Source organism: Podarcis melisellensis (assembly GCF_964234715.1).
Source record: "Podarcis melisellensis genome assembly, chromosome: 13".
Classification (NCBI taxonomy): Eukaryota; Metazoa; Chordata; class Lepidosauria; order Squamata; family Lacertidae; genus Podarcis; species Podarcis melisellensis.
In genome coordinates this window covers 9,209,622-9,281,710 of record NC_138545.1, presented here as the reverse complement: position 1 = coordinate 9,281,710, position 72,089 = coordinate 9,209,622, and the positions used below count along the sequence as shown (strand labels likewise).

General features: G+C 43.0%; 1 protein-coding gene and 1 long non-coding RNA gene across 2 annotated transcripts in view; both read left to right on the top strand.

Annotated features, from left to right (window-relative positions):
- LOC309356002 (vomeronasal type-2 receptor 26-like) overlaps positions 1-6,643 on the top strand; it is a gene marked incomplete at both ends in the record, with an annotated part of 10,441 nt that extends 3,798 nt beyond the window's left edge. Inside the window, 4 exons of the mRNA XM_081887177.1 lie at positions 105-396; positions 3,661-3,888; positions 4,205-4,331; positions 5,742-6,643. Coding sequence (XP_081743303.1) covers positions 105-396; positions 3,661-3,888; positions 4,205-4,331; positions 5,742-6,643 — 1,549 coding nt within the window. The remainder of the gene's footprint in view (positions 1-104; positions 397-3,660; positions 3,889-4,204; positions 4,332-5,741) is intronic.
- A 41,831-nt stretch (positions 6,644-48,474) lies between these two features.
- Positions 48,475-48,732, top strand: LOC309355923. Its single transcript, XR_014162629.1, has 2 exons — positions 48,475-48,565; positions 48,651-48,732. It is a non-coding gene; the product is annotated as an uncharacterized lncRNA (long non-coding RNA).
- Positions 48,733-72,089: the final 23,357 nt, after the last annotated feature.

The following is a 72,089-nucleotide window of genomic DNA, read 5'->3' as shown; positions in this document are numbered from 1 at the left end:
ATAAAAGGATATGCTTATTATAATTGAAGCAAGAAACACACAGAAATTTCTGGTATGGTGATATAACAACTTCAGGCATTGTAATAAACGCCTTCTCTTTGCAGAATGATAACGAAATTTTACCAGCACATCCTTTCCTTGGCATTTGCTGTGGATGAGATCAACAAGAACCCCACACTCTTGCCCAATGTTACACTTGGCTTCCACATCTATGACAGCTACTATGATGCAATGGCAACTTATCGTACCACCTTAGACCTCCTCTTCAAGTCACATAAATTTGTTCCCAATTACATATGTGACACAAGGAAAAATGTCATAGCTGTCATTGGTGGTCTTGGCTCTGATATTTCTTCCTTAATGGCAGACATTTTAGGTTTCTATAAGATTCCACAGGTAGGAATTCTCTCTGTCTCTGTCTGTCTGTCTGTCTATGCATGTGTGTTCTAAAGCTCTGTTTGGGGACTGTATAGCAAGATGAATTGAAGTGATTTATGGGCCATCACCCCTTTACTTAAAGCACAACAAACCAAGATTTTTCAGGGCTGTCATTCTGCACTATATTCTATATCTCTGCACTATATTCCTTAATTAATTCTAGGTTTCTCTAGATTTAAGCCCTAAAGATAGCCAAGAACAGGGATTTCCTGTTTAAGTTGCAAAAAAAGAGCTGGAAACATAGGCCCCATTATTTCCTGTAAATTAGCTGCGAGTCTCTACAGCATACTGAACAACACATTTAGGATGAGAACACACAACAACAAGAAGAAAAAAAAACAAGAAGAAGCAGATATGCACCTATTAAAGTGGGATGGAAGAAATATGAGAAGTATAAGTGATGCAAGTTCAAGAACAGAGAGAGGGAATGTAGAGAATGACAAAGTTGCAATTAGACTTGAAAGCAAAATAATGCCATTTGAGGCAAGTTATCAGAAGTGTCTTGGGCTTTCTGAAGGACTCGTGAGGCATCTTCTCTAAAACAGAGTTGAATTTTGACTCTGAACATCCCCAAGCTTCCATGATATGCTGCCCACCACTTAAAGGAAATAATCTGTAACAGTTCAAGATGCAGAATTTTAAAAAAATCTGCTCTGCTTCAATAAAAACTTCCAGAGCACTTCAGAACTCTGCAGGCCTGTTAAAGCTAGACCACAAATATCCAACCAGTGTTACAAAATATACAAGCCAGAAAACATATCAACCAGCTTATTTCTTAACTTGTTTAAAGTAAGGAGGAGACAGCCCCCTGCTTCAACTGCTCCATAAGAGTTTATAAAGCAAATCCCATTTCCTCCAATAGCACCTAGATCTATTTTTGTTTAATGTGGCATGCTAATCCAATGTGCAGGGTCTCCTGTATATGGAATGTCCATGCCATTTGGCTAAAAATAGGGGGAGAGAATTATAACCTTTTTTCCAATTCTACATTATAGTGGAAGGGCGAACACAGACCTTCACATTAAACACAGTGGCTTGGAACAGATCAAAATGGAGAGAGCAACGGAAAACTCAGAAACATTGTTAATATTTATTTGTTTGTTTGTTTTAAGCACGGTTACAGATATTAGGAGATTTTGGAGCACACACACACACAGTTGTAGTAAATTACACTCTTCTGAGCCCGGCTTCGGCTGGGGAGAGCGGGATATAAATAAATATTATTATTATTATTATTATTATTATTATTATTATTATTATTTTGTCATGCTGTGAGAAATTGCATGGTTCAGAAAGAGGGAATAATAGGAATGACAATTAATAAATCCCAGAAATTGGATCATATCCTGATAACCAGGAAAAGAAAAATTCCAGCAGAACCACAAATTGCTTCAATAAATCTTTGTTGCATGAGCAAAAGAATGTACCAAAAAACCATTCATTCTTCCTAACTTTTCTCCAGAAACAACTACAGGTGTGCACATGTAAATTAGTTCTAGTTTTATTGCTGCTTTTATATTTGGTTTTAACTTTTTTTTTGCTGTTGCTGTTGCTCTTTTTTAGCCTTTAAATCACTTCGAAACACTTCACTGTAAAAACTGATGAATAAATGTCATTGATGATGATATTTGATAATAATTTTCTTTTAGCTTACGTATGGCTCATTTCCCCACAAGGATATGCTTATCAGTCAGTTTCCCTCCCTTTATTGCATGGTTCCAAATGAAAGACTTCAATATATGGGGATTGTCCAGTTACTTCAGTATTTTGGATGGACATGGGTAGGACTTATTCCTGTGGATAACAACAGTGGGGAACTTTTCTTACAGACCCTGGAGCCTTTGCTTTCCCAGCACGAAATCTGTTCAGCCTTCACACAAAGAATCCCACAAATTTCTCATTTTGATAACTTGGATAAACTAACTGATATAGTCGCAAATCTTCGCCTACGTTTCGCAGATAATAACGTGACTGCACTTCTTGTTTATGGAGAATCATTAACGATTTCATGGCTCAGAACTATTATTCTTTTTCATGTTTTTCGAAAAACAGAAAATGCATCGTTTAGCAAGGTGTGGATTATGACAACCCAGATTGATTTCATATTAACAGGCTTTCAAAGCGGGTGGGGACTCCAGCAGTTTCATGGTGCAATTTCCTTTGCAATTCACTCAAAAGAGCTTTTGGGATTCCAAGAATTTCTTCAGCACATAAGACCCTATGGGGTGCAGAAAGATGCTTTTCTCAATGACTTTTGGGAGCAAGCATTTAACTGTGAACTTCAAGATCCCAGTGAGGCAATGGAGGTTGATCGGGCATGTACTGGGGAGGAAAAGATGGAGAATCTTCCTGCACCCTCTTATGAAGTGCCCATGACTGGCCAAAGCTATAGTATCTACAATGGGGTTTATGCTGTGGCTCATGCATTGCATGCAATGGTCTCTTCTCAATCCTGCCAAAGAGGCTTCATTTCAAGGGTTAACCAACTGGTTCTTCAAGATCTGCAGCCTTGGCAGGTAATGTCTCCACATTAGATTTTTTTTATTATTATTATTATCAGTGAGCAGATCAGTATGGATTGAGAAAAATCCACTCCATTTCTACTCCATTAAAAATTGATGAGATGGGATTGTATATATTATGCATGGAACTGATTTACTGGCTTACATTTCCCCCCAATAACTGTAGCCTGAAAATACAATGCATTATATATCCCCCTATTACCTAACTCTTGGTCATTCAGAGTGGGGCTGGTGACAAGGGTAGGCAACAATCTGGAGGACAACAAATTTGCTATGCCTGCCTTAAACCATAATAGTGTTGGTTTCTGCTTCCTTCACTGTGCAGCGAAGTGCTTGTCACGGGACAATGTATTGCATTCCACAGGCAGAGTACTGTTGGGTTTCCCACGGGAATGGGAGACTGGATGTGACGTGCACTGGTTTCCTGTTTTTCACTGGTCTCTCAGTGTTCTTTGTTTCCGAGGAGAGTTGTTGCTTCTCTGCTCTCGCAGAGGCAAGATGCCTGTTTGTAATCTCTCAGCGTTGAAGTGTAAATAAAGTAAAGTATGTGGCACATACTGCTCATCCTTCCGCTGTGTACAGGAGCCTGCAAATACAACAAATAGTCGGTAAAAAATGATTTCTCTCATTTGTTTCAAACCCCCCCCCCATTTGTTTCCCTCCTTTCAAGTGCCTTCATTTCTTTCTCTCTTTCAATTAGCTCCATCCTTTTCTTCAAGGCAATTCCTTTAACAATTCAGCTGGAGAAACTGTGTCCTTTAATGATAAGCGGGAAACCGAGGGTGGATTTGACATCATGAATATTATAACATTTCCAAATGAGTCCTACCAGAAAGTGAAAGTTGGTAGGATGGATCCCAATGCACCTGAAGGAAGAGAATTAATCATTAATGAATATATAATTGTGTGGTACGAAGATTTAAACAAGGTATGGATTCTGCTATTGCCAGATTAAGGACAAACTATCTCAATTGGCACAGCAACATTCTAAAGTGAGGGTTGCCACATTACTTGTTTAGCAGGGATTTTTGTGTATTCTAGGTATTGTAGCTGGTGTCCATCTGCACCATTGTCACCCCTGATGCTAAGATTTCTCTAGCCCTTGTGCCACCCAGGAGACAGTGCAAAGGACTTACATTGGCAGTCCATATCGCTTCTCCACAGAAAACTGAAATGAATCTATCCATGTATCCATCAATGTACTGTACTTTTCCAATTGTAATTCCTTTCATGTCTATGGATAGACTCTCCCCCTTTCCATGTGCAATGACCACTGCCAGCCTGGTAGCCAGAAGAAAAGGAAGGAAGCAGAAAAGTTTTGCTGCTACGATTGTATTCCTTGTGCAGAAGGGAAGATTTCGAACAAGAAGGGTAATACACTTTCTTTTTTCAACAGTGCAAATATTTATTCCTTTGATTTGAATATTATCATCATAAGTTATTAAGGGTAGACTTTTGAGGCAATAGGTAAAATGAATGAATGAGACTCATTCATGCATTGCTATAAGAATCAATGAATAGGAGAGTGAATGGATATCAAATATTGTATACAATTCAATTATTTCATTTCTACTTTCCAATAAATGAAAACATATGCAGCAGACCATTGCCTTGCTATCCCACTTAAAGTAATAGAAACACTTATATGAGGCACACATTATAATATTGCCTCCAAAGTGGACATCCAATATGCCTAATATGTGTCCAGTCTAATGCCCAGTGTCAGGATTGCAGGAAGACTTCAAGTGTTACTGTAGTAGCTAATTTAATAAGACAAAAGTTAAAAACAGGATATTTGCATCTGGATCTCTATTTGAAATGAATGGGAAAGTTAGCCATATGAGGGATAAACTTCTGATGGTCAATTCCCTTCATGGTTACAGATAACCTGTACATTCTATGTGAAAGCATGAAAGTTATAAGCAAATCATTTAATACATAATCATGCTATCTTGCATCCCTGCTTGCAGTGGCATAAAAATATTCCTTCATGACTATAGAGCATGAGAAGGTGAAATCTAATGAAAAAAATACAGCAGAACTAAAACAGGTGATAAAAATATAGATCGTGATGATAGTAATCTTAACTGAATGGATTTTTTAAAGAAATAACAATTATTTCATAATTAATTGCAAAAATATGTATGTACCACCCTCTTGCATTCCCCCAGCGTGGTGTACAGCAACATTAAAACATTTAAAAACAATACAAAACAATTATTAAAGGTAAAGGTAACCCTGACCATTAGGTCCAGTCATGGACGACTCTGGGGTTGCGGCGCTCATCTCTCTCTGTAGGTGGGAGGGCCAGCAGTTGTCCACAGACAATTTCCAGGTCATGTGGCCAGCATGACTAAGGCGCTTCTGGCAAACCACAGCAGCACACGAAAATGGCATTTACCTTCCCGCCGGAGCGGTACCTATTTATCTACTTGCAGGTGATTGCCTATTCATGGACATTCTAAACAACTGCATAGGCCCATTGGACTAAAGGGAATTCTAATCTGTCCTGCTTAATGGGACCTCACTGAATGCCCAACATCTGGTTGAGGCCAGTCAAGCCTCTATAACATACTGGGGAAATGAAGAGTGGAAATATTACATATGCATATTACATTATTCCTGCATTGCAGGGCAAGATTTCACTCAGGGTCCCTTCCAACTGTACAATTTTGTGATCCAATGAAACAATATAATCTCAATATGGGAGGCGGAGAAGAGAACAGTGTGTAGTTTAACATGTGACTTGGCACTAAAAGGTGGTTTCTTTCTATTCTTCAGATGTAGCTGACTGCTTCCAGTGCCCAGAAGATGAATTTCCAAACAAGGACAGAACTGAATGCATCACTAAAGTTATAAGTTTTCTGTCTTTTGATGAACCCTTAGGGATCACTTTGACCTCAGTTGCTCTCTTTTTTTGCCTGATCACAGCCATAGTGCTAGGAATTTTTATTAGGCACAAAGACACACCTATTGTCAAGGCCAATAACAGGGACCTCACTTACGCGCTCCTGGTCTCCCTCCTGCTCTGCTTCAACTCTTCTTTACTGTTCCTTGGACAACCAGGGAAGGTCTCCTGCCTCCTCCGACAACCCACTTTTGGCACCATCTTCTCAGTGGCTGTTTCATGTGTGCTGGCAAAAACCATCACCGTAGTTCTAGCTTTCATGGCCACCAAACCTGGATCCAGCATGAGGAAATGGGTGGGGAAAGGACTATCCAATTCTATTGTCCTTTGTTTTGCTCTTATTCAAGCATGTATTTGTATTGTGTGGTTAGCAACCTCTCCCCCATTCCCTGATTTCGACCTTCACTCAGCAACTGAAGAAATCATTCTGCAATGTAATGAAGGGTCAGTTGCCATGTTTTACTGTGTCCTTGGTTACATGGGCCTCTTGGCCATTGCCAGCTTCACTGTGGCATTCCTAGCCCACAAGTTACCAGATAGTTTTAATGAAGCAAAGTTCATTACATTCAGCATGTTGGCCTTCTGCAGTGTGTGGGTGTCCTTTGTTCCAACGTATATGAGCACAAAAGGAAAAAACATGGTGGCTGTGGAGATCTTCTCTATCTTGGCCTCTAGCGCTGGGTTATTGGGTTGCATCTTCTCCCCTAAATGTTACATTATTGTGCTGAAGCCTGAATTGAACAACAGGGAGCAAATAGTAAGGAGAAAGATGTAAAGAATCTGTCTGGCTTTTCTATTGATACATTGCTGCCTCTGTTGTAAAAAGGTTTCATCAGCAAATGGGCAACTGCAACATAAATTAAATAGGAGACAAGTCCTAGGGACTGAGGTCCCTTCAGTACCCCCATTAAATATTTGAGGGGGCAGGGCCCACCAAAGGAAATGGGCATTGCCATTCTAATGTTGTGTGCATGTCAGTTCTTGTGATCAATTATGTGGGACGGTGCTAATCTCTCCCCGAATATTTTATTAAAGTTGATACCCCCTCGTTAATTAGATCTTCAGCATTGTGTCTGTTTCAGTTTAAATATTTATCTATATCACATCCTTCCAGTGCCTATGAAGCTCTCAGCTTGGCTAAGAAGAATTAAAATGAAGCATAAAGTACAATAAAATAAAATAAAACTACCTGAATTTTTTTTATTATTATTTGTGAAATTTGTATACTGCCCTTCATCCATAGATCGCAGAGTGATTCACAACATAACAATGCAAGATAATAAACACACACACAAAATATATAACAATAACAAACCAATAACCCACCATCCCACCCCCACCCCAAAACACATTAAAAGACATTTAAAGCGTATTGGATGTTAATCAGCCAAAGGCCTAGTTGAAGAGAAACATTTGTGCCCGGCACGTAAGGTGCATAATGAAAATGCCAGCAAAATGTTCCTGGGGAGAGTATTCAGCAAGTGAAGAGCCACTGCAGAAAAACGCTATTTTTGTGTTGCCACTCTCTGGTCCTCATGTGGAGGAGGCATATGAAGAAGGGCCTCAGATGATGAATACAAGGCCCAGGAAGGTTCGTATGTGGAGAGGTGATCCTTGAAGTATTGCAGTCCTGAGCCAAATTCTGCACCAGCCCTACATATAACATCTTGCACTAATCTAACCTAGTAGATACCAGAGCACAGACAACAGGTTAGGCTACCCCTGTCCAGATATGGGTACAGCTCAGCCACCAGTTGATGATGGAAGGCACTCCATGCCACCTAGAACTAAAGCAACAGGAAAGGATCCAGAACTATCCTCAAGCTGTGTTCCTGCTCCTTCAGAGGGAATGTAACTCTGTCAAGAGCAGGCAACCTCCCATCCATCCAGTCTTGGGAAGTGCCCACTAGCACTACCTCCTTCTTATAAGGATTGAGCTTCAGGTTGTTGGTTCTCATCCAGTCCATTACCAAGACACTGGTCCAGCACTTCCACTGCTACACCTACAGATGTAAATGAGAAGTTGAGTTTGACAAAGTCCATTCTGTGATTTCAGAGGTTGACATTCTTTAGAGTTATCAGTAAAGTATTTTATAAAACGATGCCATATTTCAACAAAATTGTCCATAATATTTGTATTATGGAATGCATGTAATCTCCCCATTATTTTTTTTTCTGATAGACCATACATGGCTGTTTCCAATCGGAGATACAGATATTTTCCTACGCTTTCCAATTCTGTGCCACTAATTGGTGTGCTGTACCGGGGAAAAAATGGTATGCACCTCCTCTGAAAAGCCAAGCAATCATTTATTCAGACACTTCCAAGAACAAGTTCTCCCTCCAGCTGAACTCCCTGACAGCTGCCGACACTGCTGTGTATATCTGTGCCTGAGAACCACACTGTGAGACAACGTCAATTGGGGATATGTACAAAAAGAGGAAATTCAATCCGAACACAAATCTCTGGCTCTACTCTGTGCCACCTCCAACACAGAGGAATTTATACCCATCATGCAAAGAGAGAAAGCAGATATCTTTAACGTTCAGGCCTATTCAGCATGAATGAATGAAACCTTATATGGCCTGCAATCAGTTTGGTACTTTAATACTGTCCTTCTCTACATCCACTGGTGGAGGAAAGTGGGGGTGGGAAAGCTCACCAACCCTGGCACCATCGGGGAGGGGGGTATCATCACAGCCGCCCCCCGGACACGTGCCACTCACACCTCCACCGCTCCAGGCGCCATGCCCCCGTGGGCAGCGTACCACTCCCCGGGACGCATGCCATGCCCCCGCAGCAATACACCACACCCCCAGGACGCACGTCAGCCACGCTCCCACCTGCCTTCTGCCCCCAGTGCCAGAGCATGCAGCTTCACCACTGTATACATCAGCAGATTAATGCAAAGCCAATACTTTTTTCACTTTCTCTCAAAACTCTCAAAACCTTTCACCTCACATAGCCTTCCCACTATGCCAGTATTCATTGCACTGGCTGCTTCCTCCTTTGGTGTGTTGGGATTTATAGTCTATTGCGCCACTAGATCTGTATCCCAAATGATACAGCGGCTTCTGTTTCTATTTATATTATTTCTTCTCCCCCCCCTTCCAGTTCCAGATGTACTTTCCCAGATAGTTCTGACTCAGTCATCAGAACCAGTAATGAAAAAACTTGGAGAATTCCATAAATGAACCTGTAGCACCTCTAGGTTTGATATTTACAGCAACACTATGTGGCAGGTCAGACAGGAACCTGGTGAAGGTCTGGAATTCATTATTTGACATAATAATTTTCAGAGCAAATATGACACCTCTGTAGTCTGAGGGCGATTCACAGCCTCAAAAAGCAGACCCAACTTCTATCTGCAGATGAACAAAATGGAAGAAGGAAATACAGCCATGTATTACTGTGCAAGAGACACAGTGAGAAAGATCTGAATAGACCTCAGGAAAAAAACCTTATCACTAAATTAGATTTAGCAAAGACCTACCAGAGGGGGCAGAAGAGAACCACAAATGAGACAAGCAGATATAACAAGGAAGGATATTACAGAAGAGCTATTAAGAACAGCTGCTATTCTTTGGCCCATTCCAACATGATGTGTAGCTCCAGGGTCATTCTGATCACTATGAATTCTCTGACAAACTCATTTTAGGGGAAATGAATACAAAATGCCAATTGTTCAAATGTGAAATCTTGTGCAGTTGATTATTATTATTATTATCATTGGAAAGAGCATAGAATGTTCTTCTGACAGTGAGACATACTGGAAATATTATGATTTGTCTATCCTGAATTCCAGGAGCTCGGATGCGCTTAGGTGATGGAATTTGAAGAAAGTATCAGGAAATTTCAGAAGGGATTTCATGTTCCTGTGAAAGTTCTGGCTGTGTTCAACTTTACTGGCTGAAACACAAGCTGGATAGAAGAGCCTTAGCCTAGAATAGAACTTGAACTGCAATCCTAGAAAGTGATATTATAAAGCCTGTTTTTTGTGAAACACTGAATGGTAATTGAATGGGCTTTTCTTTTTGAAGTAAAAACAGAGTTCACATTAAAATGTAGCTTAGAAAATGGTTCAGAATGTAAGGCAGATATTCAGATCATGATTTCTTGAAAACTATGTTCTTCATAATCTATAATACTGACTTTACAGTAAAAATGTGTGTTTACATATTGAAAACATGCTTGGAAGGTAAAGCAGGCCAACCCTGACCTGTGCCCAGTTTAGCACAGTCTCTTTATATAACATAACTTACTATTGGAAGAACACATGCAAATCACTCAAGAAGGCTGGAGGCGGTCTTGAGGAACCCTCTGTCCCCTCAATATAAACTGCTGACTTTCTTCCAGGCCCAAACCCTCCTTTTTCCTGCCTCACTAGGACAGTTCTTTGTTAACACCATGAGGTTTCTGCTGTTGTTTTCTTTGGTGGCCTTTCAAAAATGTAAGTGTATATTCTATGGGAAGTTCAAAAATATAGGTTTATTTCATGCAGTGATTAGATGATGTTCAGTAGATGATGCTCAATTCAATTCATTAGAGTTCTCTCTTTTCAAGGGTCCTTTCTGATATTCAGCTTGTATCTTCTGGGCCAAGAACAGTGAGACCTGGAGAGAACCTCACTCTGCTCTGTAAAGTTACTGGTGTCTCCATCACTGATTCAAGCTATATTTGGAACTGGGGCCGTCAGCCTGCTGGCAAAGGTCTAGAGTGGGTTGCAAGAATATACCCCCATGATGGGAGAAAATGGTTTCCTGCTTCTCTTCAGAGCCGTGTGACCATTTCTTCAGACAACTCCAAGAATGAGTTCTCCCTCCAGCTGAACTCCCTGACAGCTGCTGACTCAGCTGTGTATTTCTGTGCCCGAGAAGACACAGTGACACATGGTAATTGGGACTCTGAACAAAAAGAAGAAACTGACTTTGAATGCAGAAAGTTGGTTCTATTCAATCACAATGCATAAATTACTTTGCAAACACAATGCAAAAGACTTCAATGATAAAAATGAAGTACCAAGTCATTTTTTAGGTAAAGGTTCTCATGTTCTTTTCTGTATGTATGCAGGTAATCATGATGGTGCACTCGATTCCCGTGTCAGTCTATTCCAGCTCTATGGTTCTGTGCATCCAACCAAATATCTTGGTTTTGCTTCCTCAGGAAAGTGGCACTTGCAGACCAGGGAAGGACAAGGACACACATATCTAGCCCCTCTCAGTTGTGATGGTTGTGTAGATGTATCTGCAGTTTCTTAAGTGTGCAAGGAGTTCTGATGGGGAAACTACCATTCTCAATACCATGCCTCTTCTTAGATTTGAAGAGGGGTAGATGACTTTAGCACTTAGCAAGATCTACGGATTCCAAGTAACATCCATCTCATCACTCTTTTCCAGAACTCAGTTCATCCCTTGTTACCACAGAAACATCTCTTGGTAAAGCCAGGCCTCAGAAACTCCTGCTGTTACTGCTTCTCCTCAAAAGACGGCAGCAGAGTATAAAGAGAATACATTTGACCATTAGCCAGGAGGGAAATGAAACCGACATCTGAAAGTATTAGTTTGTGGTTTCAAATGTAAAGCTGACTAATTCTACAACCGTTTACCCCCAAACCAGTGTTGTGTAATCTCTCAGGAGTTTGACTCCCCAAGAGATTTCCCTTTGCTTTATTCTTGAAACGTGACACAGCCAGACTCCTCACTTTCCGGCCTAAGGAGTGAACAAAAAAATGCTCAGCTTGCCTTGACTTAGGTGTACATGCTTCTTTATTAATTACACAGCCAGACTGTGTTCAGTGGAGAAAACCTGGTGGGATCCAAGCAGATTCTGCACATGGAACCCGAGTAAAAGTCTTGTCATTCTATATGGTCAAGTTACCATAATGGAAGGAATGTGCATTGAGAGAGCCTGCAAATTAGCAGAAAGAACTCAGAAATTAAGAATTGAACAAGGAATATACCCCCATGATGGGAGAAAATGGTTTGCTACTTCTCTTCAGATCCATTTCTACAGTAACCATTTCTACAGACAACTCCAAGAATGATTTCTCCCTCCAGCTGAACTCCCTGAAAGCTGCCGACAGTGCTGTGTATTTCTGTGCTCGGGATAGCACAGTGAGAGACGGCAATTGGGACTGTGAACAAAAAGAAGAAACTCAGCACACACAAACACAATATATTTGTCAACCATAGGATAAGGTTAACTAGACTCCCTGCCCACTTAATCCTGATGCAGATCTTTATTCCTCACTTGTTCCCAGTGCAGATCTTTATCTCCTCCACCAGTTCTGGGCAAAACAGTTTAAGGGGGATATTGGTAAGATAGAATGTGTGCACAGGAAGGTGAACAAAATGACAACATTAATCTTGCCACTTTCTAAAATTTATTTATTTATTGGATGTGTTTGTTTGTTTTTGTAAATCTATCAAAGAATAAAATAAAAATGGGATTAGGGGGCCTTCTCATGACAGTAGAGGGTGGGTCTTCTGTGTGGTGTCCCTGGCTGTTCTTCTGATAGGAAATGCATGGCATGGGAGAGAATAAAAAGGGGGTCAAGGAGGGTCAGTTGTGGGGGGGTGGGGAGTGATGAATGTCCTTATTTTCATCTGAGGAATCTTGGAAGTTATGCAATCATATACTCTGGGCTTTCAGGAGCTTCACCCTCTCTCTCTATTTATGCAGTCGCAACAGGCAGGGTAAAGAAGAGGGATTTGGAGCCACCCCTCTTTCTGCTGAGTCAAGTTTATAGTACAGAACCTTTGCAGACATGCCTGAACAAATGCCCAGAGCAGTGATGTACCAAAGAGCAGGTGCTGGGGAGGGGAAACCATCTTTCTGTCCAGGCATTCTCAATGACAAATAAGGAAGACCTGGAAAAGCCCGCACCATTCTGCTTGTAAGAGCCACTTTATATGCCATCTGTCATTGGAGGAGGGGCTCATGCAAATATGGGGGCGGACAGAATTCCTCTTGAAAAGGAACCTCACCACATTAAAAACCCTGACCTTTTCTCCCCTTCAAAAATAGGCAACCTATACAAATTATGAAGTTCATTCTGTTCTTGTTTTCTTTTGCTGCTGTTCCAGGATGTAAGCATACCTTCTGGGGAAAATTAAGACAGCTCTGTTTACTTAATGTATGAATTAGATGGTGTCTGATGCTCATTGCAATCTTCTCTCTTTTCCAAGTGGCCTTTTCGGACATTCAGCTTACACCTTCTGGACCAGGAACAGTGAGACCAGAAGAGAATCTGAGCTTAGTCTGTAAAGTGACAAGTTTCTCTATTTCTACTTCTGGTTACGCTTGGGACTGGATCCGTCAGCCTCCTGGGAAAGTTTTAGAATGGATTGCAGCAATAAATCACAACTCAGGGGGCAAATGGTATGCCCCTTCACTGCAAAGCCGAGCAACCATTTCTTCAGATGCCTCCAAGAACGAGTTCTCTCTCCAGCTGACCTCCCTGACAGCTGCCGATTCTGCTGTGTATTTCTGTGCCCGATCAACACACAGTGAGAGAAGGCCGATGAGGGATGTGTACAAAAAGAGGAAACTGATTTTGAACACACATTTCTGTCTCTACTCCATAAACATAAAGATGTTATATTGCAAAGAGAGGAAGCTGATCTCTTGAACAGTGAGTTCCATTCAGCCTAACCTCCTGATTAATCAGTCTTCATGGCAACCTGGGTGATATATATGAAGATAGATGTATCCAAAATTCTCAAACATTATATATGTTTGGACATTCTATTGGGCTTATGACATTGATGAGGAGGATTAACCATAGAACACATGTTTTGCAAGCAGAATGTACCCTCCTCATTCTGCAGGATCTCCAATGAAAGGGGGAACCAATTTCCTGTTACTGTAGCTTTCTTTCCATGAACGTGCTTGACAGACTACTATCCTGACACCCCCATTTTCTTTTTGTTTGTCCCTCTATCTAGTGAATGCCCCTATTTTAATGTTTGTTTCAATTTGATATATGGTACCAAGGTGATGCCTCACTACTGATCTAGTGGAGCTTTCCGTCCTCATTCTCCATGTCCAGTGAAAGATTCATTTAAGAAGAGATGTAAAAAAGCTCCAGCTGAGACTTAGGAGAACCATTGCCTGTCACAATCCAGTGGGTCTACTCTGAGTATTTATAACATCATAAACAATGACCATAAATCTATTGCATACTTACATCTTTATATAAGGGGAAACAATTGCCTATCACTGCAGCCGACACTCCTTGTCTCTGCCCCCAGGTGAGGACTGATCCTGGAGTGGAGGCTGTAGCCAGGCGTGAAGAAACTGCCTCGGCAGCTCCCTCTTGCGTTGCAGCACAGCCAAGGAGAGGGGTGGCAAAGCTGCTTTCTATTTTCCTCCACTTTGCCCCTGGGTCAATGAGTGATGGCAGCATGCCCCAGAGCATGCATGCATGGTGTACTTAAACTGGGTGGCCTCGGCCCTCTCAGTCGTGGGGGCAAAGCAGTGTCCTTGGGCGCAAATATGTATTTTGTGCAATCTTGAATATTTGTTATTTGTTCCACAGAACAAAATACAAGCCTTCATCACTCACCATTCCCTTCTTGTGCAGCTCACAGGGAAATTCCCTTTCCATTTGGGGTCTCTTTATCCCTAAGAGAAACTACTTAGGGGAGGGGGAAGCATTTTTCTTGATTCTATGAGGCTTCCTTACATAAAAATGATGGTGAATAAATGAACAACAACAAAAAGCATTTATGGTTAGAAAGGTTCATATGATCAATGCATCCATGTTTGACATGCTCTTCAAACCATCTTTGTAGACAGGCAATAAATCCAACTTGATAAATCCACTGTCCTTGGCATACGGACAGAAGCACTGCTGAGAGGTTTGAAGGTCATACATGCAGATCAGACCATGATGGCTCAAGCACAAGCAACAGGATTGAGATCCCTGTCTGAACTTCCTGAGGTGGCTCCAACTTCGTGTCTTGCATTGAAGGAAGGGCTGAGCTATGCAAGCATGGATGAAGCCCCCACCCCCCAAGCCAGCATGCAGATTCCAAGAGGAGATGCAGAAGAAGGATCCTCTGTCCCCATCCCTCTCCTCCCTCCCCTGCGGAATAATTGGTTTCTTTTCTCTGCATGGCCAATGATTAAGAATGACATGACACTGCAGAGAATGTGTGGTGTAGTGGTTAGAATGATGGACTAGGGTACAGGAGACCTGAGTTCCAATCAGCCATGAAGGTCATTGGGGTTTAAGCAGCACTGAGGCAGCTTTCCTGCCACTTCCATTAGGTGTCATATAAGGCAGATGACTCACCCCAAGTAATTGGTGGGCTGGCTCTGTGGACCAGAAAACTTATGCAGAGAAGGGTTTAGGCAGTCTGTGAGGGATCTCATGTTCCTGTTAAAGTTATGAGTGTGTTCAACTTTACCAGCTGAAACACATGCTGGATAGAAGAGCCTTATCCTTCAATTCATTCAAAGTGGACCTTTGACTGAAATCCTTCTAAGTGATCTCATAACACCCCTTCTTTGGTCAAACCTTGATACTGAATTAGCTGGACAGTTGACATTAAAATAACTGTAGCTAAGAAAATGGTTCAGAAAGGAAGGCAGATATCCAAAGCATGATTTCTTGAAAATTATGTACTTCAAAATCTTTAATACTGATTTTACAGTAAACATGTTTGTTAACATATTGGAACACACCTGAGGGGAAAGCAGGCCAGCCCTGACCTCAGCCCAGTTTCTCACAGTCTCTTTATATAACATATCTTGCTAAGGAAGGGCACATGCAAATCACTCAAGCAGGTTGGAGGTGGTCTTGAGGAACTCTCAGCAAAAGAGATCCCCTCAGTATAAATTACTGACTTTCTCCCATGTCCAAATCCTCCTTTTCCCCACCTCACTAGGACACTTCTTTGTTAAAACCATGAAGTTCCCGCTGTTCTTGTTTTCTTTGGTGGCCTTTCAAAAATGTAATTGTATATTCTATGGGAAGTTCAAAAATACAGGTTGATTTCATGCAGTGATTAGATGATGTTCATTAAATGATGCTCAATTCAATTCATTATATTTCTCTTTTTTCAAGGGGTCCTTTCCGATGTTCAGCTTGTTTCTTCTGGGCCAAGAACAGTGAGGCCTGGAGAGAACCTCCACCTGCTCTGTAAAGTTACTGGTGTCTCCATCACTGATTCAAGTTCTGTTTGGAACTGGGTCCGTCAGCCTGCTGGCAAAGGTCTAGAGTGGGTTGCAAGAATATACCCCAATGATGGGAGAAAATGGTTTGCTGCTTCTCTTCAGAGCCGTGTAACTATTTCTTCAGACAATTCCAGGAACGAGTTCTCCCTCCAACTGAACTCCCTGACAGCTGCCGACTCAGCCGCGTATTTCTGTGCTCGAGATACCACAATGACAAATGGCAATTGGGACTCTGAACAAAAAGAAGAAACTGACTCTGAATGCAGAAAGTTGGTTCTATTCAATCACAATGCATAAATTACTTTGGAAATGCAATTGAAAAGAATTTAGTGAGAAAATTAAAGAAGTACTGAGGCATTTTTTAGGTAAAGGTTCTCATGTTCTTTTCTGTATGTATGCAGCTAATCATGATGGTGGACTCGATTCCCGTGTCAGTCTATTCCAGCTCTATGGTTCTGTGCATCCAGCCAAATATCATGGCTTTACTTCCTTAGCAAAGATGAAAATGTATGAGATGCTTCCATGCTGGAACCTATCATTTCTGTGAAAAGATAGTTTGTTCTATTCAATCACAATAAATAAATAAGTTTGCAAACCCAATGGAAATTAAGAATTCAATGAGAATAATAAAGAGGTACTGCAAAATATGAGCAAAAAAAAATTCACTGGGGAAAGGTTCTCATGTTCCCCTATGTATGTATGAAGCTAAACATCAACTGGGATGATGGATTAAATTTGGTACAGTTATGAGAGAAGTAATATCCTCTTCATGTGTCAATGTTGTGAGCCCCTCCATCACAGGCTCAGGTTGCATATATATTTAAATAAACCATATATCATAAAGACAACATAGTCTCTATAGTGCCTCATTTTCAGAAAGGAAATACAGACCCTCCGTGAGTGCCTGGAACCCTCGGAATCTTGCACCGCTCAGAGATTGGGGTGCTGTGTAACTGTATGTTAGTTTGTGTTTTCTTCCACAAAGACAATTGTTTTCTCCTCTGCTTCATTTGTACTGGTCCCCTGAGAGTTTGACTCCTCAAGAGATTTCTCCACAATTCTGGAAACCACTTTGAACATGCAAATTGAGCAGAGAAGTGTCAGATGCTTTGCGGCATCAGTTGAAAGCCTAATGACATCTCTGAATGACTTTATAAAACAACAATTCAAAATGCGAAAACAATCCAGGGAGCCCTTTGCTGCTGGTTAGGAATAAGGATCTCTGATAAGGAATGCAGAGATCTCAAAGCACAAATCCGGAATATCTCCTGACAACACTGTAAGGAAGAGGCTGCCGCCCTACCCCTAGAATATTTCAGAACTAAAAACTTACTGTAGCATCTTATAAAAATAGAGAGATCCGAACCTACCAACAAACAATAGGAACAACTCCACTATGCCATAACCTCAAAGAAAACAATCCTGGTCCTTGGTTTCTGGGGCATTTAACACCAATGACCTCTCTTCTCCACCTATTTCGCCTAGTGGTTGGTGCCTTTGCTTTTCAAGTGCCTTGCAGGAAGATCTTTCCAGTGGGACAGCTTTTCATCATTCTATGCAAATCGATGCCCCCAAGTGACCTCCAGTTTCAGGAGATGAAATAAAAATGTCAATAGGCCAGTTAACGTAAGTGAAAGCCACTGGCCCAGATGGCACAAGTCCCAATGTTCTTAAACTAGAACCTGATTGCTGGGCTCTCTTGCTGCCCAACCTATTCACAAAGGTAGATATGTCTGGACTTATGCCACAGGCATGGACAAGTGCAATCATCGTTCCAATATACAAAAAGGGAGAGTGCACATTACCATCCAACTACAGACCAATAAGCCTTCTCTCCATAGTGGGGAAGCTATATGCTAAACAACTTCTGGGAAAGCTTACCCAGGGGATGTCTCTATTTCCATTACCAGGCCCTGAGCAGGTGGGCCTTTGCCAGGGCAAAACCACCTTGCATCATTGTGTCATACTTTCCCACCTAGTGAATAAATACTCTAGTGTCCTTAATCAAAAACTTTGTACAGCGTTTCTGGACCTAAAAGGAGCCTTTGACTCAATCCTGAGGGAGCTGCTCTGGAACAAACTGTCCATATTGAACATCAATGAAAGGTTATTCTTTCTCATCTGAAAAGTATACACCTCAATGTTCTGCCAGGTGAGATGCTCCCAATAAGGCAGGCTCACCCCCAAAAATCATTGCCAACAAAGGCAAATTACTCCTCTTCTTCTCTATGGACATTTAGCTGGGGAAGAATCATGAATTAAGAGTTCAGAGAAAAGGAGGTTATTATATGAAGCACATGCAAATCAGTTGAACCACTTCCAATTCAGCCAGCTAAGACTGAGCCAGTCAAGAAGGTGATCCAAGCAAACATGATTCTTTGGTTAAACCTCCTTCTCTTCTTGACAGCTCTCCCAGGTAATCTTTCTCTCACTGGAAATCCTGGGCTCACCACCCAAATCATTGCCAACAAAGGGGCAAAACAGGATTGCATCTTAGCCCTGAATTTATTCAACCTTTTCATAAATGACCTTGCACCCTGTTTACACAGGGTGGATGGCCATTGGCTGAAGCTCAGCTCCATCCATGTTTTCTCTTACTATATGCTGACGACACAGTCATCTTGTCTTGCAAAAGGGTTGGCTTGAAGTGGCTCCTGTGCTGCTGCCAGGAATATTGTATAGCCAATATTGTTTTCTCAAGATCTTGGAAGCCTCATAGATGGAAAACCAGTGGAAACCAGTTGGAATAGGTTAAAAACTTTAAATACCTAGGCATCTGTCTCCAATATAACACTACCTGAAAATACAATTGTAACCTTGCACCTAACGGAGCGTATAATCTAGCTCTGGCTATCACCCGTTTCTTCTTTAACAGAGGGAAACTTTTTGTCCCAGCTGCACTACAGGTTTGTTTGCAATATTTTATTTGCCCTCATGAAACGTTTTCAGCATCTTGGTGCAATTTTTATGTATGCAATTTAACCTAAATGCAAAGTGTTCCCCCTTAAAATAATGTGTTTCTATATGCTTTTTTGTTTTTGTTTTTTTTTACCATTATGACACAAGCTATCCCCAGATAAATGCATTTCTGGATATATCAGAGGAGGGGGGGGGGCTTAGAGCCATAAGACTTTTTCTGTTGGTGGTCTTTGTGAGGCTACAAGTATTTGATGTATGTGATAGTGTCTCCTTAACATTGGTTTAATCCCTGGGTCAATCATCCAGCAGTCAGGCCAGATCTTATTGGTTGAAACCCAATGCCTTTGCCAAACCTCTTACACTTGCATTTAATAAGGTTGTTGCCTAATTTGAACCATACAGTGTCGTTGTGAGTGGTCTTTTGGTCAGCGGTTACCTCCAGGGCTATGGGGACACAGCACCTCTACATGCAAATTGCTCCTCTTCTCCTCTGTGGCCCTTTAGCTGGGGGAAAATTGTGAATTAAGAGTTCAGAGGAAAGGAGCACATGAAGCACATGCAAATCAGTTGAACCACTTCACTGCCTTAAAAGCTGCCCTTTCCAATTCAATCCTGCAACCTCCAGCCAGCTAAGACTGAGCCAGTCAAGAAGGTGATCCAAACAAACATGATTCTTTGGTTAAACCTCCTTCTCTTCTTGACAGCTCTCCCAGGTAATATTTCTCTCACTGGAAACTCTCGAGACTTGCACACTTTTCTACAAGGTATCCCCTGACTCTCTTTCTTCCATTTTTTAGGCTGTCACTCAGAGGTTCAGTTGGTGGAGACTGGAGGAGGTGCTGTAGCTCCTGGAGGTTCCCTCCGCCTCTCCTGCAAAGCTTCAGGATCCACCTTTACTAGTTATGCAATCCACTGGATTCGTCAGGCTCCAGGGAAAGGACTGGAGTGGGTGGCTGGAATTAGCAGACCTTCTGGAAGTAACCAATGGTATAATTCCAAGGTTCAGGGACAATTCACCATCTCCAGAGACAATTCTCAAACCTCAGCCTATTTGCAAATGAGCAGCTTGAAGCCTGAAGACTCTGCCTTGTATTACTGTTCAAGCGACACAGTGACAACTCCTGCTTTCCTGCTTGTACAAAAAACCCAGAAGCTCCTTCAGAGCAGATGCTGGAAATAACCTGGCAAAGGATTAGAATGGCTGATTTGGTATTATGATCCCACCTCCTGGGTACAGTTTTTATTCTTCTGCAATGCAAGGACAATTGTGAGCCTCTAAAGGTGACTCCACACTTCTGTTTGTCCAGGACTTAGAAAGAATGGGTCTAAGAGGTTTCCTGCATGTCCCATGCTTTCTAGGCATAGAATTAAGGGGTGTCTGGTTTGCCGCACCACTTTCCCAAAGAAAGTCCATTCTTTACACAAATGTCATTCCACAGAAGAAAACCCCATTGACGTTTGCTCCTATTCAACAGTAAACAGCAGGTTTTCCTGGGGGAAAGTGGTGAAACAAGTGGAAGTGTGGAAGAGACAACAGTATGAGAGATCCCAGCAGACCTAAGGGGGAAAAACCTGTTCCCCACATTCACATTAGTAAAGAGTTCCCAGAGGGGGCAGCAGAGAACCATGAATAAGAAACCCACAAAGCAGAAATAACCAAGGAAGACATTATGCAATAACTATTATATAACTATTATATTAACTTTCATATTGTATCAAAGTGTGGTATGCTGGCTTGACAGCCACGGACAGAAAGTCTCTACAGAGGGTGGTGAATACAGCACATGATATCATGGGCTGTCCCTTGAGTCCGCTAGATGACATTGCAAGGGATCGTTGCCTTAGGAGAACAAAAAAATTCTCAGGGATGACTCACACCCCAGCCAGCACCTCTTTAATCTTCTACCCTCAGGCAGGAGATATAGAAGTATAATCAGTCATAGCAACGGGCTAAAAAATAGTTTCTATCCGTGGGCTGTCAGGGTGTTGAACAGAAAATAACATAGCACAACTGACTTGTGAGGTGGTGTGTTGTTCGATAAGCAAATAGAGTGCAATGAGATTGAGTGTTGGGGGGGAGGCTTGGTTAATTTCATGGTATACAAGTTGTACATTGACAATAAAGGTATTATTATTATTATATTAACAATACACAGTGCTTTTTTTCTTGGGGGGACGCATACCCCTAAATATTTTGTGAATCTAAGTTTGGCCTCATTGAGGGACAGTATTTCAATATCAGTAGGAAAATGCGAGTACCCCTAAACATTATTTTTAGAATAAGAAGAAAAGCACTGATGTAAGGTGGTTTTAATGGCAATAAATGACTAAGTTTGTAAATACAATTTGAAATGATAATTCAATCACAAAATGGAAAACAACAAATAAAAATTCATCCAAGGCACTTCCTTGTCATCTGCCAGATGTTCTCCAGCAGAAGCTTATTCAATGTAACATGAGCCAAACTTCTCTGTTTTGAGGGGGGTGGGGAAGGAGGTTGAGTTGGCCGGAGCTAATGGGAATTATAGTCCACAATGATCAGTGGGGACCAGGGTGACGGGTGTTGATCTTAGTCTCTTGGAATATTATGTCCCAAGGCTGGATATTAAACTATCTTTAATGAGTGTTCTGGTTGAAAGCACCAGGAGTAGAGATTCTGCAAGCAGTTTCATTCGTAGCTAGATTCCATTCAGTTTTACTTAAATACCTTGAGCCAACTTCCCCACTCTGTTCCTCGCCAAGCAAATCAGCAGCAATTCTTTGATAGCCCAAAGTCCCACATATGACTATTGAGATTGGGTCGCTGAAGGCCTCTGCTGCTCTTTTATTCCAACAGGTATGCAAATTCATAGGCAGATTCCTGTTCGAACCTGCCATATACATTCCCTGCCTCTGTGATACCCACTCAAACAACCACTGTGTGTCCCTGCCTTGGTTGCCACTTTCTTCTTAACCTCCCTCATTGTAAAAGAAGGAAAAATGACACCTTGGTTTCCAGGTGTTTTCCTTTTAGTAATATTCAAAGGTATTTGTTCTTCTTTCATATAGGACAACTGTTATATTATCGTGGATAATGAACCCAGAGTTTAATTCTAGGTTTTTCTTTTAGGTGTCCAGTCACAAATCCAGCTCAAAGAATCAGGAGGGAGTGTCAAAAGGCCTGGAGATTCCCTCCGCCTCTCCTGCCAAGCCTCTGGGTTCAACTTCGGAGGCTATGAAATGCACTGGATGAGACAAGCTCCTGGAAAGGGCCTGGAATGGGTGGCCCTTATAGGTACATCTTCAACTCCCATTTACTACTCGGATTCTGTCAAAGGAAGATTCACCATTTCCCGGGATGATTCAAGCAGCCAGCTGTCTTTGCAAATGAACAACTTGAAACCAGAGGACACTGCTGTTTATTACTGTGCAAGGCGCACAATGAGAGGAAGTAAATCTAACCTCAGACAAAAACTTTCCTTTGCAAACTTATTAGAAAAAATCTTCCTGGTTGCAGCAAATGAAGTGGTTAGTTCAAGCTAAAACCTTAATTGGAAACTGGCCCCATTGCTTATCTTTGGATTTGAACTGGAGTATCCTGGACCAGTTGTGAGAGACACAGTGACCCTCTTCAGGTGTTCTGAAACACTAGCCAAGCAATGAGAATGGAAGATGCTCCAACCCTTCCCCCTGTTCTGCTATCTTTCCATATTGAGTAGGAAGGTCTGAAGTAGGCGTGTAACTGCATTTGGTTGATATTGTGGCATTCCTGATCACGGGAAGGGCTATAAACATGTTCAGCCAAACCTGCTTAAATTCCTCTTTCCGAAGCATGAGTTTGGTGGAGACCAAGGGCATGGGGGTGGGCTGCACAGACATCCGTACTCCCTCTACATACTTTAACCCCCACCCCCAATTGCTTTGAATGCTTGAGTGGGGCTGAATTCCTTGCGCATGTGGATCTGGAAGAGAGGCCAGCAACAAGGACCTTGTATCAGTGCATCACCAGGAATATGTCATGTCCCAAAAGAGCCACCCTATTGCTAGAGCCATACCCTCCAACATTCCTCAAATGAAAACAGGGACATTTCTCACTCCCCATCAACTTGACTCTCCATTTTTTGGGTCCCCCCACCCCGAACATTTTCTATACCCCAACAGTAAACAGCACACACACCCTCCACCACTCCGGGAAACCCCCTTAATCCTGATTTAATTCCTTGGTAGATTTACAAAAAGAAAAGCACAAACCTATAAATAAATTTAAGAAAGGGTGAAGATTATTGGAAAATAAAACCCCAAGGTGGTTGTCACCAATGGAAGCGAAGGCTCAGAAAAAGCTCAATATGGAGGCCAAATGGCCGAAATATTGGGAAATCTTGGAACAGGAAGGTGACAAGCTGAAATTGCAGAGCTATGAGAAGCTTAAAGGGAAGGGGCGAGACTGGCTACATTATTTTCAGATAAGTGAGGTTTATAACCAAGATAAAAAAATTGGTTTCCAGGTGGAAAAATCAAAATTAGAAACAGAATTGTTAGAACCCAATGCTAAGATATTATCAAGAATGTATAATTTGCTGTTGAAATGGAGTACTGAGGAAGAAACGGTGAAATCTGCGATGATCAAATGGGCACAAGATATAGGACATAATATTATGTTTGCGGACTGGGAGCAGTTGTGGACCACTGGGATTAAATTTACGGCATGTAATGCCCTAAGAGAGAATATTATGAAAATGATGTACAGGTGGTACATGACCCCAGTCAAGCTTTCAAAAATCTACCATTTGCCCGATAATAAATGTTGGAAATGTGAAGAAATTGAAGGTACATTCTTTCACCTTTGGTGGACGTGCCCAAGGATTAAGGCTTTCTGGGAGATGATATATAATGAAATGAAAAAGGTATTTAAATATACTTTCGTGAAGAAACCAGAGGCCTTTCTCCTGGGCATGGTCGGCCAATTGGTGCCAAAGAAGGATAGAACTTTTTTATGTATGCTACAGCAGCAGCAAGAATACTTATTGCAAAGCATTGGAAGACACAAGATTTACCCATTCTGGAAGAATGGCAGATGCAAGTAATTGACTATATGGAAATGGCCGAGATGACTGGCAGAATTCGAGATCAGGGAGAAGAGTCGGTGGAAGAAGACTGGAGGAAATTTAAAAATTATTTACAGAAACATTGTAAAATGTATGAATGCTGATGACGTTGAAATGAAATGAAGGGGTTCTAGTAAAAAGATAGATAAAAAATTGGAAATTATAAATTTGGGAGGTAAAATAATTAAGAATAAAATAAATTGGATGAATTTGTTGAACTAACTTTTTAAGAGGGATACAAAAAAAGGGAGGCGTGAGGAAGTCAGGAAAATAAGTTAACTTAAAAATGAGCAATTAGAAAAGAGGGATTTGTGTTTTTCTGTTTTTGTGTGTTTATTGATCTTTTCTTTTTCCCTGGTTAGGTGAAATGTTTGTATTTTTTGTATGGTGAAATTTTTGTATTGTTGTGTTTTATATTCTGTCCCTGTGATTTTATTTTATTTTTTGCTTTCTGTTTGATTGTTGTGTTTTATTGTTTTTGTTAAACCTAATAAAATATTATTTAAAAACAACAACCGAAAGGCATGTTTTTTTAAAAAAGAAAATAAAGACTCTATGCTCCGCAACGCTCCCTCTTTCTTCCTTTCCAGGGCAGCCCTGCTCTCTGCCTGTCCCTCAGAGTCACTGTGTCACACAGAGCTGAGCTCAGTGGCCACTATATCTCCTCCTTCTCTCCAGCAGCTGCTATGAGATCCCCAAGAGAGGAGGCTAGAGGCAGCAGCCATGGGGATGCCATGGAGAGGCGACAGGATGCTCCATCGCAGCTGCCACAGCCACAGCCACCTTCACTCCAGAGAAGCGCTGGCTCACGGTCCTCCCTGAACTTGGCAGCCACTTTTTAAAATTTATTTATTGGTTGTGTTTTTCTTTTTGTAAATCTATCAAAGAATACAATACAATAAAATAAAAATGATTAAGGGGCTTTCTCAGGAGAGTGGAGGGTGGGTCTTCTGTGTGGTGGCCCTGGCTGTTCTTCTGTCAGGAAGTGCACTACATAGGGGAGAATAAAAAGGGGGTCAAGGAGGGTCAGTTGTAGGGGGTGGGGAGTGATGAATGTCCTTATTTTCATCTGAGGAATCTTGGAAGTTATGCAATCATATACTCTGGGCTTTCAGGAGCTTCGCCCTCTCTCTCTATTTATGCAGTCCCAACAGGCAGGATAAAGAGGAGGGATTTAGAGCCACCCCTATTTTTGCTGAGTCAAATCTGTGGGAAAGAACCTTTGCAGACATGCCTGAACAAAGGCCCAGAGCAGTGATGTACCAAAGAGCAAGTGCTGGGGAGGGGAAACCATATCTCTGTCCAGGCATTCTCAGTGACAAATAAGGAAGACCTGGAAAAGCCTGCACCATTCTGCTTGTAAGAGCCACTTTATATTCCAGCTGTCATTGGAGGAGGGGCTCATGCAAATATGGGGGCAGACAGAATTCCTCTTCAAAAGGAAATTCACCACATTAAAGACCCTGACCTTTTCTCCCATTCAAAAGATCGTCTTTCCTCAATAGGCTACCTATACAAATTATGAAGTTCATTCTGTTCTTGTTTTCTTTTGTGGCTGTTCCAAGATGTAAGCATGTCTTCTGGGGAGGATTATTTCCACTTCTTCTTCTTACGCTTGGCACTGGATCCGTCAGCCTCGTGGGAAAGGTCTAGAATGGATTGCAGCAATAAACCACAACTGGGGGAGCAAATGGTATGCCCCTTCTCTGCAAAGCCAAGCAACCATTTCTTCAGATGCCTCCAAGAACGAGTTCTCTCTCCAGCTGAACTCCCTGACAGCTGCCGATTCCGCTGTGTATTTCTGTGCCCGATCAACACAGAGTGAGAGAAGGCCAATGGGCGATGTGTACAAAAAGAGGAAACTGATTTTGAACACACATTTCTGATTCTACTCCATAAACATAAAGATGTTATATTGCAAAGAGAGGAAGCTGATCTCTTGAACATTGAGTTCCATTCAGCCTAACCTCCTGATTAATCAGTCTTCATGGCAACCTGGGTGATATATATGAAGATAGACATATCACAGGAATTCTCAAATATTATACAGTGGTACCTTGGGTTAAGTTCTTAATTCATTATGGAGGTTTGTTTTTAACCTGAAACTGTTCTTAACCTGAAGCACCACTTTAGCTAATGGGGCCTCCTGCTGCCGCCATGCCACCGGAGCACGATTTCTGTTCTCATCCTGAAGCAAATTTCTTAACCTGAAGCACTATTTCTGGGTTAGCAGAGTCTGTAACCTGAAGTGTGTGTAATCTGAACTGTATGTAACCTGAGGTACCACTGTATATGTTTGGACATTCATTTGGGCTTTAGATGTTGATGATGAGGATTAGTCATAGAACACGTGTTCTGCATGAAGAATGTACCCTCCTCATTCTGCAGGATCTCCAATGAAAGGGGGAACCAATTTCCTGTTACTGTAGCTTTCTTTCCATGAACGCGCTTGACAGACTGCTATCCTGACACCCCCATTTTCTTTTTGTTTGTCCCTCTATCTAGCGAATGCCCCCATTTTAATGTTTGTTTCAATTTGATATATGTTACCAAGGTGATGCCTCACAACTGATCCAGCAGAGCTTTCTGTCCTCATTCTCCATGTCCAGTGAAAGGTTCATTTAAGAGCAGATGTAAAAAAGCTCCAGCTGAGACTCAGGAGAACCATGTCTGTCACAATTCAGTGGGTCTACTCTTAGTATTTCTAACATTATATGCAATGTCATACGTTTATGGCATACTTGCATCTTTATGTAAGGGGAAACAATTGCCTATCACTGCAGCCGGCACTCCTTGTCTCTGTCCCCAGGCCAGGACTGATTAGAAATGGAGGCTGCAGCCAGGCGCAAGTAAACTGCCTCAGCAGCTCCCTCTCATGTTGCAGCACAGCCAAGGAGAGGGGTGAGGAAGCTGCTGCTTATTTTCCTCCACTTCTTTACTCCGGGTGAGTTAGTGATGTCAGCATGCCCCACGTCATGTGTGCATAGCGTGCTTAAACTGGGTGGCCCTCTCAATTGTGGAGGCAAAGCAGTGCGCTTGGACACAAATACATATTTTGTGCAATATTGAATATTTGTTATTTGTTCCACAGAACTAAATACAAGCCTTCATCACTGACCATTCCCTCCTTGAGCAGCTCACAGGGAAATTATCTTTCCACTTGGGGTCTTTCCACTTGGGGAGAAGAAGGCTCTTCTGTCCCCATCCCTCTCCTCCTTCTCCTGGTGAATAATTGGTTTCTTTTCTCTGCATGGCCAATGATCAAGCATGACATGACACTGCAGAGAATGTGTGGTGTAGTGGTTAGAATGATGGACTAGGGTCCAGGAAACCAGAGTTCCAATCAACCATGAAGGTCATTGGGGTTTAAGCAGCACTGAGGCAGCTTTCCTGCCACTTCCATTAGGTGCCACATGAGGCCAAAGACTCGCCCCAAGTCATTGGTGGGCTGGCTCTGTAGACCAGAAATTATGCAGAGGAGGGATTAGGCAGTCTGAGAGGGATCTCATGTTCCTGTGAAAGTTATTACTGTATTCAACTTTACCAGCTGAAACACAGGCTGGATAAAAGAGCCTTTTCCTTCAGTTCATTGAGAGTGGACCTTGGACTGAGATCCTTCTAAATGATCTCATAAAACCCCATTTTTGGTGAAACCTTGATATCAAATTGGCTGGACTACTCTTTTTGAAGTAAAGACACAATTAACATTAGAAAATATATAGCTTAGAAAATGGTTCAGAAAGCAATGCAGATATCCAAAGCATAATTTCTTGAAAAATATGTTCTCACAGGATCTCACAGTCTCTTTATATATCATAGGTTACCATTGCAAGGACCCATGCAAATCACTCAAGAAGGCTGGAGGTGGTCTTGAGGAACCCTCTGCCCCCTCAGTATAAACTCCTGACTTTCTTCCAGGCCCAATCCCTCCTTTTTCCTGCCTCACGAGGACAGTTCTTTGTTAACACCATGAAGTTCCTGTTGTTCTTGTTTTCTTTGGTGGCCTTTCAAAAATGTAAGTGTATATTCTATTGGAAGTTCAAAAATATAGGTTGATTTCATGCAGTGATTAGATGATGTTCATTAGATGATGCTCAATTCAATTCATTATAGTTCTCTCTTTTCAAGGGGTCTTTTCTGATGTTCAGCTTGTTTCTTCTGGGCCAAGAACAGTGAGACCTGGAGAGAACCTCAAGTTACTGGTGTCTCCATCACTGATAGACGTTATGCTTGGAACTGGATCCGTCAGCCTGCTGGCAAAGGTCTACAGTGGGTTGCAAGAATATTCCCCTATGAAGGGACAAAATGGTTTGCTGCTTCTCTTCAGAGCCGTGTAACTATTTCTTCAGACAATTCCAGAAACGAGTTCTCCCTCCAACTGAACTCCCTGACAGCTGCCTATTCAGCCACGTATTTCTGTGCTCGAGATACCACAGTGACAAACGGCAATTAGAACTCTGAACAAAAAGAAGAAACTGACTCTGAATGCAGAAAGTTGGTTCTATTCAATCACAATGCATAAATTACTTTGGAAATGCAATTGAAAAGAATTTAGTGAGAAAATTAAAGAAGTACTGAGGCATTTTTTAGGTAAAGGTTCTCATGTTCTTTTCTGTATGTATGCAGCTAATCATGATGGTGGACTCGATTCCTGTGTCAGTCTATTCCAGCTCTATGGTTCTGTGCATCCAGCCAAATATCATGGCTTTACTTCCTTAGCAAAGATGAAAATGTATGAGATGCTTCCATGCTGGAACCTATCATTTCTGTGAAAAGATAGATTGTTCTATTCAATCACAATAAATAAATAAGTTTGCAAACCCAATGGAAATTAAGAATTCAATGAGAATAATAAAGAGGTACTGCAAAATATGAGCAAAAACATTCACTGGGGAAAGGTTCTCATGTTCCCCTATGTATGTATGAAGCTAAACATCAACTGGGATGATGGATTAAATTTGGTACAGTTATGAGAGAAGTAATATCCTCTTCATGTGTCAATGTTGTGAGCCCCTCCATCACAGGCTCAGGTTGCATATATATTTAAATAAACCATATATCATAAAGACAACATAGTCTCTATAGTGCCTCATTTTCAGAAAGGAAATACAGACCCTTCGTGAGTGCCTGGAACCCTCGGAATCTTGCACCGCTCAGAGATTGGGGTGCTGTGTAACTGTATGTTAGTTTGTGTTTTCTTCCACAAAGACAATTGTTTTCTCCTCTGCTTCATTTGTACTGGTCCCCTGAGAGTTTGACTCCTCAAGAGATTTCTCCACAATTCTGGAAACCACTTTGAACATGCAAATTGAGCAGAGAAGTGTCAGATGCTTTGCGGCATCAGTTGAAAGCCTAATGACATCTCTGAATGACTTTATAAAACAACAATTCAAAGTGCGAAAACAATCCAGGGAGCCCTTTGCTGCTGGTTAGGAATAAGGATCTCTGATAAGGAATGCAGAGATCTCAAAGCACAAATCCGGAATATCTCCTGACAACACTGTAAGGAAGAGGCTGCCGCCCTCCCCCTAGAATATTTCAAAACTAAAAACTTACTGTAGCATCTTATAAAAAAGAGAGAGATCCGAACCTACCAACAAACAATAGGAACAACTCCACTATGCCATAACCTCAAAGAAAACAATCCTGGTCCTTGGTTTCTGGGGCATTTAACACCAATGACCTCTCTTCTCCACCTATTTCACCTAGTGGTTGGTGCCTTTGCTTTTCAAGTGCCTTACAGGAAGATCTTTCCAGTGGGACAGCTTTTCATCATTCTATGCAAATCGATGCCTCCGAGCGCCCTCCAGTTTCATGAGATGAAATAAAAATGTTAATAGATGTTAAACTAGACCCTGATTGCTGGGCTCTCTTGCTGCCCAACCTATTCACAAAGGTAGATATATCTGGACTTATGCCACAGGCATGGACAAGTGCAATCATCGTTCCAATATACAAAAGGGGAGAGTGCACATTACCATCCAACTACAGACCAATAAGCCTTCTCTCCATAGTGGGGAAGCTATATGCTAAACAACTTCTGGGAAAGCTTACCCAGGGGATGTCTCTATTTCCATTACCAGGCCCTGAGCAGGTGGGCCTTTGCCAGGGCAAAACCACCTTGCATCATTGTGTCATACTTTCCCACCTAGTGAATAAATACTCTAGTGTCCTTAATCAAAAACTTTGTACAGCGTTTCTGGACCTAAAAGGAGCCTTTGACTCAATCCTGAGGGAGCTGCTCTGGAACAAACTGTCCATATTGAACATCAATGAAAGGTTATTCTTTCTCATCTGAAAAGTATACACCTCAATGTTCTGCCAGGTGAGATGCTCCCAATAAGGCAGGCTCACCCCCAAAAATCATTGCCAACAAAGGCAAATTACTCCTCTTCTTCTCTATGGACATTTAGCTGGGGAAGAATCATGAATTAAGAGTTCAGAGAAAAGGAGGTTATTATATGAAGCACATGCAAATCAGTTGAACCACTTCCAATTCAGCCAGCTAAGACTGAGCCAGTCAAGAAGGTGATCCAAGCAAACATGATTCTTTGGTTAAACCTCCTTCTCTTCTTGACAGCTCTCCCAGGTAATCTTTCTCTCACTGGAAATCCTGGGCTCACCACCCAAATCATTGGCTCACCACCCAAATCATTGCCAACAAAGGGGCAAAACAGGATTGCATCTTAGCCCTGAATTTATTCAACCTTTTCATAAATGACCTTGCACCCTGTTTACACAGGGTGGATGGCCATTGGCTGAAGCTCAGCTCCATCCATGTTTTCTCTTACTATATGCTGACGACACAGTCATCTTGTCTTGCAAAAGGGTTGGCTTGAAGTGGCTCCTGTGCTGCTGCCAGGAATATTGTATAGCCAATATTGTTTTCTCAAGATCTTGGAAGCCTCATAGATGGAAAACCAGTGGAAACCAGTTGGAATAGGTTAAAAACTTTAAATACCTAGGCATCTGTCTCCAATATAACACTCCCTGAAAATACAATTGTAACCTTGCACCTAACGGAGCGTATAATCTAGCTCTGGCTATCACCCGTTTCTTCTTTAACAGAGGGAAACTTTTTGTTCCAGCTGCACTACAGGTTTGTTTGCAATATTTTATTTGCCCTCATGAAACGTTTTCAGCATCTTGGTGCAATTTTTATGTATGCAATTTAACCTAAATGCAAAGTGTTCCCCCTTAAAATAATGTGTTTCTATATGTTTTTTTGTTTTTGTTTTTTTTTACCATTATGACACAAGCTATCCCCAGATAAATGTATTTCTGGATATATCAGAGGAGGGGGGGGGGGCTTAGAGCCATAAGACTTTTTCTGTTGGTGGTCTTTGTGAGGCTACAAGTATTTGATGTATGTGATAGTGTCTCCTTAACATTGGTTTAATCCCTGGGTCAATCATCCAGCAGTCAGGCCAGATCTTATTGGTTGAAACCCAATGCCTTTGCCAAACCTCTTACACTTGCATTTAATAAGGTTGTTGCCTAATTTGAACCATACAGTGTCGTTGTGAGTGGTCTTTTGGTCAGCGGTTACCTCCAGGGCTATGGGGACACAGCACCTCTACATGCAAATTGCTCCTCTTCTCCTCTGTGGCCCTTTAGCTGGGGGAAAATTGTGAATTAAGAGTTCAGAGGAAAGGAGCACATGAAGCACATGCAAATCAGTTGAACCACTTCACTGCCTTAAAAGCTGCCCTTCCCAATTCAATCCTGCAACCTCCAGCCAGCTAAGACTGAGCCAGTCAAGAAGGTGATCCAAACAAACATGATTCTTTGGTTAAACCTCCTTCTCTTCTTGACAGCTCTCCCAGGTAATATTTCTCTCACTGGAAACTCTCGAGACTTGCACACTTTTCTACAAGGTATCCCCTGACTCTCTTTCTTCCATTTTTTAGGCTGTCACTCAGAGGTTCAGTTGGTGGACACTGGAGGAGGTGCTGTAGCTCCTGGAGGTTCCCTCCGCCTCTCCTGCAAAGCTTCAGGATCCACCTTTACTAGTTATGCAATCCACTGGATTCGTCAGGCTCCAGGGAAAGGACTGGAGTGGGTGGCTGGAATTAGCAGACCTTCTGGAAGTAACCAATGGTATAATTCCAAGGTTCAGGGACAATTCACCATCTCCAGAGACAATTCTCAAACCTCAGCCTATTTGCAAATGAGCAGCTTGAAGCCTGAAGACTCTGCCTTGTATTACTGTTCAAGCGACACAGTGACAACTCCTGCTTTCCTGCTTGTACAAAAAACCCAGAAGCTCCTTCAGAGCAGATGCTGGAAATAACCTGGCAAAGGATTAGAATGGCTCATTTGGTATTATGATCCCACCTCCTGGGTACAGTTTTTATTCTTCTGCAATGCAAGGACAATTGTGAGCCTCTAAAGGTGACTCCACACTTCTGTTTGTCCAGGACTTAGAAAGAATGGGTCTAAGAGGTTTCCTGCATGTCCCATGCTTTCTAGGCATAGAATTAAGGGGTGTCTGGTTTGCCGCACCACTTTCCCAAAGAAAGTCCATTCTTTACACAAATGTCATTCCACAGAAGAAAACCCCATTGACGTTTGCTCCTATTCAACAGTAAACAGCAGGTTTTCCTGGGGGAAAGTGGTGAAACAAGTGGAAGTGTGGAAGAGACAACAGTATGAGAGATCCCAGCAGACCTAAGGGGGAAAAACCTGTTCCCCACATTCACATTAGTAAAGAGTTCCCAGAGGGGGCAGCAGAGAACCATGAATAAGAAACCCACAAAGCAGAAATAACCAAGGAAGACATTATGCAATAACTATTATATAACTATTATATTAACTTTCATATTGTATCAAAGTGTGGTATGCTGGCTTGACAGCCATGGACAGAAAGTCTCTACAGAGGGTGGTGAATACAGCACATGATATCATGGGCTGTCCCTTGAGTCCGCTATGACATTGCAAGGGATCGTTGCCTTAGGAGAACAAAAAAAATTCTGAGGGATGACTCACACCCCTGCCAGCAACTCTTTAATCTTCTACCCTCGGGCAGGAGATATAGAAGTATAATCAGTCATAGCAACAGGCTAAAAAATAGTTTCTATCCGTGGGCTGTCAGGGTGTTGAACAGAAAATAACATAGCACAACTGACTTGTGAGGTGGTGTGTTGTGCAATAAGCAAACAGAGTGCAATGAGATTGAGTGTTTGGGGGGGGGAGGCTTGGTTAATTTCATTGTATACAGGTTGTACATTGACAATAAAGGTATTATTATTATATTAACAATACACAGTGCTTTTTTTCTTGGGGGGGGACGCATACCCCTAAATATTTTGTGAATCCAAGTTTGGCCTCATTGAGGGGCAGTATTTCAATATCAGTAGGAAAATGCGAGTACCCCTAAACATTATTTTTAGAATAAGAAGAAAAGCACTGACAACACTGGACAATAGTTCTAATGTAATGGCAATAAATGACTAAGTTTGTAAATACAATTTGATATGATAATTCAATCACCAAAATGGAAAACAACAAATAAAAATTCAGCCAAGGCACTTCCTTGTCATCTGCCAGATGTTCTTCAGCAGAAGAGCAAACTTCTCTCTGTTTTGAGGGGGGGTGGGGAAGGAGGTTGAGTTGGCCGGAGCTAATGGGAATTATAGTCCACAATGATCAGTGGGGACCAGGTTGACTGGTGTTGATCTTAGTCTCTTGGAATATTATTTCCCAAGGCTGGCTATTAAACTATCTTTAATGAGTGTCCTGGTTGAAAGCACCAGGAGTAGAGATTCTGCAAGCAGTTTCATTCGTAGCTAGATTCCATTCAGTTTTACTTAAATACCTTGAGCCAACATCCCCACTCTGTTCCTCGCCAAGCAAATCAGCAGCAATTCTTTGATAGCCCAAAGTCACACATATGACTATTGAGATTGGGTCACTGAAGGCCTGTGCTGCTCTTTTATTCCAACAGGTATGCAAATTCATAGGCAGATTCCTGTTCGAACCTGCCATATACATTCCCTGCCCCTGTGATACCCACTCAAACAGCCACTGTGTGTCCTGCCTGGGTTGCCACTTTCTTCTTAACCCTTCTCCTAGGAAAAGAAGGAAAAATGACACCTTGGTTTCCAGGTGTTTTCCTTTTAGTAATATTCAAAGGTATTTGTTCTTTCATATAGGCAAACTGTTATATTATCGTGGATAATGAACCCAGAGTTTAATTCTAGGTTTTTCTTTTAGGTGTCCAGTCACAAATCCAGCTCAAAGAATCAGGAGGGGGCGTCAAAAGGCCTGGAGATTCCCTCCGCCTCTCTTGCCAAGCCTCTGGGTTCAACTTTGGAGGCTATGCAATGAGCTGGGTGAGACAAGCTCCTGGAAAGGGCCTAGAATGGGTGGCGTATATAGGTACATCTTCAACTCCCATTTACTACTCGGATTCTGTCAAAGGAAGATTCACCATTTCCCGGGATGATTCAAGCAGCCAGCTGTCTTTGCAAATGAACAACTTGAAACCAGAGGACACTGCTGTTTATTACTGTGCAAGGCGCACAATGAGAGGAAGTAAATCTAACCTCAGACAAAAACTTTCCTTTGCAAACTTATTAGAAAAAATGTTCCTGGTTGCAGCAAATGAAGTGGTTAGTTCAAGCTAAAACCTTAATTGGAAACTGGCCCCATTGCTTATCTTTGGATTTGAACCATGCTCTTGGATTATCGTGGACCAGTTGTGAGAGACACAGTGACCCTCTTCAGGTGTTCTGAAACACTAGCCAAGCAATGAGAATGGAAGATGCTCCAACCCTTCCCCCTGTTCTGCTATCTTTCCATATTGAGGAAGGTCTGAAGTAGGCGTGTAACTGCATTTGGTTGATATTGTGGCATTCCTGATCATGGGAAGGGCTATAAACATGTTCAGCCAAACCTGCTTAAATTCCTCTTTCCGAAGCATGAGTTTGGTGGAGACCAAAGGCATGGGCATGGGCTGCACAGACATCCGTACTCCCTCTACATACTTTAACCCCCACCCCCAATTGCTTTGAATGCTTGAGTGGGGCTGAATTCCTTGCACATGTGGATCTGGAAGAGAGGCCAGCAACAAGGACCTTGTATCAGTGCATCCCCAAGAATATGTCATGTCCCAAAGGAGCAACCCGATTGCTAGAGCCATACCCTCCAACATTCCTCAAATGAAAATAGGGACATTTCTCATTCCCCGTCAACTTGACTCTTCATTTTTTGGGTCTCCCCACCCCGAGCATTTTCTATACCCCAACAGTAAACAGCACACACACCCTCCACCACTCTGGGAAACCCCCTTAATCCTGATTTAATTCCTTGGTAGATTTACAAAAAGAAAGTCACACACCTATAAATAAATTTAAGAAAGGGTCAAGATTAGAAGCAAAAACAAAAGGCATGTTTTTTAAAAAAAGAAAATAAAGGATCTGTGCTCCACTTCGCTCCCTCTTTCTTCCTTTCCAGGGCAGCCCTGCTCTCTGCCTGTCCCTCAGAGTCACTGTGTCACACAGAGCTGAGCCTCAGGGGCCACCATATCTCCTCCTTCTCTCCAGCAGCTGCTATGAGATCCCCAAGAGAGGAGGCTAGAGGCAGCAGCCATGGGGATGCCATGGAGAGGCAACAGGATGCTCCATTGCAGCTGCCACAGCTGCCGCCACCGTCACTCCAGAGAAGCGCTGGCTCACAGCAGTGGCGTAGCGTGGGTTGTCAGCACCCGGGGCAAGGCAAGTAATTTGCACCCCCTAACCCGTGGATTTGCGACCCCTAACCCTAACCCCCAGATGTTGCGCCCGGTGCGGCCGGCCCCCCCTGCACCCCCCACGCTACGCCACTGGCTCACAGTCCTCCCTGAACTTGGCAGCAGCAGCACTGGTAGGTTGGAATAAGAACATTCTTTCTCCTTCTTTCTTTGTATTTTTTTCTCCCCATTTGTTCCTTTTATCTTATCGTATCATGAACATGTTTTCATTTCATAATATATTTCATGGTATATTTGGGTCCAATACTGTCCATTTCATTTGCCTCATGATGCCTCCAGAAACATGTGGCAGCATTCATAGAGCTGCCAGTCATCCAGGACCTGTAGAGCAAAATCTGGAATAGTATGTGATCTGACTGGGAATTGCCTTTCCATCTGGAAGCAAGTCCAAGCGGGTCTGTTGGGATGGTTGACTCTGAGTAGTAGACAAAGGTGGCAGAATAATGGAATGTGGCTCTTGGGTGTTACAGGTTTGCCAGCAAGAGAGGCAGAGCTAGGAAGCAGAGAAAACAGAAGTTCATCTCTCTTCCGTCTCCCCTTCCAGTTTGCTGCTGCTAATAACCCTTTTGGAGCCAAACAGCAGGAAACTCTTGGCTGCTCCAAGCAGAGAGCATGGACAGCATACATGCCATCTATGAGGGGGAGAGCGATGGGCTGTGGGCCCCCGAGTTTTAAAGGGGATCAGTCGTCCCCCCCAATATGCATCAGCCATGCATGCATGCTGTACAGCATGCTCACTTTAATCCTGCAGCCCATGCAGAGTGCACACAACACGTCGGCATGGCGCACAGCTTTCGGCATGAGCGACTGAGGTAAGTATGATGCACCATGTTTGAGCACAGCATGGGCATGGCATACGATGTGTGTGCATGACATCAGCACACTGTGCAGCATGCTGACATCACTTGCACACATCTCGGATGCTGGCACCCTCTATCCCAGTAGCAAGGCAGTGCACTTGACAGAGAGGCACTTGACTTGAAGGGTGTTCATCCACTTGGGGGGCAGCCCCATCAGATATTGTATGGTGGGCCTGAAGGGACCTTGGGTACTAGGAGATGATACCAATGGAAGGCAGGCAGGAACTTACCCTGACACTAACCCAGATTTTACCAGTTCTTTTATATATGGCACATTGCTGGAGGAAGGGCTCATGCAAATTCCGCTTGGAGACTGTGGGATTCTTGGGGCAGGTGTTATCTCCTTCAATATATAAATTGTTCCTTTTCTCCCTGACCCAAAGCCTCCTCTTTCTTACCTCTCTAGCACATTACTTTCTTAATACCATGAATTTCTTGTTGTTCTTGTTGTCTTTGGTGGCCATTACAAAAGGTAAGTGCAAATTCTGTGGGAAGTTCAAAATATTAGTGTATTTCAAGTGGTGATAATGTGACGTTCAAACACTCATTGCAATCTTCTCTGTTTCCAAGGGGTCTTCTCAGATGTTCAACTTGTATCATCTGGGCCAGGAATGGTGAGACCAGGAGAGGACCTCAGCCTGCTCTGTAAAGTCACAGGTTTCTCCATCTCCACTCAGCATTCTGTCTGGCACTGGTTCCGTCAAGCTGCTGAAAAAAGTCTAGAATGGATTGTAGCAATACACCCCTATGATGGGACTAAGTGGTATGTCCCTTCTCTGAAGAGCTGAATAACCATTTCTTCAGATTCTTCCAAAAACGAGTTTTCTCTCCAGCTGAACACTCTGGCAGCTGCCGACTCTGCGGTGTACTTTTGTGCCAGGCAATACACAGTGAGACACAGCAATTGGTGCTGTGTACAAAAAGAGGAAACTGATTTTGAATGCAGAAATGTGGTTCTAATAATTGACGATCAAGAAATAAGTATGTCAAAACCATGTGAAATGAAAATCAGCACAAAGTGAGACAAGCTATCTTGGGGCTATATACAAAAGGGGAAAGTCTTTCAGAAACAGAATCTCTGTTTTCTGTTCTGTGCATGTAAGATATAGCAACATCATTGTCAGAGCTGACTCTAGGTCCCAGCTCACAGAGGACCAACGCTAGTCAGTAATAACGTACAAAAGTCTTTATTGAAGATTAGTTTCCATTTCCAAACCACAGCGTGCAACTCCACGTCTAGAACTTAGACCGGCGAAGCTCCATCTGAGTCTCCACCCCCTAGACACCAATTTAAGACTCTAGCCTTACTCCACCTCTTCCGTTGTTCTTTCCTCCTCTGGGTCCTTCTGCCCCCTGGGGTTTCATCCTTTCTGGACTCTTCTGACGCTGACCCCCCTGATTCTTGCCCCTCCCTCCGGCGGGCTTTAGGACCTGGTTCCCTATCCGGGCTACCTGCTGTGCCGCTCGCCTGTACATTTGAACTTGGCGCGCACGCCCAGCCGGCAACCTTCCTCTCGACCGTTCCCCCGCTCTCCGATGGAGGCGTGGTCAATCCTGACTCATCTCCTCTCGCTGGTGGTGGGAACACTGGTCCCGATGCCTGGGACTCCTCTCCCCCACTGCCCTCTGGTGGGGAAGCTGGTCCTGATTTCCAACAGCTGCTCTGGGAGTCCCCGCTGGCCCCTTCCTTCTGGGGTCTCCCCCTTGGCACCCCCCTTGCCCTGGCCATCGGCGCTCCCTTCTGCGAGTCTTCCGATTCGCTGGAGAGACTCAAGGAATCCCTCGGACCGCTGTCACCCCCTACACTCCCCTCGGATTCCTCCCCTTCACTCTCCATTTCCTCCCTCTCCTGTGCCTCTGCTCCTGAACCCCTGACAATCATATACATGAAATATCCTACACTAACCCAGAGGTTGGTGTTTAGGCAATACATGAACATAATACCCAAATAACATAATTTCTTATCTCAGATTACCATTCGTATAGAAGGTGATAAATGATTTATGTTAAACAAAAACTTTTTATAATGTGAGGGAAGTCATCTGTTTTCATTTTTACATAATACAGTGAAAGTGAACAGTTACAAAACAGTCTTCATGCCAGGTTTTTAAATTTAATTTTCCACAAGTGCTATTTGCCATACTTTGGTGGCCCAGTGTATCTCCCTATTATGAGCCTGTATTAATATTGTCCCCTCTTGTGTTGTCAAACTTCTGCAAAGCCAGGAGCTGATCTGTGCCACTGTTGGGCTTGATATTAACAGGTACTGTAATTACTGGATCAGGCAAAAACTTGGCAAAGGATTGGAATGGCCCTTTTGGTATAATAGCTCTGAGGTCAATTGTTATTCTTCTGCAATACAAATGTGATTCTTGGTTTCAGATGGTAGCTCCAGTTTCCATCTATCTGCACATGAGAAGCCTGAAAGCAGAAGACATTGTATTACTGTGCAAGACACACAAATCTCACTAGACCGCAGACAACAACTGTTTGTTGCATTCACTTTAGTAAAGAGTTCCCAGAGGGGGCACCACAGAACCACAAAACAGAAATTTACAGAACAGGGCTGACATCAGAAGGGAAGGTGTTTAACAACAGCTATTAATAATACTATTAATGAGCACTCACACTGTATACGGTGGGTGCCCTTTGCGGGATCACACACAGCACTTTGGCCCCAGGGATCTTACAGGTTGTGTGGCCTGGCCTGCCTCTCTGTGTTATTCTTTGGAGGTTCACATCCAGCCTCAGTTAGTCAGTTTACACTGCTGGGAGATGGGGCCAGTCATATAAATAGGGAGTGGAGCTGGCAGCAGCCAGGCAGTCAGCTCAGGAGCTTCACCCACCCAACCCTCTCTAGGTCAGCTGCAACAGGGGCAGTGCACCCCATTTCACCTCCTTTGGAGAAATGGGAAGTGTTCCTGCTGTACCTTCTTCCGCCTGCCCCCAGCCAAAGATACCCTTACTTATGTTTAGTGGCCAGTTCCGGCAAGATCTAATGAGATCTCACAAGAAGGAGTCACCAATTCTGGTGCTGCTTCTCTACTGGTTTTGCAATATTTTATTTGTCCTCATGAAAGCTTGTCAGCATCTTGGTGCCATTTTTCTCCCCTCTATACATTTATGTATGCAATTTCACCAATATACAAAGTGTTCTCTCTTCAAATAATGTCTTTCTATATGTCTTTTTTTACAAACTGTCCCCAGATAAATGCATTTCTGGATATATTGGGGGGGGGTGAAGAGGCACCTGATGTATGTAATAAGCCCTCCTCAACCTTGGTTTGACCCCTGCGTTGATCAACTAGCAGGAAGGCCTCTTACAGTTGCATTCAATAAGGTTGTCGCCTAATTTGAACCATACACTGTAGTCTTGAGTGGTCTTTTAGTCGGCGGTGACCTGTAGACCTTCAAACATCTTGAAGGTCCCTTCAAACATCTTGACGTTAGGCTGGCCTCAACTAGAGCCAGGGCTTTTTTGGCTGCAGCTCCAACCTGGTGGAATGCTCTGTCACAAGAGACCAGGGCCCTGCAGGACTTGACATCTTTCCGCAGGGCCTGCAAGACAGAGCTGTTCCGCCAGGCCTTTGGTCAGGGTGCAGCCTGACTCCCTCCTTTGGCAATCTTTACAAAACTTTAGTTTATGGTTGCCATCAATTTTGATTTTAATTAATTTTTATAATGTTTTTATAATGTTGTACTACTTTAGTGTTGTTAGCCGCCCTGAGCCCGGTTTTGGCTGGGGAGGGCGGGATATAAATAAAATTTATTATTATTATTATTATTATTATTATTATTATTATTATGGGGACACAACACCTCTATGTGCAAATTGTTCCTCTTCTCCTCTGTGGCCCTTTAGCTGGGAAATAATTGTGAATTAAGAGTTCAGAGGAAAGGAGGTTATTATATGAAGCACATGCAAATCAGCTGAAAGGCTTCACTGCCTTAAAAGCTGCCCTTTCCAATTCAGTCTTGCCACCTCCAGCCAGCTAAGACTGAGCCAGTCAAGAAGGTGATCCAAACAAACATGATTCTTTGGTTAAACCTCCTTCTCTTCTTGACAGCTCTCCCAGGTAATATTTCTATCACTGAAAATCCTGGAGACTTGCACACTTTTCTACACAGGTATCCCCTGATTATCTTTCTTCTATTTTTTAGGCTGTCACTCAGCGGTTCAGTTGGTGGGGACTGGAGGAGGTGCTGTAGCTCCTGGAGACTCCCTCCGCCTCTCCTGCAAGGCTTCAGGATTCCCCTTTACTAGTTATGAAATCCACTGGATTCGTCAGGCTCCTGGGAAAGGACTGGAGTGGGTGGCTGGAGTTAGCAGCCCTTCTGGAAGTAGCCAATGGTATAATTCCAAGGTTCAGGGACGCTTCACTATCTCCAGAGACAATCCTCAAACTTCAGCCTATCTTCAAATGACCAGCTTGAAGCCTGAGGACTCTGCCTTGTATTACTGTTCAAGAGACACAGTGACAACTTCTGCTTTCCTGCTTGTACAAAAAGCCCTGCTTTGCAGCATTTGCAGCTGGAATGCAGGTGCTAGAGCAGGATGCATTGTCAACAAGAGGGGAAGGAAAGCATACAGGGACCCAGTGGGGCAACTCCCATGTGAAGTGCACAATACATCACTGTGCCACTCCAAGGCTACATTTAAACAGCCCTTTACATTTAAACAGCCCGCCTGATCTATGCCCCCTGGTGCTGGAGCATGAAGCTTTGCCACTGCATTTGAGGTGCTATTCAGGCACACAGTTCTTCTGGGATACAGTCCTGTATCTTGATTTCAGTTGCAAACCTCCATTTTTAGGGAGTTGTCCTTTGTTCTGAAGCTCAGCAGCAGAGCAAGACCACTGGGCACCTGCAGCGGTGCATGTGTCCTGTGCCCAGTGGTGGTGCGAGCCGGGGCAGGATATTCCAATGGGCCTCTGAGGACACTGACTGCCTCATCCCACTCAGCTGCCCTGCAGCAGGTGGACCGTTTGTGGCAATACGGAGCCTGCAGGCACCCAAGCCACCGCGTCACTCCCAGGAAAGACGTGTGGTTTGTGCATTGCAGGCCCCACGGTGAGTGCCGCCCGGCATTTTGTCACCCCCCTCAGTGGTGACACCCGGGGCGGCCTGCCCCCACCACACCGCCCTTCCTCTGTCCTTGCTCAAGCCATCATAGAAGTAAGGTTTCCTAATTATGTATCTCCAGCAGAGAAAAGCTTCAGGCTGGAATTCAAGCTAATGGAGTCTGGGTGTGGAAAGAGCTTTTTTCCCCAGCTCTGTTTGGAGTGATTTTATATTACTAAGACGCTGAACTTGTGGTTGGACAAACACATGGTTTTATGCAGCTATTTGATGTAACATTGTTTTCTGTCTATTTTGGAACAAGCTACAATTCTATGATTCTATGATTCTCTGTAGGTAAAGCTTTGAAACCATATTTTTGGTCGAGATGAATTTTATTTCAAGTGGTGTCAGTTTTTATTCATTCTGTTATTTCCAGATGCCAATAACATTAACTGCTACAATGGACACTGAAAAATAACAGCTTGAGGTATGAGATGATTTTTATTTCAAGTGGTGTCAGTTTTTATTCATTTTATTATTTCCAGATGCCAATAAGAATACTTCCCCATCTTTAAGAAAGACAGAAAGAAAAGAAAAGAAAAGAAAAGAAAAATGGCAGCCTAATTACCCAAGCCCCATTTTGCTCTTTGATCCTGAGAGGAATATACAAACCTACTGTGGGAACAACTGCTAAACTGGACACTGGAAAAGACTAGGCTTGCCTTCAGAACCATAGTTTGCCCAACAGTTGTAGTGGTGCTTTTACCTTACTACATATGCAAATTATTGGAGATTGCTTCCTCCTTAAATCCGTCAGACCCCCTCCCTTCCTCATTCACAGGACTCGGAATACCTGGGGCCACAATTTGCTCAACCCTCTCCAGTCATTAGATGGCAAAAATGATAATTTTGCTTCAGCTTGTTTTCTTTTCAGCAGTTTTTAGTGGTAAATCCATCCTTTCAAATAAACAAGAATTGGACAGCCTGACGGCTAATAATATGCAGAAGAGCTAATTGATATCTCTTTCTTTCTAGGCATCCAATCAGAGGTCCAATTGGTAGAGTCTGGAGGGGGCATTAAAAAGCCTGGAGAGTCCCTCCGCCTCTCCTGTCGAGCCTCCGGGTTCACCTTCAGCAGCTATTGGATGAACTGGGTGAGACAAGCTCCAGGAAAGGGACTGGAATGGGTGGCCATAATAGGTACAGCTTCAACTCCCATTTACTACTCGGATTCCGTCAAAGGAAGATTCACCATTTCCAGAGATGATTCAAACAGCCAGCTGTATTTGCAAATGAACAACCTTAAACCTGAGGACACAGCTGTGTATTACTGTGCAAGAGACACAGTGAGAGATTTCCCATTAGAAAAACCCTTCATTGCATTCCTCTATTGAAGTTTCCAGAGGGGGCACCAAAGCACCACAAACCAGAAACTCTCAGAGCAGAGCAGAAAAATCAGTCAGTCAGAAAAACAGTCCAGTCAGAAATCCAGCTCACAGAATCAGGAGGAGATATTAAAACACCTGGAGAGTCTCTCCGCCTCTCCTGCAGAGCCTCCGGGTTCACCTTCAGCAGCTCTTACATGAACTGGGTGAGACAAGCACCAGGAAAAGGCTTGGAATGGGTGGCACAAATATCTGGTGCTTCAGCTGACATTCGCTACTTGGACAAAGTGAAGGGGCGCTTCACCATTTCCAGGGACAATTCAAACAGCCTGCTCTATCTGCAAATGAACAGCCTGACAGCAGAAGACACAGCAATGTATTACTGTGCAAGATACACAGTGAGAGGCTACCCATTAGACCTTAGACAAAAACCCTTCATTGCATTTCTTAAGTGAGGATTCCAGAGGGGGCATCAAAGCACCACAAACCAGAATCTATCAGGACAGAGCAGACAAAACAAGGGAACAACATTAGCTGTTACTACAGGGAACATTTGTTCTTCTTTGGCCCATCTCTAGCCTGTTGGGAGTTGTCCCATAATCATCTTGTTCCAACCCAGTAAGCCTGTTCAAAGCAAATTCATCCTGCCTATTCCTTTCTTTCTCTCCCAGGGCTTTATACTTCCCTTCAAGATTTCTGTTCTTTCACAAATTCTAATTACAGTAGAAGATATTCAGGAGCAGCTTCTGCCACCAGCATGTTGTGGTCCTCCTGGACTGGGAATAAAGTAATCTGGAAATGCCTTGATCAACCTTAAACCTGAGGACACAGTCGTGCATTACTGTGCAAGAAAGACATAGTGAGAGGAACTCAGTGTAGGCTCAGACAAAAACTTTCATCTGAAGTCTTATAAGCATTTCTTTCCTGTTTGTGGGGAGTAAACTGCATGGTTCAAGCAAAAATCTGAACAGGCAATTGCCACCATTTCCTAACTTTCAATTGGAATTGCGCTGGGGAGGGGAAGACTTGAAATTCTTAATTAAAAAAAAAAAAGTCTTGAACTTTTTTAATTAAAAAAATGTTTTGTATGTCCACATCTAATCTTGCCACTTTTAAAAATTTATTTATTGCTTGTGTTTTTCTTTTTGTAAATCTATCAAAGAATACAATAAAATAAAAATGGGATTTAGTGGTGTTCTCATGACAGTAGTGGGTGGGTCTTCTGTGTGGTGGCTCTGGCTGTTCTTCTGTCAGGAAATGAACCGCATAGGGGAGAATAAAAAGAGGGTCAAGGAGGGTCAGTTGTGGGGGGTGGGGAGTGATGAATGCCCTTATTTTCATCTGAGGAATCTTGGAGGTTATGCAATCATATACTCTGGGCTTTCAGGAGCTTCACCCTCTCTCTCTCTATGCAGTCTCAACAGGCAAGATAAAGAGGAGGGATTTGGAGCCACCCCTATTTCTGCTGAGTCAAGTTTGTAGTACAGAACCTTTGCAGACATGCCTGAACAAATGCCCAGAGCAGCGATGTACCAAAGAACAAATCCTGGGGAGGGGAAACCATCTCTCTGTCCAGGCATTCTCAGTGACAAATAAAGAAGACCTGGAAAAGCATACACCATTCTGCTTGTAAGAGCCACTTTATATTCCATCTGTCATTGGAGGAGGGGCTCATGCAAATATGGGGGCGGACAGAATTCCTCTTCAAAAGGAAACTCACCCCATTAAAAAACCCTGACCTTTTCTCCCCTTCAAAAGATAGTCTTTCCTCAATAGGCAACCTGCACAAATTATGAAGTTCATTCTGTTCTTGTTTTCTTTTGCTGCTTTTCCAAGATGTAAGCATGCCTTCTGGGGAGGATTAAGAAATCTCTGTTTACTTAATGTATGAATTAGATGGTGTGTGATGCACATTGCAATCTTCTCTCTTTCCCAAGGGGCCTTTTCAGACATTCAGCTTGCACCTTCTGGACCAGGAACAGTGAGACCTGGAGAGAATCTGAGCTTAGTCTGTAAAGTGACAGGTTTCTCTATTTCCACTTCTTCTTCTTACGCTTGGCACTGGATCCGTCAGCCTCGTGGGAAAGGTCTAGAACAGATTGCAGCAATAAATCACAACTCAGGGGGCAAATTCTATGCCCCTTCTCTGAAAAGCCGAGCAACCATTTCTTCAGATGCCTCCAAGAACGAGTTCTCTCTCCAGCTGAACTCCCTGACAGCTGCCGATTCCGCTGTGTATTTCTGTGCCCGAGAACTGTGGGAATGTTCTGGGGTGCAGGAGAGGATATATTGACTAATTATATCCTTATCCAACTTGTGCTAACAAGTTCCCAAAATATCAGCAGAGTTTATAAACATTCCCTTTTTAGTTTGCAACGGTAACGTGTGCACAGGTTCGCTAGAACCTCTATAATAATTACTCTGGTAATTTCCCCTTTGATCCCTCTTAAAATACAAGACACTACACAGTCTTTATAAAAGTATAAAAGAGTTTACTCACGTTCTGTTCACAATATGATCCCAGAAGGCACACAGACTTAAAAAGGTAAAATACATTTAGAATCTATCTTGTAGCAAGATAGTCCTTATCTCCTCTCTTGGCTGGGAGCCAAGAGAGCATCCTTAGATGTTCCTCATGGAAGGAAGATGGCAGCGAGAGGCAAGAGAGAGAGGCAAGAGGCAAGAGAGAGAGATGGCTGCCTGCCCTGTGCTTTTATCATTACCTGCACAGGTGAGGCCACACCCACCTCTGGTCACATGCGGAGGAAGTCCGTCCCCAGGAAGTTTACCTGCTTGCTGGACAGACATCCCTCCCCATGTTCTAACATGTACACTCTAGGAATGTTGTCATTGACTGCTCCTGTGTTTTACATCCCACAAGAACCACAGTGAGAGAAGGCCAATTTGGGATGTGTACAAAAAGAGGAAATTGATTTTGAACAAACGTTTCTGTCTTTACTCCATAAACATAAATATGATATTATTGCAAAGTGAGGAAGCTGATCTCTTGAACATTGAGTTCCATTCAGCCTAACCTCCTGATTAATCAATCTTCATGACAACCTGGGTGATATATATGAAGATAGACATATCACACGTATTCTCAACCATTATATATGTTTGGACATTCATTTGGGCCTATGATGTTGATGATGAGGATTAACCATAGAACATATGTTTTGCTTCCAGAATGTACCCTCAACATTCTGCAGGATCTCCAGTGAAAGGGGGAAGAATTTTCCTGTAACTGCAGCTTTTTCCCCAAAAACATGCTTGACAGTCTACTGTCCTGATTAAATTCTGTTCCCTGCTTTCTTTTTGCTTGTCCCTTTACCTTGTGAATGCCCCCATTAATGTTTGTTTCGATTTGATATATGGTACCAAGGTGATGCCTCACAACTGATCCAGCAGAGCTTTCCGTCCTCATTCTCCATGTCCAGTGAAAGGTTCATTAAAGAGGAGATGTAAAGGAAGCTCCTGCTGAGACTCAGGAGAACCATTGTCTGTCACAATCCAGTGGGTCTACTCTGAGTATTTCTAACATCATACGGCATGCCATAAGTTTATTACATACTTACATCTTTATATAAGGGAAAACAATTGCCTATCACTGCGGCCGACACTCCTTGTCTCTGCCCCCAGGCCAGGACTGATCCTGGAGTGGAGGCTGCAGCCAGGCATGAGGAAACTCTCTCGGCAGCTCCCTCTTGCGTTGCAGCACAGCCAAGGAGAGGGGTGGCGAAGCTGCTTTCTATTTTCCTCCACTTTCCCCCTGGGTCAGTGAGTGATGTCAGCATGCCGCAGAGCATGCGTGCATGGTGTACTTAAACTGGGTGGCCTCGGCCCTCTCAGTCGTGGGGGCAAAGCAGTGTGCTTGGTCGTAAATATGTATTTTGTGCAATATTGAATATTTGTTATTTGTTATTTGTTCCACAGAACTAAATACAAGCCTTCATCACTTACCATTCCCTTCTTGTGAAGCTCACAGGGAAATTCCCTTTGCACTTGGGGTCTCTTTATCCCTAAGAGAAACTACTTAGGAGAGGGGGGAGCATTATTCTTGATTCTGTGAGGCTTCCATACATAACAATGTATGTATGTATGTATGTATGTATGTATGTATGTATGTATGTTAAGTATGTTCCATATACAATCATAGCTGTCAACTTTCCCCTTTTTTTAAGGGAAATTCCCGTATTCCGAATAGGATTCCTTGCAAGGAAAGGTAAAAGTTGACACCTATGTATATAATAATAATGGTAGAGAAATGAACAACAACAAAAAACATAAATGGTGAGAAAGGTTCATATGGCCAATGCTTCCATGTTTGACATGCTTTTCAAACCATCTTTGTAGACATGCAATATATCCAACTTGATAAATCCACTCTCCTTGACCTCAGCACTGCTGAGATGTTTTAAGGTCATAGATGTAGATTCTGGGGAATTTAACACCAATGACCTCTCCTCTCCACCAATTTTGCCTACTGGTTGGTGCCTTTGCTTTTCAAGTGCCTTGCAGGAAGATCTTTCCAGTGGGACAGCTTGTCATCATTCTACATAAATCGATGCCCCCAAGTGGCCTCCAGTTTCATGAGATGAAATAAAAATGTTAATAGGCCAGTTAAAGTAAGTGAAAGCCACTGGCCCAGATGGCACAAGTCCTAATGTTCTTAAACTAGACCCTGATTCCTGGGTTCTCTTGCTGCCCAACCTATTCACAAAGGTATATATGTCTGGACTAATGCCAGAGGCATGGACAAGTGCAATCATCGTTCCAATATACAAAAAGGGAGAGTGCACATTACCATCCAACTACAGACCAATAAGCCTCCTCTCCATAGTGGGGAAGCTATATGCTAAACAACTTCTGGGAAAGCTTACCCAGTGGATGTCCCAATTTGCGTTACCAGGCCCTGAGCAGGTGGGCTTTTGCCAGGGCAAAACCACCTTGCATTATTGTGCCATAATTTCCCACCTAGTGAATAAATACTCTAGTGTTCTTAATCAAAAACTTTGTACAGCGTTTCTGGACCTAAAAGAAGCCTTTGACTCAATCCTGAGGGAGCTGCTTTGGAACAAACTGTCCATATTGAACATCAATGAAAAGTTACTCTTTCTCAACAGAAAACGACACACCTTCACCTGCTGGCAGGTGAGATGTGCCCAATGAGGCAGGTTCACCCCAAAATCGTTGCGAACAAAGGCAAATTGCTCCTCTTCTTCTCTATGACCATTTAGCTGGGGAAGAATCATGTATTAAGAGTTCAGAGAAAAGGAGGTTATTATATGAAGCACATGCAAATCAGTTGAACTACCTCACTGCCTTAAAGCTGCCCTTTCCAATTCAGTCCTGCAACCTCCAGCCAGCTAAGACTGAGCCAGTCAAGAAGGTGATCCAAGCAAACATGATTCTTTGGTTAAACCTCCTTCTCTTCTTGACAGTTCTACCAGGTAATATTTCTCTCACTGGAAATCCTGGGGATTTGCACACTTTTCTACACACTTTTCCCCTGACTCTCTTTCTTCCATTTTTTAGGCTGTCACTCAGAGGTTCAGTTGGTGGAGACTGGAGGAGGTGCTGTAGCTCCTGGAGGCTCCCTCCGCCTCTCCTGCAAGGCTTCAGGATTCACCTTTACTGATTATGCTATCAACTGGATTCGTCAGTCTCCAGGGAAAGGACTGGAGTGGGTGGCTGGAATTAGCAGACCTTCTGGAAATAACCAATGGTATAATTCCAATGTTCAGGGACGATTCACCATCTCCAGAGACAATTCTCAAACCTCAGCCTATTTGCAAATGAGCAGCTTGAAGCCTGAAGACTCTGCCTTGTATTACTGTGCAAGAGACACAGTGACAACTTCTGCTTTCCTGCTTGTACAAAAACCCCAGAGGCTCCTTCAGAGCAGATGCTGGCAAAGGATTGGAATGGCTCATTTGGTATTATGACCCCACCTCCTGGGTACAGTTGTCATTCTTCTGCAATGTAAGGACAATTATGGGCCTCTAAAGGTGACTCCAAATTCCATCTGCAACTGAACAGCCTGAGAGCAGAAGACACAGCCTTCTCCTACTGTGTGAGAGACATGAGGCTTGTCCACACTTCTGTTTGTCCAGCACTTAGAAAGAATGGGTCTAAGAGGTTTTCTGCATGCCCCATGCTTTCTAGGCATACGATTAAGAGGTGTCTGGTTTGCCGCACCACTTTCCCAAAGAATGTCCATTCTTTACCACAAATTTCATTCCACAGAAGAAAACCCCATTGACGTTTGCTCCTATTCAACAGTAAACAGCAGGTTTTCCTGGGGGAAAGTGGTGAAACAAGTGGAAGTGTGGAAGAGACAACAGTATGAGAGATCCCGGCAGACCTAAGGGGGAAAAAACCTGTTCCGCACATTCACAATTGTAAAGAGATCCCAGAGGGGGCAGCAGAGAACCATGAATAAGAAACCCACAAAGCAGAAATAACCAAGGAAGACATTATGCAATAACTATTATATAACTATTATATTAACTTTCATATTGTATCAAAGTGTGGTATGCTGGCTTGACAGCCATGGACAGAAAGTCTCTACAGAGGGTGGTGAATACAGCACATGATATCATGGGCTGTCCCTTGAGTCCGCTATGACATTGCAAGGGATCGTTGCCTTAGGAGAACAAAAAAAAATTCTGAGGGATGACTCACACCCCTGCCAGCAACTCTTTAATCTTCTACCCTCGGGCAGGAGATATAGAAGTATAATCAGTCATAGCAACAGGCTAAAAAATAGTTTCTATCCGTGGGCTGTCAGGGTGTTGAACAGAAAATAACATAGCACAACTGACTTGTGAGGTGGTGTGTTGTGCAATAAGCAAACAGAGTGCAATGAGATTGAGTGTTTGGGGGGGAGGCTTGGTTAATTTCATTGTATACAGGTTGTACATTGACAATAAATGTATTATTATTATTATATTAACAATACACAGTGCTTTTTTTCTTGGGGGGGACGCATACCCCTAAATATTTTGTGAATCCAAGTTTGGCCTCATTGAGGGGCAGTATTTCAATATCAGTAGGAAAATGCGAGTACCCCTAAACATTATTTTTAGAATAAGAAGAAAAGCACTGACAACACTGGACAATAGTTCTAATGTAATGGCAATAAATGACTAAGTTTGTAAATACAATTTGATATGATAATTCAATCACCAAAATGGAAAACAACAAATAAAAATTCAGCCAAGGCACTTGTCATCTGCCAGATGTTCTCCAGAAGAAGCTTATTCAGTGTAACATGAGCCAAACTTCTCTCTGTTTTGAGGGGGGGTGGGGAAGGAGGTTGAGTTGGCCGGAGCTAATGGGAATTATAGTCCACAATGATCAGTGGGGACCAGGTTGACTGGTGTTGATCTTAGTCTCTTGGAATATTATGTCCCAAGGCTGGATATTAAACTATCTTTAATGAGTGTCCTGGTTGAAAGCACCAGGAGTAGAGATTCTGCAAGCAGTTTCATTCGTAGCTAAATTCCATTCAGTTTTACTTAAATATCTTGAGCCAACATCCCCACTCTGTTCCTCGCCAAGCAAATCAGCAGCAATTCTTTGATAGCCCAAAGTCACACATATGACTATTGAGATTGGGTCGCTGAAGGCCTCTGCTGCTCTTTTATTCCAACAGGTATGCAAATTCATAGGCAGATTCCTGTTCGAACCTGCCATATACGTTCCCTGCCCCTGTGATACCCACTCAAACAACCACTGTGTGTCCTGCCTGGGATGCCACTTTCTTCTTAACCCTTCTCCTAGTAAAAGAAGGAAAAATGACACCTTGGTTTCCAGGTGTTTTCCTTTTAGTAATATTCAAAGGTATATATTCTTCTTTCATATAGGACAACTGTTATATTATCGTGGATAATGAACCCAGAGTTTAATTCTAGGTATTTCTTTTAGGTGTCCAGTCACAAATCCAGCTCAAAGAATCAGGAGGGGGCGTCAAACGGCCTGGAGATTCCCTCCGCCTCTCCTGCCAAGCCTCTGGGTTCAACTTCGGAGGCTATGCAATGAGCTGGGTGAGACAAGCTCCTGGAAAGGGCCTGGAATGGGTGGCCTTTATACATACATCTTCAACTCCCATTTACTACTCGGATTCTGTCAAAGGAAGATTCACCATTTCCCGGGATGATTCAAGCAGCCAGCTGTCTTTGCAAATGAACAACTTGAAACCAGAGGACACTGCTGTTTATTACTGTGCAAGGCGCACAATGAGAGGAAGTAAATCTAACCTCAGACAAAAACTTTCCTTTGCAAACTTATTAGAAAAAATGTTCCTGGTTGCAGCAAATGAAGTGGTTAGTTCAAGCAAAAACCTTAATTGGAAACTGGCCCCATTGCTTATCTTTGGATTTGAACCATGCTCTTGGATTATCGTGGACCAGTTGTGAGAGACACAGAGACCCTCTTCAGGTGTTCTGAAACACTAGCCAAGCAATGAGAATAGAAGATGCTCCAACCCTTCCCCCTGTTCTGCTATCTTTCCATATTGAGGAAGGTCTGAAGTAGGCGTGTAACTGCATTTGGTTGATATTGTGGCATTCCTGATCACGGGAAGGGCTATAACCATGTTCAGCCAAACCTGCTTAAATTCCTCTTTCCGAAGCATGAGTTTGGTGGAGACCAAGGGCGTGGGGGTGGGCTGCACAGACATCCGTACTCCCTCTACATACTTTAACCCCCCACCCCCAATTGCTTTGAATGCCTGAGTGGGGCTGAATTCCTTGCACATGTGGATCTGGAAGAGAGGCCAGCAACAAGGACCTTGTATCAGTGCATCCCCAGGAATATGTCATGTCCCAAAGGAGCAACCCGATTGCTAGAGCCATACCCTCCTACATTCCTCAAATGAAAATAGGGACATTTCTCATACCCCATCAACTTGACTCTCCATTTTTTGGGTCCCCCCACCCCAAGCATTTTCTATACCCCAACAGTAAACAGCACACACACCCTCCACCACTCCGGGAAACCCCCTTAATCCTGATTTAATTCCTTGGTAGATTTACAAAAAGAAAAGCACACACCTATAAATAAATTTAAGAAAGGGTCAAGATTAGAGGCAAAAACAAAACACAAGTTTTTTTAAAAAAGAAAATAAAGACTCTGTGCTCCACTTTGCTCCCTCTTTCTTCCTTTCCAGGGCAGCCCTGCTCTCTGCCTGTCCCTCAGAGTCACTGTGTCACACAGAGCTGAGCCTCAGTGGCCACTATATCTCCTCCTTCTCTCCAGCAGCTGCTATGAGATCCCCAAGAGAGGAGGCTAGAGGCAGCAGCCATGGGGATGCCATGGAGAGGCAACAGGATGCTCCATTGCAGCTGCCACAGCTGCCGCCACCGTCACTCCAGAGAAGCGCTGGCTCACGGTAGTGGCGTAGCGTGGGTTGTCAGCACCCGGGGCAAGGCAAGTAATTTGCACCCCCTAACCCGTGGATTTGCGCCCCCTAACCATAACCCCCAGATGTTGCGCCCGGTGTGGCCGGCCCCCCCTGCACCCCCCACGCTACGCCACTGGCTCACGGTCCTCCCTGAACTTGGCAGCAGCAGCACTGGCAGGTTGGAATAAGAACATTCTTTCTCCTTCTTTCTTTGTATTTTTTTCTCCCCATTTGTTCCTTTTATCTTATTGTATCATGAACATGTTTTCATTTCATAATATATTTCATGGTATATTTGGGTCCAATACTGTCCATTTCATTTGCCTCATGATGCCTCCAGAAACATGTGCCAGCATTCATAGAGCTGCCAGTCATCCAGGACCTGTAGAGCAAAATCTGGAATACTGTGTGATATGACTGGGAATTGCCTTTCCATCTGCAAGCAAGTCCAAGCGGGTCTGTTGGGATGGTTGACTCTGAGTAGTAGACAAAACAAATTCATGCTCCAGAGATACTTTTTGCTCTTTTATTCTGAGAAGGATATGTAAATCTGTTGTGCTCCCACCTGCTAAACTTGTACATTAGGAAATAACATGCTTGTTTCAAAACCCAGGCTTACCTTCAGCGCCAAAGGGTTGTAGTAATGCTTTTGATAGGTATGCAAATTTTCACTCACCATTTCCTCTTTAAATCAGGCAGACATCCGATCTTCCTCAACTACAAGTCCCTGAATTGCTGGGGCCAGGTTTTGCTCAACCCTCTTCAAGCACTAGGCAGGGAAAATGATACTTTTACTTCCTCTTGTTTTCTTTTCAGCAATTGTTGGAGGTAAATCCATTATTTCAAATGAAGAAGGATTAGATATTCTGGCAATTGATGGTGTGCAAAATGTCTCATTAGGATCTCTTCCTTTCTAGGTATCCAATCAGAGGTCCGACTAGAAGAATCTGGAGGTGACATGAAAAGGCCAGGAGAGACCCTCCACCTCTCCTGTCGAGCCTCTGGGTTCACCTTCAGCAGCTATGTCATGTACTGGGTGAGACAAGCACCAGGAAAAGGCTTGGAATGGGTGGCATCTATATCTGAAAGGTCATCTAAAATTTACTACTTGGATAAAGTGAAGGGGCGCTTCACCACCTCCAGGGACAATTCAAACAGCCTTCTCTATCTGCAAATGGACAGCCTGACAGCAGATGACACAGCTGTGTATTACTGTGCAAGAAAAGACACAGTGAGAGGAAGTGAATCTGAAGGCAGGCAAAAGCTATCCTTCCTTCACAGGCCCTCACCTTATATGGATTCTATGAACATAACAGAGTGGTTCCTTCTATAACACAAATTATGAAACTTATATTGTGAAATGCAATTGGTGAAAGACCACAGAGAGAGAGGTGTGGGTAGAAACTCATCTATCAAATGCTCTACTAGTTCTACCTGCGTCTCAATATACCAGGGGAATGTGACACACCAAAGGTGGCAGAATAATGGAATGTGGCTCTTGGGTGGCACAGGTTTGCCAGCAAGAGAGGCAGAGCTGGGAAGCAGAGAAAAGAGAAGTTCCTCTCTCTTCCATCTCCCCTTCCACTCTGCTGCTGCTGTTAACCCTTTGGGAGCCAAACAGCAGGAAACTCTTGGCTGCTCCAAGCAGAGAGCATGGAAAGCATACATGCCATCTATGAGGGGGAGAGTGAGGGGCTGAGGGCCCCCGAGTTTTCAAGGGGATCAGTCGTCCCCCCCAATATGCATCAGCCGTGCATGCATGCTATACAACATGCTCACTTTAATCCTGCAGCCCATGCAGAGTGCCCACAACACATTGGCATGGCGCACAGCATTCAGCATGTGCGACTGAGGTAACAATGATGCACCATGTTTGAGCACAGCATGGGCATGGCATACAATGTGTGTGCATGACATCAGCACACTGTGCAGCATGCTGACATCACTTGCACACATCTCGCACGCTGGCACCCTCAATCCTGGTAGCAAGGCAGTTCACTTGACAGAGAGGCACTTGACTTGCAGGGTATTCATCCACTTGGGGGGCAGCCCCCTCAGATATTGTATGGTGGGCCTGAAGGGACCTTGGGTACTAGGAGATGTTACCAATGGAAGGCAGGCAGGAACTTACCCTGACACCAACCCAGACTTTACCAGCTCTTTTATATATGGCACATTGCTGGAGGAAGGGCTCATGCAAATTCCTCATGGAGACTGTGGGATTCTTGGGGCAGGTGTTATCTCCTTCAAAATATAAATTGTTCCTTTTCTCCCTGACCCAAAGCCTCCTCTTTCCTACCTCTCTAGCATATTACTTGCTACTTTCCTTTGCAAACTTATTAGAAAAAGTGTTCCTGGTTGCAGCAAATGAAGTGGTTAGTTCAAGCAAAAACCTTAATTGGAAACTGACCCCATTGCTTATCTTTGGATTTGAACTGTGCTCTTGGAGTATCGTGGACCAGTTGTGAGAGACACAGTGACCCTCTTCAGGTGTTCTGAAACACTAGCCAAGCAATGAGAATAGAAGATGCTCCATCCCTTCCCCCTGTTCTGCTATCTTTCCATATGGAGTGGGAAGGTCTGAAGTAGGCGTGTAACTGCATTTGGTTGATATTGTGGCATTCCTGATCACGGGAAGGGCTACAAACATGTTCAGCCAAACCTGCTTAAATTCCTCTTTCCGAAGCATGAGGGTGGTGGAGACCAAGGGTGTGGGGGTGGGCTGCACAGACATCCGTACTCCCTCTACATATTTAACCCCCACCCCCAATTGCTTTGAATGCTTGAGTGGGGCTCAAATCCTTGCACATGTGGATCTGGAAGAGAGGACAGCAACAAGGAATATGTCATGTCCCCAAGGAGCAACCCGATTGCTAGAGCCATACCCTCCAACATTCCTCAAATGAAAATAGGGACATTTCTCATTCCCCGTCAGCTTGACTCCATTTTTTGGGTCCCCCCACCCCAAGCATTTTCTATACCCCAACAGTAAACAGCACACACCCTCCACCACTCCGGGAACCCCCTTAATCCTGATTTAATTCCTTGGTAGATTTACAAAAAGAAAAGCACACACCTATAAATAAATTTAAGAAAGGGTCAAGATTAGAGGCAAAAACAAAATGCATGTTTTTTTTAAAAAGAAAATAAAGACTCTGTGCTCCGCTTCGCTCCCTCTTTTTTCCTTTCCAGGGCAGCCCTGCTCTCTCTCTGCCTGTCCCTCAGAGTCACTGTGTCACACAGAGCTGAGCCTCAGGGGCCACCATATCTCCTCCTTCTCTCCAGCAGCTGCTATGAGATCCCCAAGAAAGGAGCCTAGAGGCGGCAGCCATGGGGATGCCATGGAGAGGCAACAGGATGCTCCATCGCAGCTGCCACAGCCACAGCCACTGAAGAGGAGCACTGGCTCATCCTCCTCTCTGAGCTCAGAGGCAGCAGCACAGGCAGGGTGGAATAGGGACTTTCTTTCTTTACTTTACTTTACTTTACTTTAGTTCTTTCTTTCTTTGACATTAGATCCTTTTATCTTATTGTATCATGAAAATGTTTTAATAATATGAGAGAGAGAGCGTGCAATAAGAAAATAAGGAGCTCATTACATAGACCAGTCTTCCCTTTAGAATCACAGTTTGCCCAGCAACTGTAGTGGTGCTTTTACCTTGATAAGTATGCAATTTTTCAGAGTTCATTTCCGCTTTTAATCACTCAGACACTCTAACTACCTCACCTACAGCACCTGAATTTTGGAAGCCACATTTTGCTCAACCTTTCCAAACTTTAGATGGGGATAATGATTGTTTTACTTTAACTTGTTTTCTTTTCAGCTGTTTTTAGAGGTACATCCATTCTTTCAAAATAAAGAAGGCTGTGATGCTCTGACAGTTAATGGTACACAATAGATCTCATTAAAATCTCTTTCTTGCTAGGTGTGCATTCAGACATTCATCTGATAGAGTCTGAAGGAGACAACCAAAAGGCCTGGAGAGTCCCTCCGCCTCTCCTGTCGAGCCTCCGGGTTCACCTTCAGCAGCCATGAAATGACCTAGATGAGATATGTGCCAGGAAAAGGCATGGAATGGGTGGCATATGGATGTTCTACTGACATTTACTGCTCAGATAAAGCGAGGGGACGATTCACCATCTCCAGAGATAATTGCAACAGCCTCCTCTTTCTTCAAATGAACAACCTTAAAGCCGAGGACACAGCTGTGTATTGCTGTGCAAACGACACAGTGATTATCAAGCTAGAGAAAAGCCCTCCTTTGCTCACAGCTGTTCCCTCTTGGCTTGTGAAAACAAACACACAGCTTGGGGATCTGAGGACCCATAAAATCTCCCAATGTAATTTTTGCTTTGCTGAGTCAAGGGAATTTGTCAAGCAGGCACTTGTAACCTGATTCAGTCTGGCCCAAAGCTATTATGAAGTTTTTCACCAGACCATTCAGATCTTTTTGTGTAAGAAGGTGTGGTGCAGAGGACTCACCATGGCAGACATACGGATCATCATTAGACAAGGAAAACTGAAAAGAACCCGAGGTTGGTTGGCCTCCCTTCTTGTTGTCTGAATCACTGAAAAACTATTTCAGAGGCTCAGAAATGGGAAGTTCTTCACCATCTAAAACTGTTCTGACAGCAGATGGTATATCTGGGTCCAGTACTGTCCACTTCATTTTTCTCATGATGCCTCCAGAAACAGGTGGCACCATGCACAGAGCTGCCATAAGTCTGGGTTTTCCCGGACATATCCAGGAATCAGGCTGCAAAATGGCATCCAGGTGGATTTTTGCTGTATTGGCAAAATGTCCAGAAAAACCCAGACGTGTGGCAAGTTGGGCCTTTAAAAAAATGCTTTAGAAATCCTGAAAAAGACCCCAAGTGTCATTATCTTTGGGAGATGTTCCCTCAAAGAACTTTGTCCGGATTTTCCCTTTGGGGAATATGGCAACCCAACCATGCAGAAGTAGCAGTCCTTTGCATGGAACAGCAAACTGCATCACCACTTTTTTGACTTTCAGCTGCTTTGGAAGATTTCTTGCACACATAGTACAGCATCTGTGCAGGACCCAGGTCTTGTCCTGCTCACTAAATGCAGCCGATAAATAAAGGCAGCATAAAATCCAGGATATGGAAATTGGATAAAAGGCTTGAGCATGTGACCGTTTGTTCCTTCATCTGAAGAGAAGGTTGTGTATCAATAGGATACATACAGTATTGCTTCTCCCATTCCTGCCCAGAAATGGATTGTGGCCTAATTCTCTACTATCTCCATTCTTGTTCAGCACAGTCACAGGTTTGTTCCCTCTCATTTTTTATACATATTTGTGAAAGAATGCACAAAAGTATGCATTTAAATTATACAAATGTACTTGATCTAGCATAATTTGTTTTAGTGCATTTCAATGGTTTTCAAGATCTTTCCTCATAAGATACTTCTTTTATATATATTTTTTTTCATGTAAGATACACACACACATACAAATGAATGAATAATGCTTTGCTTAGCAGATGACAGAGCAAAATCTGGAATAGTGTGTATATTTTTCAGATATTCTACAAATTTTCCCCAGTCCTCAATGAACTTATGGTCTCGTTGATATCTAATCTTCCCAGTTAATTTGTCCAGTTCTGCATAGTCCATCATTTTCATTCTCCATTCTTCCAGGGTCGGTAATTCCTCCTGTTTCCATCTTTAGGCCATTAATATTCTCGCCGCTGTAACTGCATATTGGAAAAAGTTTACAATCCTTTTTATTTATTTCATTTCCTACTATTCCTAACAGAAGAGCTTCTGGTTTCTTTACAAATGTATATCTCAACATCTTTTTCAGTTCATTATATATCATTTCCCAGAAACCCTTCACCTTCTTACATTCCTACCACATATGGTAAAATGTCCCTTCTTTTTCTTTACATTTCCAACACTTATTACAGGTTTTATACATTTTCGCTAGTTTGACCGGTGTAATATACCATCTATATATCATTTTCATAACATTTTCCTTTAACGCAGTACATGCTGTAAATTTTACATTTTCCTTCCATACTTTTACCCAATCATTTAGTTGTATATTATATCCAAAATCTCTAGCCCAATGTATCATAACCGACTTGACTTCCTCGTCCTTTGTATGCCATTCCAACAATATTTTATACATTTTTGATAAAATTTTACAATCATTATTTATTATGTCTATTTGAAATTTTGAATCTTTTTCAACATATCCATTTTCTCTAACATCCGTTTTAAACATTTCATTTACTTGAAAGTAATGCAACCAATCATAAACATACTTTTTTACTTATTCATAAGGTTTCGTTTTCCATTTTCCTCCTTCTTTCACTATCAACTCACCATATGTAATCCAATTCCCTCTCATGTTGATTTTCTTTACACTCATAACCTCTAACGGGGATAACCAGTGTGGAACTCTTAGTTCTAGTAGGTTTTTGTACCTATCCCATATTTCAATTAAAGATCTCCGGAAGATGTGGTTCTCAAAACCTTTATGATTTTTCTTCTTCTCACACCATAAATACGCGTGCCATCCAAATCTGTTATCAAATCCTTCCAAATCTAACAGTTCTGTGTTTTCTAATTTTATCCACTCTTTCAACCAACAAAGACATGATGCTTCATAATATAATTTCAAATCTGGCAGAGCGAAGCCTCCTCTTTCTTTCACATCTGTTAATAACTTAAATTGAATTCTCGGCTTCTTGCCCTGCCAGATATATCTTGAAATTATTCTTTGCCACTCTTTGAAAATCGCTACCCTCTTTATAATTGGGATAGTCTGAAATAAAAATAACATCTTTGGAAGCACACTCATCTTGATCGTTGAAATTCTACCCCAGAAAGATAACTTCATCCTTCCCAACACCTGCAGGTCTTTTTTCATTCCATTCCACACCGGTATATAATTATTTTGAAACAAATCAATATTTTTGGGAGTTAGCCATATTCCCAAATATTTCACTTTCTTCACCACTTCTATCCCTGTTTGATGTTGCATTATTTCTGACATACTTTGATCCATATTTTCTGAAATTATTTTAGTTTTTTTTCTTATTTAATATAAACCCTGCCACCTGCCCAAATTGTTCCATCTCCTCCAAGACTTCTTTTACACCTTTTGTCAGTTCTTCTAATGTTATTACCAGATCATCGGCAAAGGCTTTAACTTTATATTCATTCTGACCTACTGTCACCCCTTTTATTAATTCATTTTGTCTGATTGACCTTAAAAAAACCTCTAGGACCAGTATAAATAACAATGGCGAAAGAGGACACCCCTGCCTAGTACCCTTAGATATCCTTACTTCTTCCGTAGTCACATTGTTTACAATAAGCTTTGCTTTCTGTTCTGTATATATTGCCTTTATTCCATTAAAAAAATCTTTCCCAACATCCATATACTCTAACATATCACAGGAATTCTCAAATATTATACAGTGGTACCTCGGGTTAAGTACTTAATTCATTATGGAGGTTTGTTTTTAACCTGAAACTGTTCTTAACCTGAAGCACCACTTTAGCTAATGGGGCCTCCTGCTGCCCCCATTCTACCAGAGCACGATTTCTGTTCTCATCCTGAAGCAAATTTCTTAACCTGAAGCACTATGTCTGGGTTAGCAGAGTCTGTAACCTGAAGCGTATGTAACCTGAAGCGTATGTAACCTGAGGTACCACTGTATATGTTTGGACATTCATTTGGGCTCATGACATTGATGAGGAGGATTAACCATAGAACACATGTTTTGCAAGCAGAATGTACCCTCCTCATTCTGCAGGATCTCCAATGAAAGGGGGAACCAATTTCCTGTTACTGTAGCTTTCTTTCCATGAACGTGCTTGACAGACTACTATCCTGACACCCTCATTTTCTTTTTGTTTGTCCCTCTATCTAGCGAGTGCCCCCATTTTAATGTTTGTTTCAATTTGATATATGTTACCAAGGTGATGCCTCACAACTGATCCAGCAGAGCTTTCTGTCCTCATTCTCCATGTCCAGTGAAAGGTTCATTTAAGAGCAGATGTAAAAAAGCTCCAGCTGAGACTCAGGAGAACCATGTCTGTCACAATTCAGTGGGTCTACTCTTAGTATTTCTAACATTATATGCAATGTCATAAGTTTATGGCATACTTGCATCTTTATGTAAGGGGAAACAATTGCCTATCACTGCAGCCGACACTCCTTGTCTCTGTCCCCAGGCCAGGACTGATTAGGAATGGAGGCTGCAGCCAGGCGCAAGTAAACTGCCTCAGCAGCTCCCTCTTGCGTTGCAGCACAGCCAAGGAGAGGGGTGGGGAAGCTGCTGCCTATTTTCCTCCACTTCTTTGCCCCAGGTGTGTTAGTGATGTCTGCATGCCCCACATCATGCGTGCATAGCGTGCTTAAACTGGGTGGCCCTCTCAATTGTGGAGGCAAAGCAGTGTGCTTGGACACAAATACATATTTTGCGCAATATTGAATATTTGTTATTTGTTCCACAGAACTAAATACAAGCCTTCATCAATGACCATTCCCTCCTTGAGCAGCTCACAGGGAAATTATCTCTCAACTTGGGGTCTCTTTACCCCTAAAAGAAACTACTTATGGGGAGGGGGAAGCATTTTTATTGACTCTGTGAGGCTTCCATACATAGCAATGATGGTAAATAAATGAACAACAAAAAGCATTTATGGTTAGAAAGGTTCATACGATCAATGCTACCATGTCTGAAATGCTCTTCAAGCCATTTTTGTAGACAGGCAATAAATCCAACTTGATAAATCCACTGTCCTTGGCATACTGGCAGAAGCACTGCTGAGACGTTTGAAGGTCATACATGCAGATCAGACCATGATGGCTCAAGCACAAGCAACAGGATTTAGATCCCTGTCTGAACTTCCTGGGGTGCCTCCAACTTCATGTCTTGCATTGAAGGAAGGGCTGAGCTGAGCTATGCAAGCATGGATGAAGCCCCCACCCCCCAAGCCAGCATGCAGATTCCAAGAGGAGATGGAGAAGAAGACTCCTCTGTCCTCATCCCTCTCCTGCTTCCCATGGTGGATAATTGGTTTCTTTTCTCTGCATGGCCAATGATCAGGGATGACATGACACTGCAGAAAACGTGTGGTGCAGTGGTTAGAAAGATGGACTAGGGTCCAGGAGACCAGAGTTCCAATCAGCCATGAATGTCATTGTGGTTTAAGCAGCACTGAGGCAGCTTTCCTGCCACTTCCATTAGGTGCCACATAAGACAGATGCCTCACCCCATTTCATTGGTGGGCTGGCTCTGTAGACCAGAAAACTTATGCAGAGAAGGATTTAGGCAGTTTGAGAGGAATCTCATGTTCTTGTGAAAGTTATGACTGTGTTCAACCTTACGAGCTGAAACACAGGCTGGATAGCAGAGCCTTCAGTTCATTCAGAGTGGACCTTGGACTGAGATCCTTCTAAATAATCTCATAAAGACCCTTTTTTGGTGAATCCTTGATATCGAATTGGCTGGACTACACTTTTGAAGTAAAGATACAGTTAACATTAGAAAATATATCGCTTAGAAAATGGTTCAGAAAGCAAAGCAGATATCCAAAGCATGATTTCTTGAAAAATATGTTCTCATAGGATCTCACAGTCTCTTTATATATCATAGGTTACCATTGGAAGGACACATGCAAATCACTCAGGAAGGCTGAAGGTGGTCTTGAGGAACCATCTGCCCCCTCAATATAAACTCCTGAATTTGTCCCAGGTCCAAGCCATCATTTTTCCTGCCTCACTGGGGCACTTCTTTGTTAATGCCATGAAGTTCCTGTTTTTCTTGTTTTCTTTGGTGGCCTTTCAAAAATGTAAGTGAATATTCTATGGGAAGTTCAAAAATATAGGTTGATTTCATGCAGTGATTAGATGATGTTCATTAGATAATGCTCAGTTCAATTCATTACAGTTCTCTCTTTTCAAGGGGTCCTTTCTGATGTTCAGCTTGTTTCTTCTGGGCCAAGAACAGTCAGACCTGGAGAGAACCTCCATCTGCTCTGTAAAGTTACTGGTGTCTCCATCACGGATTATAGTTATGCTTGGAACTGGATCCGTCAGCCTTCTGGCAAAGGTCTAGAGTGGGTTGCAAGAATATACCCCAATGATGGGAGTAAATGGTTTGCTGCTTCTCTTCAGAGCCGTGTAACAGTTTCTTCAGACAACTCCAAGAACGAGTTCTCCCTCCAGCTGAACTCCCTGACAGCTGCCGACTCAGCCGTGTATTTCTGTGCTCGAGATAGCACAGTGACACACGGCAATTGGGACTCTGAACAAAAAGAAGAAACTGTCTCTGAATGCAGAAAGTTGGTTCTATTCAATCACAATGCATAAATTACTTTGCAAATGTAATGCAAAATAATTAAAGTAGAAAATTAAAGAAGTACTGAGGCATTTTTTAGGTAAAGTTCTCGTGTTCTTTTCTGTATGTAGGCAGGTAATCATGATGGTGGACTCGATGTCAGTCTATTCCAGCTGTATGTTTCTGTGCATCCAGCCAAATATCATGGTTTTGCTTCCTTAGCAAAGATGAAAATGTATGAGATGCTTCCATGCTGGAACCTATCATATCTGTGAAAAGATAGTTTGTTCTATTCAATCACAATGGAAATTAAGAATTCAATGAGAATAATAAAGAGGTACTGCAAAAAATGAGCAAAAGCATCCACTGGGGAAAGGTTCTCATGTTCCCCTATGTATGTATGAAGCGAAACATCAACTGGGCTGATGGATTAGTTTCCGTACAGTTATGGGAGAAGTACGTAATATTCTCTTCAGGTGTCAATGATGTGAGCCCCTCCATCACAGGCTCAGGTTGTATATATGTTTAAATAAACCATATTTCATAAAGACAACATAGTCTCTATAGTGCCTCATTTTCAAAAAGGAAATACAGACCCTTCGTGAGTGCCTGGAACCCTCAGAATCTTGCACTGCTCAGAGATTGGGGTGCTGTGTAACTGTATGTTGGTTTGTGTTTTCTTCCACAAAGACAGTTGTTTTCTCCTCAGCTTCATTTGTACTGGTCACCTGAGAGTTTGACTCCTCAAGAGACTTCCCTACAATTCTAGAAACCACTTTTTAATAATAATAATAATAATAATAATAATAATAATAATAATAATAAAGAAAGTCCATTCTTTACCACAAATGTCATTCCACAGAAGAAAACCCCATTGACGTTTGCTCCTATTCAACAGTAAACAGCAGGATTTCCTGCGGGGAAGTGGTGAAACAAGTGGAAGTGTGGAAGAGGCAACAGTATGAGGGATCCCAGCAGACCTAAGGGGGGAAAACCTGTTCCCTGCATTCACGTTAGTAAAGAGATCCCAGAGGGGGCAGCAGAGAACCATGAATCAGAAACCCACAAAGCATACATAACCAAAGAAGTCATTATGTAATAACTATTATATAACTATTATATTAACTTTCATATTGTATCACAGTGTGGTATGCTGTATTTGCAAATGAACAACTTGAAACCAGAGGACACTGCTGTTTATTACTGTGCAAGGCGCACAATGAGAGGAAGTAAATCTAACCTCAGACAAAAACTTTCCTTTGCAAACTTATTAGAAAAAATGTTCCTGGTTGCAGCAAATGAAGTGGTTAGTTCAAGCAAAAACCTTTATTGGAAACTGGTCCCATTGCTTTCCTTTGGATTTGAACTGTGCTCTTGGAGTATCGTGGACCAGTTGTGAGAGACACAGTGACCCTCTTCAGGTGTTCTGAAACACTAGCCAAGCAATGAGAATGGAAGATGCTCCATCCCTTCCCCCTGTTCTGCTATCTTTCCATATGGAGTGGGAAGGTCTGAAGTAGGCGTGTAACTGCATTTGGCTGATATTGTAGCATTCCTGAACACGGGAAGGGCTATAAACATGTTCAGCCAAACCTGCTTAAATTCCCCTTTCCGAAGCATGAGGGTGGTGGAGACCAAGGGCATGGGCGTGGGTTGCACAGACATCCGTACTCCCTCTACATACTTAACCCCCACCCCCAAATGCTTTGAGTGCTTGAGTGGGGCTGAATTCCTTGCACATGTGGATCTGGAAGAGAGGCCAGCAACAAGGACCTTGTATCAGTGCATCCCCAGGAATATGTCATGTCCCAAAGGAGCAACCCGATTGCTAGAGTCATACCCTCCAACATTCCTCAAATGAATATAGGGACATTTCTCGTTCCCCGTCAACTTGACTCTCCATTTTTTGGGTCCCCCCACCCCGAGCATTTTCTATACCCCAACAGTAAACAGCACACACACCCTCCACCCCTCTGGGAAACCCCCTTAATCCTGATTTAATTCCTTGGTAGATTTACAAAAAGAAAAGCACACACCGATAAATAAATTTAAGAAAGGGTGAAGATTAGAGGCAAAAATAAAAGGCATGTTTTTAAAAAAGAAAATAAAGACTCTGTGCTCCGCAACACTCCCTCTTTCTTCCTTTCCAGGGTAGCCCTGCTCTCTGCCTATCCCTCAGAGTCACTGTGTCACACAGAGCTGAGCCTCAGTGGCCACTATATCTCCTCCTTCTCTCCAGCAGCTGCTATGAGATCTCCAAGAGAGGAGGCTAGAGGCGGCAGCCATGGGGATGCCATGGAGAGGCAATAGGATGCTCCATTGCAGCTGCCACAGCTGCCGCCACTGAAGAGAAGCACTGGCCTATCCTCCTCTCTGAACTTGGAGGCAGCAACACTGGCAGGGTGGAATAGGGTCTTTATTTATTTATTTATTTTTCTTTCTTTCTTTACTTCAGTTCTTTCTTTCTCTTACATTAGATCCTTTTATCTTATTGTATCATGAAAATGTTTTAATAATATGAGAGAGAGAGCAATAAGGAAATAAGGAGCCCATTACATAGACCAGTCTTCCCTTTAGAATCATAGTTTGCCCAGCAACTGTAGTGGTGCTTTTACCTAGATAAATATGTAATTTTTCAGAGTTCATTTCCTCTTTTAATCACTCAGACGCTCTAACTACCTCAGCGACAGCACCTGAATTTTGGAAGCCACATTCTGCTCAACCTTTCCAAATTTTAGATGGGGAAAATTATTGTTTTACTTCAACTTGTTTTCTTTTCAGCTTTTTAAGAGGTAAATCCACCCTTTCCAATAAAGAAGGCTGTGATGCTCTGACAGTTAACGGTATACAGTAGGTCTCATTGCAATGACAAACCTAGACAGCATCTTAAAAAGTGGAGACATCACCTTGCCAACAAAGCAAAAACTGTCCTTTCCTCACAGCCCTTCACCTTATATGGATTCTATGAGCATAACAAAGTGGTTCCTTCTATAACACAAATTATGAAAATTGTATTATGAAATACAGTTGGGGAAAGACCAGAGAGAGGTGTGGGTAGAAACTGGTCTACCAAATAAAGGGAAACTTTATATTTGATGCTTTACTACTTCTGCCTGTGCCTGAATACACCAAGGGCATGTGCAACACAAAAGGTGACAGAATAATGGAATATGCGGGGGGCCACCAGGGGGCGCATTGGAAGATGGCCGACAATAACATCTCTCTGACCCACACGAGATAATTAAGAGGCTGATATGGGAGTATGCAGCCTCCCTTGCCCCCCAAGGGAATGGAGGGGCACTGCCTTGCCTGCTGTATCCATAATTCACCCCCGGATTCGAAAGAAGGGGGTGAGGGCACTAGGCTCAAAAGCCCTCGGGTGGGGTCAGCTCTCCCAGATGCTGTCTCTAATCGTGCACTGGTTTGCATCAGCTCGAAATATATAATTGGAAAGAAGCAAATGCACATACTTCAAGTGAAGATCGGGAGCAAAGACTGCTGATTAATGGGATCTCTGTGAGTGGAGCGACGGGCTGGGCAATAAATCAAGTGAAGACTCATCATTAAAAGATTGGTATGTTGGAGTGAAACGGAGTACCCACTAATCTTACGTGAGTACCCAATAAACCTCCCCCCCCCTGAGAGAAAGAATTGTTGCAAATTACTAATCACAAGCAGTAGATTAAGACCTGTGTGGAAATGAATTACTGATGAAAGAGAGGATTGGCGGGAACATCGGCAATGGAAAGAAAGCTTTGTGACGCAGTTACAAATGGAGATTTGGTAAGACATGCCTGCCCACAGGAGGACGAGGGGGAGGAGGACCAGGGTCATCGGAATGTGAATGCATGGTTATCGGAATGTGATTTCGACCTGGCAGGGCCCCCTGAGATACAGATTGGCAAGCCTGTGGAAATCAACGGACAGACTGTGGGAATGTTCTTTACGGAGGTGTGGAAATGGCGTCTGTCCTTTATGTGATATGGCTCTTGGAGAGTGTAAAATCCACACAGGATATGTTTGTTTTCAACCCGCTTGTGAAGATTATCAAAGATCACAAAGAAAGGAATATATGATAACAACAAGAAGATGAGGAAAATAACAAAGAGACTATCTGGACAGAACTGGACAGAACTGTGTAATTAAAGCAGCAGCAAGAGTGATGTTTGGATCTCTTTCGGAGCCCGAAGTATGGGTACCCCCAACAAAATTTTTAAAATTTGGCTGTATAATTTGGAACTAATGTGATTTAGAATTAATGTGATTTGATTGGCCTGTTAATAAAAATTATTTTTTTAAAAAAAAACAACAACAACAGAATAATGGAATATGGCTCTTGGGTGGCATAGGTTTGCCAGGAATAGAAGCAGAGCTGGGAGGTGGATAAAACAGAACTTCCTCTCTCTTCAGTCTCCCCTTCAACGCTGCTGCTGCTGCTGCTGCTGCTGCTGCTGCTGCTGTTACCCCTTTTGGAGCCAAACAGCAGGAAACCCTTGGCTGCTCCAAGCAGAGAGCATTGAAAGCATAGATACCATCTGGGGGGGGAGCGAAGGGCTAAGGGCCCCCAAGTTTTCAAGCAGGGGGCCAGGGCCCCCCCAAATCTGAATCAGCCATGCATGCATGCTTGCATGCTGTACAACATGCTCACTTTAATCATGCAGCTCATGCAGCATGTGCACCATGAGGGAGCGCAGCTTGTGTATGGCGCACAATGCATGTGCAAGACATCAGCACATTGTGCAGCATGCTGACATCACTTGCACACATCTTGCTTGTCGGCACCCTCAATCTTGGTGGGAAGGCGAGAGAGAGAGGCACTTGACTTGCAGGGTATGCATCCACTTGGGGGGCAGCCCCCTCAAATATTATTTGGGGGGTCTAAAAGGAGCCTGGCTCCTAGGAGATGATACCATGGGAGGCAGGCAGGAACTTACCCTGACACCAACCTAAATTTTACCAGCTCTTTTATATATGGCACATTGCTGGAGGAAGGGCTCATGCAAATCCCTCAGGGAGACTGTGGGTTTCTTGGGGCAGGTGTTATTTCCTTCAACATAAATTGTTCCTTTTCTCCCTGACCCAAAGCCTCCTCTTTCCTACCTCTCTAGCACATTGCTTTCTTAATACCATGAAGTTCTTCTGGTTCTTGTTGTCTTTGATGGCCATTACAAAAGGTAAGCGCAAATTCTGTGGGAAGTTCAAAATATTAGTGTATTTCAAGTGGTGATTATGTGACGTTCAAACACTCATTGAAATCTTCTCTGTTTCCAAGGGGTCTTCTCAGATGTTCAACTTGTATCATCTGGGCCAGGAATGGTGAGACCAGGAGAGGACCTCAGCCTGCTCTGTAAAGTCACAGGTTTCTCCATCTCCACACAGTCTTCTGTCTGGCACTGGTTCCGTCAAACTGCTGGAAAAGGTCTAGAATGGATTATAGCAATACACCCCTATGATGGGACTAAGTGGTACGCCCCTTCTCTGAAGAGCCGAACAACCATTTCTTCAGATTCTTCCAAGAATGAGTTTTCTTTCCAGCTGAACACTCTGGCAGCTGCCGACTCTGCGGTGTATTTTTGTGCCAGGCAATACACAGTGAGACACAGCAATTGGTGCTGTGTACAAAAAGAGGAAACTGATTTTGAATGCAGAAATGTGGTTCTAATAAATGACGAACAATAAATAAGTATGTCAAAACCTCTGTTTTCTGTTCTGTGCATGTAAGATACAGTATACATGAAATATCCTACCCTAACCCAGAGGTTGGTGTTTAGGCAATACATGAACATAATATCCAAATAACATAATTTTCTTATCTCAGACTACCATTCGTATAGAAGGTGATAAATAATTTATGTTAAAGAAAAACCTTTTATAATGTGAGGGAAGTCATCTGTACTCATTTTTACATAATACAGTAAAAGTGAACAGTTACAAAACAGTCTTCGTGCCAGGTTTTTAAATTTAATTATCCACAAGTGCTATTTGCCATACTTTGATGGCCCAATGTATCTCCCTATTATGAGCCTGTATTAATATTGCCCCCTCTTGTGTTGACAAACTTCTGCAAAGCCATGAGCTGATCTGTGCCACTGTTGGGCTTGATATTAACAGGTACTGTAATTCCTGGATCAGGCAAAAACTTGGCAAAGGATTGGAATGGCCCTTTTGGTATAATAGCTCTGAGGTCAATTGCTATTCTTCTGCAATAGAAATATGACTCTTGGTTTCAGAAGGTAGCTCCATTTTCTATCTATCTGCACATGAGAAGCCTGAAAGCAGAAGACATTGTATTACTGTGCAAGACACACAAATCCCACTAGACCTCAGGCAAAAACTTGGCAAAGGATTGGAATGGCCCTTTTGGTATAATAGCTCTGAGGTCAATTGCTATTCTTCTGCAATAGAAATATGACTCTTGGTTTCAGAAGGTAGCTCCATTTTCTATCTATCTGCACATGAGAAGCCTGAAAGCAGAAGACATTGTATTACTGTGCAAGACACACAAATCCCACTAGACCTCAGACAACAACCGTTTGTTACATTCACTTTAGTAAAGAGTTCCCAGAGGGGGCACTACAGAACCACAAAACAAAAATTTACAGAACTGGGCTGACATCAGAAGGGAAGATGTTTAACAATAGCTATTAATAATACTATTAATGAGCACTCACATTTTACACTGTGGGTGCCCTTTGCGGGATCACGCGCGGCACTTCAGGCCCCAGGGAACTTACAGGTTGTGTGGCCTGGCCTGCCTCTCAGTGTTATTCTTTGGAGATTCACAGCCAGCCTCAGTTAGTCAATTTACACTGCTGGGAGGTGGGGCCAGTCATATAAATAAGGAGTGGAGTTGGCAGCAGCCAGGCAGTCTGCTCAGGAGTTCACCCACCCAACCCTCCCTTTGTTTAATGTTTCTTGTTTGCAGGTTAACCTTTTTCTTCCTGTTTAGTGGACGCTGCTACGGTCTTTTGACTGGTTCCTGTTGAAGAACCGGGAATAAATTTTCCTGCATTGGCAGGTTTGGTCTTCCCCATAGCAATTCGCCACAACTTTCGCAGTTTAAGGCCTTGGTCTTTTCTTCCATAAAATTGAGGGGGGGAGTGATGACTCACCCCCCCCCCCCCGTAGAGGCGATTCCAGGGTCCCCTCTTAAAGGGGTTGTCATATGGGTGTCACTGGCCATACACTGAAAGGTTGTCAGTGAACTACCCTACGTGTAGGGATATGGGGTGGGTTGCCTGCATACACATGCATTTTGCAGAGCACCCTCATATCCCAATTACCCTAAGGAGCCCCAGTTCTCCCGGCTGGGGGGCTGGGAGGGACACACACCCAATGCCTAAGCCAAGGTCTTCCTACACTTGAAAGTTTAGTAAAGTTGTGTCCAAATTTTAATTCCATAACACGTTGCTACAAGTCATTATTCCTTTTTGGCGGTCCCTGGGGGCTGGGGAAGTTGCCGCCTGGTCATGCAATATTAGTAATACTATTAATATTATTACTGTTAATAGTGTCACAATAGCTATTAATAATACTGAAAAACGTATATGCTTTGGTCCAGATCCAGCCTTGTTGTGAGTTGCCAATGGATCATCCTGTTTCTACTCACTAAGCCAGAACACAGCAAAGTTCACTCTAACTTCATCAATACCATACCGTCCAACATTTCCCAACCCACGTCTAGGATGCCCCCTACTGACACCACCCAGGTTCCCTCCCAGGTGCCAATTCAGAAATCCAGCACAAGGAATCTGGAGGGGACATTAAAAGCCCCATGGAGTCTCCCCTCCACTGGACTGGTTGTGAAAGGCTCCTGGACAAGGCCACAAATGGGTGGCCAAAATAAGCACATCTTCACCTCCTGTTTACTTCTTGGATTCTATTAAAGAAAGATTCACCATCTCCAGGGATGGTTCAAGCAGCCAGCTCTCTTCACAAATGAACAACTTGAAACCTGAGGACACAGCTGTTTGTTACTGTCCAAGAGAGCCAAAGTGAGAGGAAGTGAATCTAAAGAGTGGCAAGGCTCTCTTTTGCTCAAATCTTTCTGGGTTGACCCTGCTGTAAGATAATGTTTTTCAACATTGGATAATGATGGTCTTCATTTTCAGTGTTCCGAAAGAGTTGGTGGAGGAAGGAGAGAAAGAGTGCAAATCACCCGCAGATCCAGCTATACATATGAGGAGCCTCTCTAGCCAAGCTATAATAAACACACACAACCCTCCCTAGGTCAGCTGCAACAGGGGCAGTGCACCCCATTTCACCTCCTTTGGATTAATGGGAAGTGTTACTGCTGTACCTTCTTCCGCCTGCCCCCAGCCAAAGATACCCTTACTTATGTTTAGTGGCCAGTTCCGGCAAGATCTAATGAGATCTCACAAGAAGGAGTCACCAATTCTGGTGCTGCTTCTCTGCTGGTTTTGCAATATTTTATTTGTCCTCATGAAAGCTTGTCAGCATCTTGGTGCAATTTTTCTCCCCTCTATACATTTATGTATGCAATTTCACCAATATACAAAGTGTTCCCTCTTAAAATAATGTCTTTCTAAATGTCTTTTTTTACCATAATGATGCAAGCTGTCCCCAGCTAAATGCATTTCTGGATATATCGGGGGTAGGACCATAGCACTTCTTGAGTTGGTGGTTCTTGTGAAGAGGCACCTGATGTATGTAATAAGGCCTCCTCAACATTGGTTTGACCCGTGGGTCGATCAACTAGCAGTCAGGCCTCTTACAGTTGCATTCAATAAGGTTGTCGCCTAATTTGAACTATATTGAGTGGTCTTTTGGTCAGCTGTGACCTGCAGGGCTATGGGGACACAGCACCTCCACATGCAAATTGCTCCTCTTCTCCTCTGTGGCCCTTTAGCTGGGAAAGAATTGTGAATTAGGAGGAAAGCAGGTTATTATATGAAGCACATGCAAATCAGTTGAACCACTTCTCTGCCTTAAAAGCTGCCCTTTCCAATTCAGTCTTGCAACCTCCAGCCAGCTAAGACTGAGCCAGTCAAGAAGGTGATCCAAACAATCTGCAACACAGAAGAGACATGATTCTTTGGTTAAACCTCCTTCTCTTCTTGACAGTTCTCCCAGGTAATATTTCTCTCATTGGAAACTCTCGAGACTTGCACACTTTTCCACAGGTATCCCCTGATTATCTTTCTTCTATTTTTTTAGGCTGTCACTCAGAGGTTCAGTTGGTGGAGACTGGAGGAGGTGCTGTAGCTCCTGGAGGCTCCCTCCGC